At 44.1% G+C, this 72,089-nt stretch overlaps 1 long non-coding RNA gene across 1 annotated transcript; it reads left to right on the plus strand.

Moving 5' to 3' along the window:
• The first annotated feature begins 3,538 nt into the window (after window positions 1–3,538).
• On the plus strand, window positions 3,539–56,493 carry LOC121819002 (uncharacterized). Its single transcript, XR_006059093.2, has 3 exons — window positions 3,539–3,622; window positions 50,891–52,237; window positions 55,389–56,493. It is a non-coding gene; the product is annotated as an uncharacterized LOC121819002 (long non-coding RNA).
• The last annotated feature ends 15,596 nt before the right edge of the window (window positions 56,494–72,089 follow it).

The following is a 72,089-nucleotide window of genomic DNA, read 5'->3' on the forward strand; positions in this document are numbered from 1 at the left end:
AAGATTCAAGGCACTGCTCCGCATCCCAGCAAGTTAAGGACATACCATCTGACCATTAGCACCCCGCTGGGCCTCAGAAGGACTATTTTGCCTCGGCTGAATGTCATTTCAGCCAGTAACAATTATTTACTTCTGGAAAAAAATTTGCTAAGGGACGTGGAGCCAACTGGTGCTTTCGATTTCAAGGCCTGCTTGGTTATTCCTAAATTTCAGCTTGGGAAGGAAATTTGCAATTACCTCTCAAGAACACACCATTTCACAGGAACCATAACGACATTTCACCGTGAGAAGAGAGCCTGTTTTATTGTATGATGCGCCATGAGGTTCCTCATCAAGGAAACGGCTTTTCTCAGACTCAATTTACCGTAGGTGCTGCAAAACTCACCAGTTCTCCAAGTCTAAGCCTTTTCATCATATAAAATTTATGCTAAATTCACAGTTCTCTTCTATGCAAATGAGAAATTAAAAAAGAACACAAATTTCTAACCCTCCATAATTTCCACAGTTCTTTCCAGCAAAACGAAAATTATTTTTTAAAATAATTTTAAAGCACTCTATCTTCTGTTATGATGGTTGCCCTATCTCCACTGCACTATTTGCAAGCTTAACTTGAGCTCTCCTTCTGTCTGTAGGGTCCTTGGGGACTGCAACGTGAATCCCTACCCTGTTTTGCATACTGTCTTTCATTTAGTGGATATAATTATGTGTTATATATGGTTATATATGACTTGCATATCATAATAGTATCATATAAATTAGTGACAATTCATAAATTATGAATTATATACATGTGTTTGTGCATTTATATGTATATAACCTACAGGCTCCTACAAGTCTTTCTCATTTCACCAAGTTAACGCCAAATAAGATGGAAGCAGTAGGCATATTAAGAGTCATTGGAACATGAGGGGACCTAGAGAGCATCATACTAATTGAAGACAAATACCAGGTGATATCACTTATATGTGGAATCTTTAAAAAAAATGATACAACTGAAATTATAAACAAAACAGAAATAGATGTACAGACATACAAGACATGATTACCAAGGGGGAAAGGGTGAGGAGAGAGAAATTAGGAGTTTGGGATTAATATAAACACACTATTATATATAAAATAATCAATAAAGAGTTACTGTACACCACAGGAAAGTGTACTCAATATCATAACCCACAATGGAAAACATTCTACAAAATGAATAGATAAACTGCCACTTTGGTGTATTTCTGAAACTAACACAACATTGGAAATCAACCATGCGTGAAGTCGTTTCAGTCATGTCCGACTCTTTGTGACCCTATGGACTGTAGCCCACCAGGATCCTCTTCAATTAAAAAAAAAATGAAAAAGTATAGACTCTTCCCTTCTCCCAATCTCATTTTTTTTTCTTGTTTAAATTGCTGTCTTTTACCAGCTGTGACAATTGTCATTTTATATAGAATTCAGTAGACCAAGGCTTTTGTTTGTTTGACTTAGTTTGGTTTTGGTAGAAGAAATACCTGTGAGCCTCAAAGAAGTATAATTTCATGCAGCTGTTAAATCTGCTGGTCTTGTAGAAATGTAGCCTAAATTGTTCTTTACAGGAAGAGCTTCATCCTGGGCTTTCTACAGGCTCTGTAGTAGGACCTTTAGATGATTACCCTGAGCACTCTCTGTGCTCAGAGCTCTCGGAGGCAGCTCAACTCATTCTTCCATGAGTTTCTACAATGTTGTCCAGCAGAAATACAGTGGTATTTCTACAGGCTCCTACAAGTCTTTCTCAGTTCACCCAGTTAACCCCAAATAAGATGGAAGCAAGCAGACATACTAAGAATCATAGGAACATGAATGAACCTAGAGAGCACCTACTAAAGCCCTCGGGCAATCCAGCCGTAGTTGTCAACTGCAGGCTTCTTTTTTTCTCTCTCCAACCTCCTCCTTCTAAAGGCATCCCCAAGTGATACAAGGGTCAACTCTTAGTACAAATCTGTCTAATAGACGTGCGTGTAAATGTTTTAGCCTGTGTGTGCACATGCACTGTCTATTTTTCTGTACAACAAAGTATTATTTACATATCATGAGGCAGGGGTTATTGTCAGTATACTTTACGCAAATTTAAGGCTGGTAATCTAATACAACTGAACTGAATCTAGTACAAAGAGGTCAAACATTAACAAGATTCAGTGGAGTTCAAATATTTTTCACAGTTGTTTCTTGACGCTGGTCTTAGATGTAAGTCTCATTCCTGTTACTACTATGTAAGTACATCAACTCAGGTCACCGGACCTCACAGTCTACCTGCAAAGCAGGTAGGATGTCTCCCTTTATGGCATGGTGTGATGTGCTTAGCTGCTCAGTCCTGCCCAACTCTTTGCAACGCCATGGACTGTGGCCCACCAGGTTCTTCTGTCTATAGGGATTCTCCAGGCGATTATACTGGAATGGGTTGCCATGCCCTCCTCCAGGGGATCTTCCCAACCTAGGGATCAAACCCAGGTTTCCCACATTGCAGGCAGATTCTTTACCATCTGAGCCACCAGCGAAACCCGTGGTGTGATGATGTTGTGTAAAACTGAATAGGGGAGTGCTTTGAAAACTCAAAGGCTTTAAGGCATCCTTATAATTATACTGCTGTCCTGGCACCCACTATGGCTGTGGATTGTTTGCTTCAGAATAAGGTTATGGTAGGGAATAAAGAAGAAAAAAGGGAGTATGTACGAAAGTAAGAAAAAAAAAAAAAAAGGAACAGAAGTAGCTGGAGGGCCTGCACCAAACTTGGTGACCTGACATTAAAGCTTAGAGACAACTCCAGAGGTGGGGGTGGGTGTATGTGGAAGGTCACCTAAAGAGCTTAGAGGTTACTAAGAAAAGTAGGCATTTGATCAGCTCAGAATCCTAGTGACCATCAGGGTGTGAGTTCAGGAAGATTTTGTTGGCTGGCTATTTTGTCTTTTGTCTTTTTTTTTTTTTTTAACATAGTTTATATTTCCTACTTGTCACTGTTGAAGCCCACTTAACCTTATGATATCAATATTAAGGGTCAAATTCTTAATACATGTGAAAAAAGCATCTCTTTATTGTCAGAGAAACAGAGGGATTTTAAAATGATGAATATTGATTGCAACCTTAAAACTGGACTGTTTTTATTCTCTGGGAGTATTTAACAGAAAGGATGTATCCATCTTTCCCTGAAGCAGTCTTTCAGTTTGTCCTGAGTCTCTTGCTTTCTATCAATAGATCTTTGCTTATCAGACAAGTATTGAGGTTTATCATGAATTAGGAATGAGGTAGACTTCTGAGATGTGAGATGAATAGAAAGACTGTTGACACCAGCTGTACTAAGGAGAGGGTCCAGCATGAGTCACTTTTCTATGATGAAGTGTTTCTTTCTAAGACATGCCCAATCCTCATGTCTGCCTCTGTGCTTTCATGGGATCACGGCCCTGTCCTTAACTCTGTATTTCCTGTTGCTCTTTGTCTGGACCTGCACTCTAGCTCGTCATCTCTGAGTCATATGCTCTTTGTGCATTTTATGGCACCCGCAAACTTCCCCAGGCTCACTCTGTGTCTATGACACTGAGGTTCTCCTTCACAGGCTTCCACCTGGCAAAATCACAGTGGCCGGATTCGTTGTAGCATTCAGGTGAGTCTGTCTCATTTGTCTTTCTCTTTTCTTTAAATTTAGTTGCCTGGATGGAAACGTATATTTTTAAATATCCCAAGTGTGAATCACTAAGCCCTGGTGAGTAGCCTGTAGTGGGATTTTTGCAGTTCTTATAGTTTACAAAAATGAAACAAACCCATGATGGCTGCAGAGAAGTGAAATTACGTGTGATAGATGTATCTCCACTATGATATTCTAAATCACCATCCTAACCCCAAACCGTGCACTGCGCATTGTGTACATAAATATATTTGTTTTTGTGCTGATCTTTTTCCATCGCATTTCCAGAAAAGGATAATTTTCCCAAACAGATCAGTCTGCCAACAAATAATAGCAAACTAGCAAACAATACATATTGCTACAGTTGTTGGATCTGTACAATCAGTAGAAATTACAAAGTTGTCATTTATCTGTGCTACCCTCAATATATGGAAACCTGAACTTGGCCAGAGAGGTGGATTGACCTCAAAATGGTCAGACTGTCCTCACTTAAGACAAAGGGGCTGCCGCAAACCAGCTCAAGTTTTAGTTCAGTTTAAATGCAAGATATTCATATTGCAAGTTATCCTTAACTTTCCATAGCTCTTCAGACTACTGTGATCAACACTTTTTCTCATAGGACTGGCTCACAAACCTTGAACTAGAAGCACACAGAGGGAATAATGATGAAATGAGATAAAGAAAAGCTACAATTTTGTGAAGTTAAGGGAGATTGCAAGATTATGGAGGAAAATAATGAATCAGAAATAGCAAGAAATCAGTGACTTCAAATGGACATCATTCAACTTAGCAAACCAGACATCTTTTGAAGGAAAGGCTGAAGGATGGCCAGAATGGGAAGATGGTTCCCGAACTGTTTTGTTCTAGCCTCGTTTACTGTGAAGATAAATGGTGGTGAAAGACGTTTTGGTTTCCTTTTCCAGAAACCAAGAAGTACAGGCAAAGATGGTATTTCTACTGCTGCCCCTGTTGTTAGGACTTCTTTGATGAGTTCCCATGTAACGGCTTTTCAGGTTTTCCTAGTTAACTACTTTCAACTCCACTTTCTCATTTTTTCCCCCACAGTTTTCATTAGTTATCTATTGTATACATAGTAGCGTATATATTGGAGAAAGAAAGGCAACCCACTCCAGTATTCTCACCTGGGAAATCCAATGGACAGAGGAGCTTGGTGGGGTGCAGTCCATGGGATCACAGAGAGTTGGATACTACTGAGCGTCTTTCAGTTGATATAAAAATATCTGTATATGTGTGTGTGTGTATGTATGTTTACAGGCATATTTAATCCACATGCAAGTAGTAGTTGTTAGTATTAAAAATAACTTAATTGTGAATATGTAACCCCAGGGTAATTCCTATTTAAAACCATCTAATCAAAAACCAACATCACCAGAATGTAAAATGGTACAGCCACTTTAAAAGACAGTTTGGCAGTTTCCTACAAAACTAAATAAATTTTTACCATATGATCAGCAATTGTGTTTCTTGGTATTTACCCAAAGGAGTTAAAACTTATGTCCACACAAAAATCAGCACACAGATGTTTATAGCAGCTTTACTCATAATTGCCAAAACTTGGTGCAAAGATGAATCTGGAGTCTTGGTGGTATCTGTCTCGCTTTCCCTCTCCTGATCCTCACCCAACCCCTTCACCCCCTATGCGGTAATTTTGAGTTTGAATCTGTCCAATCCCAGGCCCTCGGTCCAGAATGAGGCTACATAAGAATTCCTCCACTCTTCATCCCACTTCACGTAAAAACCAACTTGCTCCTTAGAATAAGGCAGACTATAAATATTCAAATTTTGTTTTTAAAATGCCTGTCCTTATTCCCTTTCTGCTCTGTTTTGAGATGGATGTGACTCATGTTACCGAGAACCCAGTCAGTATAACAAGATACCTTGAATAGAAATGAGGAAGAATGTGAATCGGGTGAAACAAAAGGAAAATGAGTAAAGGGAAGCAGGATGGATTCAGAAGCGCTCACACACACACAGATTCACATTAAGCTTCTGGGCATCCAGTGCCAAGATGCAAACACGATCTGTAATGAGTCTCAGAGCCCAAAAGGTAGAAAGACAAAGTCTTTGCTCCTAAAAAACACCATTGTTTCTGATAATGAAACTTGAGCAGAGATGTCTCCATTATTCTTACAGATCACATGGTATCACATAATCAGCAAAGTCCATGATGACATCTTTACAATAAACACAAGGCTAATTTTTGCAGGGTTACTTTTAATAATATATTTCAGCTGTTTCCACCACATGAGAAATAAAGCAAAAACAAAAACAAAAACACACAACCAAAAGACACACACAAAAACAAAAAGCCTAGCGATTCGGGAACAGCAATCTGGGTTTTAGGAAGGACAGGAAGTATGTTGGATCTCCATCTCTGGGTCTTCAGCTCCATGGACTTCAGGGTACCTGGAGCTGAGATCCCAGACTACAGGGCTTCACCTAATCCACAGACAGGGTGTCTTTATGCTACAAGATTGGTTCCTATAGTGTCCCTTAAAAAATTAGATTATAAAATATAAACCAGGCAAGTTTACATAAAAATCCAGGTATTTTTTAAGTAAATAATTTATGTTTACTGTTAGAAAAATTAGCGTATCATTGGTATGCAATATTTTATTAGTTTCAGGCGTACAACCTACCAATTTGATATTGTATATACTGCAAAATTATCACCACGATAAGTCTAGTAAACGACAGTCACTGTGTGTGAGTCACTTCAGTCATGGCTGACTCTCTGTGACCCCATGGACTGTGGCCCATTAGGTTCCTCTGTCCATGGGATTTTTCAGGCAAGAATACTAGAGTGGGTTGCTATACCCTCCTCCAGGGGATCTTCCCGGCCATGGGATCGAACTCGCACCTCTTATGTCTCCTGCAGTGGCAGGTGGGTTCTTTACCACTAGTGCCACCTGGGGAGCTCCAGCAGTCACTGAATATAGTTACAAAAGAAAAAAAAAAATCCAGATTTTCAGCAACTGTTGTGAACACTGACAACACTGTTTTTGTTCTCACAAAGGAACCCCTTTTGGAGAGCTCCTCCAGTTGCATCCGGCCTGCATATACTCCCCTGCTGGCCTGGGGGTCCATCCCTTCACACCCAGTGCAGAAGAGACACATGCCACTCACCACATGGCCTCTGCCCTAGTAGATCTCAAGTTGATGACCTTTTATTAACACTGCTCCTCTCTGCCCAGCTCTGTAAAGGTTTTGAATGACTGTGAGTCTAAGATCATTCCTCCTTCAGCTCCCAGACCTGTTGCCAGCTGAGTCTGAACCTCTGTTCCCAGCTTCAGCAGAGCTGGTAGAGTCCAGTCCTCAGCACGGGTAGCGTTGACTAGAGCGTTCAATCACAGAACTTGTTTCTGATTCCTGCTCCCCACATACTTGAGAGAAATAGCCTATTCTTACCAACAGCAGTGACTCAACGAGGCATTGATTTCTAATAAGAACGGGATGCAGAGTTGTTGACAGTGTCACTTTGGGGATACATTCTAGGATTTTCTTCCAGGGTCAGGTAGGAGGAGATGGGTGGTGGGTAGGGCTATATTTTGAAAAGTCCCAAAGGGATGATGTAGTAAAGAATCTGCCTGCAATGAGGGAGAGGCGGGTTCAATCCCTGGGTCAGGAAGATCCCCTGGAGAAGGAAATGGCAACCCACTCTAACATTCTTGCCTGGAAAATCCCATGTCCAGAGGAGTCTGGTGGGCTACAGTCCATGGGGTCATAGAGTCCAACATCACTGAGTATGCATGGAAAGGGATGGTATGTTCCCATCCACCAGCTAAAGAATGGTGCTGTCCTTTGTGAATCACTTCTTAGTGTATAATGAATTAATGTTTTCATGTAAAAATGTTCATTAAAAGGTATCTGCAAGCAATTACTTTTTAAAAACCAATATTCTCTTAATTAGGACTCGTTAACCAAATAGTTCCCTCAGAGAATACTTACAGGTGTGTACTTATTTTGGGGCATCTAAAATTTTCTCTACCAAATGGATCCTTGCTAAAAATGAATATGCTTACAGAAGTGGCTACTTTCTTATGCATGAAATTGCCTGGGCACTGGGGAATCAGAATGAAATAATGATTAAAAACACAAAGTCAAAAAAATTTTCCCTGTTCATTTGATCCAGTTAAGCCTTTGCACAATTTAAGTTTCACATCTTAGAGAAGTAAGAGTTGTCGATTTTTTTTTCCAATTAGTAAATTACCATATGTCAATATTCTATACATTCTTTAGAACAGATTTTTGTCACGTTTTACATCAGTTTAAAATAATCTCCTTCAAATCATTCAAGAATCGTGAATATTTATTGAGTTTATTGGATCTGATTTCAGCTTTCTTCAAAAGATACTTTTTTTTAAAGTTCTGCCTGATTCACTGTAATTAAAATTCAAGCATTGCCAAAACCCTTTAAAAACTAACCATGAAACCCTTTGGACTATACCTTTCTTCTTTCTCTGATACAGAATGCAACATGAAACAAAAGAAATATCTTGGAATTATTATAATTCAGTGCTTTCAGATGATGTAATTGCGGCATATTTTTTTTTCAAGTGTGTTTTTGTCCTTAAAATTCATTCATTCTGTTTTGTCTTCTGCACCAGCTCCCGAAGGCCACTACCTTCCCATTAGTGAACTCTCAGTGCATCTCTTCCTGGGTCTTTGATCGGTCATGAACTTTCACATGTTCATTTCAGTGGTGTTCTGGGTCCCTGCAATGCCTCCCATCTCCCTACACACTCAAAATGTAAAAGGACACGCTTTTGAAGGGCGGCTATATGCACAGGGATCTCTTTATTGTTGGACCTTATTGGAATAAGGGTTCACAATCATCTTGCTGTACTTTGCTACCTGAACAACTCTCAGTTTCATCCTTTTTTGTTGTTGTTGTTGCTTTTTTTTTTTTTTTTTTTTGGTAAATTGGGTCACAGATGTTTTATGGCTGCAAAATGCTTTGAAACTTTTTCATACGTTCGGTGGGAAAAGATGCCTCTTCAAAATTCATGCTGAAATAATTAAGCTTTTTAATTTCACTGTCAATTTATCAGCACGTGATAAATCTCTCTTTATACTGCCTGCTTCTACACACATGACTTCTCAGGCCATTTACTTCCTCGGGGTGTCTAGAGTGTCTTTCTAGTGTTGCTCAGCATGCGGTACAGAGACGAGACCGTCGGTGGGCCAGCTCACCCCAGTTCATGCTCCCTGGAAGCTGAAGCAGCCAGGCCCTGGCCACCCCACAGGGACCGTTCCCTGCAGCTGTGGCCTACGCTCAGGCCTACGCCTGCCTCTTCCTGACTCGGTTCCCTTTGTGCCCAGGATTTGAAATGTCAGCTCTTTCCAGAGAACATGCTGCCCTTGTGGACACAACACATTCCAATCTGTTTTACTCTACATGTGGCACAGCAGTGATGGAGGTAAAAGTTCTGCTGGATTCAGGTCCTGATCAGGGCCCCAGCTCTGCTCGCAGCTCCATGAGAGCCTGTGCAAGTCCCTGAACGGGACCTGTTTATGACATTCAGTTTCCTCATGGCAAAAATAAAGGATCCTCAGTCCCAGTGACAGTTTCATCCAACTAAACGTATGGCTTCCCTGGTGGCTCAGAGGTTAAAGCGTCTGCCTGCAATGCAGGAGACCTGGGTTCGATCCCTGGGTCGGGAAGATCCCCTGGAGAAGGAAATGGCAACCCACTCCAGTATTCTTGCCTGGAGAATCCCGTGGACAGAGGAGCCTGGTGGGCTACAGTCCACAGGGTCGCAAAGAGTCGGACACGACTGAGTGACTTCACTTTCACTTTCAAAGGACTCTTGGGAGGGCCACAGATATGTAGAGATTCTATATGGGTGCCTAACGCACAATGAATATTCAGTCAACATCTACTCCTTTAAATAGTGGTTTTCAGTCTGTCAACTTGGAATTTGTTGAACTGTTCCATGCTGCTGATATGTTCAGATTGTGATGCTATGAGGGTCAATACTTACAGTTCAGTTCAGTTCAGTCACTCAGTCGTGTCCAACTCTTTGCAACCCCATGAACTGCAGCACGCCAGGCCTCCTTGTCTGTCACCAACTCCCGGAGTCCACCCAAACCCATGTCCATTGACTCAGTGATGCCATCTAACCATCTCATCCTCCACTGTCCCCTTCTCCTCCTGCCCTCAATCTTTCCTAGCATTGGGGTCTTTTCAAATGAGTCAGCTCTTCATATCAGGTGGCCAAAGTATTGGAGTTTCAGCTTCAACATCAGTCCTACCAATGAACATTCAGGACTGATTTCCTTTAGGATGGACTGGTTGGATCTCCTAGCAGTCCAAGGGACTCTCAAGAGTCTTCTCCAGCACCATAGTTCAAAAGCATCAATACTTCAGCACTCGGCTTTCTTTACAGTCCAACTCTCACATCCATACATGACTCCTGGAAAAACCATAGCCTTGACTAGATAGACCTTTGTTGACAAAGTAATGTCTCTGTGTTTTAATATGTTGTCTGGATTGGTCATAACTTTCCTTCCAAGGAATAAGAGTCTTTTAATTTCATGGCTGCAATCACCATCTGCAGTGATTTTGGAGCCCCCCCAAAATAAAGTCAGCCACTGTTTCCACTGTTTCCCCATCTATTTGCCACAAAGTGATGGGACCGGATGCCATGATCTTTGTTTTCTAAATGTTGAGCTTTAAGCCAACGTTTTTACTCTCCTCTGTGTAAGAAGGTGGGGAAACAGAAGTAAGGAGGGAAGAATGTATGTCCTTGAGATCCTCCTTCTCCAAGCTTATAAAACAAGTTAGAAATTTTCATTTTACATATTTTTCTTTAAAATATACTTCAGTGGCAAATCCCCCAGAAGAATGATAGATCGTTTCCTTGGAAAAAAGATCAATTGCAAAGTGAGTGTTCTTGAGTTGACCTCCCTTCACTTATATCATCTTTGTTTAGGGTGACACAGTGGCCTGTGCGCTATGTCTATATATGCCAGCTGCCTCTGCTTCCTTCTAGGAGCTTTCTCTCTCTGGTTGGGGTCCCGGATCATCTAAATGGAATCCTTCTGTGTCCTGATGTCTCTTTCCAGCCCATGAAAATACCATCCCACATAACAGGTGCATGGTGGCTGCCTTGAGAAGGCAGCAGGACCTGTTGGGCTCTGAGCTGTGGAATATAAGCTCAGGGGCTTAAAGATACACATAGCTTAGCTAATTCCTTAGTTTAGGGTCTCAGAAGGCTGCAGTCAAGTCCCTGGCCAGGCTGGGCTCTTGTCTAGAGACCCCACTGGGGAAGAAGCTCCCTGCTCACATGCTTGCCGCCCGTACTCAGTTACTGGTAGGTGTAGGACTGACAGCTCTTGTATTTTTTCTAGCTATGGGTCAGAGGCTGTTCTCAGCACCAAGAGACTGTTTGACGTTCCTAGAGTCTTCTCACGGTTCCTTTCCATGTGGGCTTTCAAATCATCGCTGCTCATATCATCAAGACAGCCAAGCAGCTCTAGACTGAGTCTTCGAGGAAGAGTCTTGCGCAGCAGCCACAGGAGTGCTGTGAGCCAGGCTCCTGTTTGCAGTGGTGGTAGTTTAGCTACCACCAACTCTTGCAGTCCCATGGACTGTAGCCCTCCAGGCTCCTCTGCCAATTGGCTTTCCCAGGCGAGCATTCTGCATGTAATGGCACAACTTTAAGCCTAGATATTGGGAGATGTAGAGGAGGAAAGAAAGGACATTTAGGCTTAGCTGATGACATCTATAGTTCACCCCCACAGATGTGTTGTAGGAGTCAACTTGCATCTGATTTAATTATCTCACTCAAAACTATAAAGTTCTTTTGTCTTTCTTGTGAACTCCTTGAGTTACCTACCCTAGAAAACAAACTTCTCTTTCCATGGATCCAGCCTGGCACCTGGGAAGTGTTCATTTCTGAATTAATTTCTAGGACAGAGAATTCTGGGAACCATTTCAGAGAAGTCGGGAAAACCTATCCTGTCTATTTTGGGTGAAAACCTGGGCATTTTGTCTTCGGCGTCTCTCATTGCACCTTTCTGCATGCATCTCCCTCCTGTCTGTGCCTGTCCTCTCTCTGCTCGGCTCTTTGTTCTGCTTCTCTTGGTACCACCCCTCCCCCACCCCAGCATACTGCTCTCAGATTCTACTGCGGTTTAGTCACTAAGTTGTGCCTGACTCTTGAGACCCCCAAGGACTGTACCTACCAGGCTCCTCTGTCCATTGGATTCTCCAGGCAAGAGTGCTGGAGTGGGTTGCCATTTCCTTCTCCAGGTCAGATTCTATTGGAACAAACCTAAATCCCATTGCCCTTGCAGATGGGTCTCAGGTAGCACATCTCTCTCTCTCCTTGAGCCCCTCAGCTTCTACCAAACTACCAACGTTGCCATAGCCAACACTGGCTCACTGGTTATCCTACCAGTTAAGATAGTTAAAGTATATGTAGCTTTCTGGAGACATTGTGTCCAAGTGAAGAAGTTGCACCATTTAGCTGGCTTCCTTAGAAAACTATAGGGCTTCCTTGGTGGCTCAGACAGTAAAGAATCTATCTGCAATGCAGGAGACATGGGTTCTATCCTTGGGTAGGGAAAATCCCTTGGCGAAGGGAATGACTACCCTCTCCAGTATTCTTGCCTGGAGAATCCCATGGACTGAGGAGCTTGGTGGACTACAGTCAGTCCGTGGGTTCAGAAAGAGTTGGACACAATTGAGTGACTAAAACTTTCTTGAATAGACTATCGCAGAAGAAACACTTCTGGGTAGTTGGGCCTTTTAGCATCTTTAGTCACAGGACAAAGTTGATATGAGCCCTCTGCAGGCTGCATATTTCTTTCTCTATGACATCTGAACAGAAATGTTGCTGACGAAGCCTCCTACTTCCATGAGTGTAGCACTATCGTCTTCTCCCAGGTATGGATGCTGCAGCAGAATTCCTGGATCTTGATGGGAGGTTGCTACTAAACAGTGAAAAAAGTTATGTGTAAATTTGCTTCTCTAGAACTCTAGTGCTTCAGAAAATCCCCTTGAGAGTGCTGGCAGCTTATTCTGCTAGTTTCTTTTCCTTATTTCCTCATTCATCTACTTAACAAACATTATTAAGTACCCAAGATATACAAGTTATTATAATATGGAAATATTTTGGCCACAGATACAAAGAACTGACTCATTGGAAAAGACTTTGATACTGGGAAAGAATGAAGGCAGGAGGAGAAGGGGGTGACAGAGGATGAGATGGTAGGATGGTGTCCACTGTCATGTCACTCAGTGGACATGAGTTTGCGCAAACTCCAGGAGATGGTGAAGGACAGGGAAGCCTGGTGCGTGGTAGTCCATGGGGCCACAAAGAGTTGGACATGACTGAGTGCCAACTAAGGTCCGTCTAGTCAAGGCTATGGATTTTCCTCTGGTCATGTATGGATGTGAGAGCTGGACTGTGAAGAAGGCTGAACGCCGAAGAATTGATGCTTTTGAGCTGTGGTGTTGGAGAAGACTCTTGAGAGTCCCTTGGACTGCAAGGAGATCCAACCAGTCCATTTTAAAGGAGATCAGTCCTGGGTGTTCATTGGAAGGACTGAAGCTGAAGCTGAAACTCCAATACTTTGGCCACCTGATGTGAAGAGTTGACTCACTTGAAAAGATCCTGATGCTGGGAGGGATTGGGGGCAGGAGGAGAAGGGGATGACAGAGGATGAGATGGCTGGATGGCATCACCGACTCAGTGGACATGAGTCTGAGTGAAATCCAGGAGTTGGTGATGGACAGGGAGGTCTGGCGTGCTGCGATTCATGGGGTCGCAAAGAGTCGGACGGGACTGAGTGACTGAAATGAACTGAGCTGAACTGAGTAACTAAACAATAATGAAAATATAGAAATCAGAAGAAGAAACTGTTCTTCCTCTAATGAAGAACTCTACTTTTTGTTATTTATTTTTCTAATTGGAGGATAATTACTTTACAGTATTGTGATGCTTTTGCCATACATCAACATGAATGGGCCATAGGTATACATCATGAGTCCTCTCCCTCCCACCTCCCTCCCACCTCCCTCCCTTTCCCATCCCTCTGGTCTCAGAGCACCCGTTTTGGGTTCCCTGCTTCAAACATCAAACTCCCACTGGCTATCTGTTTTACATGGTAATGTACATGCTTCAGTGCTATTCCCTCAAATCCCCCCATCTTCTCCCTTTCCCACAGTGTTTGAAAGTCTGTTCTTTATATCTGTGTCTCTTTTGCTGCCTTGCATGTACGATCGTCAGTACTATCTTTTTAGATTCCATATACATGCATTAATGCACAATATTTGTCTTTCTCTTTCTGACTTACTTCAGTCTGTATAACAGGCTCTAGGTTCATCTACCTCATTAGAACTGACTCAGATGTATTTCCTTTCAATAGATGAGCAATACTGCATTGTGTATATGTACCACAGCTTCTTTATCCATTCATCTGTTGGTGGACATCTAGGTTGCTTCCACATCCTAGGTATTGTAAATAGTGCTACAAAGAACACTGGGGTACATGTGCCTTTTCCAATTTTGGTTTCCCCTATTTTGTTTTTATAGTTTGTTGTATAAGTTACATAGAAAATTGTGCAGCTCCTTAATAAACTCCATGTAACTTTTCTAACAGAAATGTAAGGGAATTGTTTTGGGAACAGCTGAAAAGCAGCTGTGTGGTTGTACTACAGCAGAAAGCTTCAGAGAGTCCTCAAATCTGGTCTTCTTAGGTGAAGAGGGACTCCTGGTTGAGCTGGAAACTGTCCTTTCATTTCTTAGAAGACAAAGGAGACTCTAAGAGTATTCATCAGATAGAAAAATATCACTGCATATAGAATGAAAAGACAAGAAATTATCCTCAATTCTGCCATTTACTAGTTTTGAGGTGGTGAGCAAGTATTCCTGACTCTTAATATCCTCACCTTCAATAGGATGGCAGCAGCCTATTTCAATTAGACAACACTGACTCCAACAAATTAAATCAAAAGGACATTTATTAGAGAGACATTTGGAGGAGAGCTCCCAGAATCAATAAATGGCTGGAGAATCATGTAAGACAAAAGCCAAGGCGGTTAGGGTTAGCGTGTGTAAGCTAGTATATATAAGATGGATAAACAGCAAGGTCTTACTGTACAGCACCAAGAACTATATTCAATATTCTGTGATAAATCATAGTGGAAAAGAATATTAGAAAAAGAATATATTTGTATATATCATTTTGCCACATAGCAGTAATTAAAAAAAACATAAACAACTATACTTAAATAAAAAATAAATGTAAAAAATCAAAGGAGTTGTCAAGGACTCCGCTCATGCTCTGTCGATGTCTGACCCTTTGTGACCCCATGGACTGTAGCCCGCCAGGCTCCTCTGCCCATGGGATTTCCCAGGCAAGAATAATGGAGTGGGTTGCCATTTCCTTCTCCAGGGGATCTTTCCCCTTCAGGAATCAAATCTGTGTGTCCGGCCTCTCCTGCACTGGCAGGCAGATTCTTCACTGCTGCAGCTTTCAAGGACTAGGAAGAGAAACTGAGTCACGGCACATGGGCTCTCTGCACTGACATTGTATCAGCCCTGACCTCCAAGATCCCCTTCTATTTTTCGCTATCGCTTTCTCAATATTGGGATTCCTAGACGCTGCTGACTGGTTATGCTCTGGATTTCTGAACTTCCAAAGCAGGAAAAAGGGGCTAAAGGTATCCTGCCAAGAGAGGTCAGGAATCTAGGGAATAGGGGACCCGAGAGGTTGCTGACAACCGCTGGCTACCCTACAGAGTATAATGCTGGCCAAATGCATTATAGCAAATGTGAAGTCATTTCATAAACATTAATTTCATACAATGCATGAGTCCTTGTATATTCAAGGTGTCTTTGTTTTGAATATGATTACCTGACAATAGATTTAACTAATGTGATTTGGTAGATGCGAGCAGAAGAAAGTCTCTATAGCAATCAACTCCATTCAGAATCTGTACAAACGTCACTTTCTTTAGGGACTACCTAGGTACATGGTGACATGCTGACTTAGATGCCCATGTGCTTCCAAGCTTCCTACCACAAAACCAAACTTGCTTGTTCAGTTTCTACCAGGAGTTGTGAATGACAAACAGCTGTTGAAAAACAGCATTTTGATGAGAGGTATAAATGACACAGAAACATATGGATACATTTTTTCTTTAAAATAAACACAGACATTAAATCAAAGGGGAAAATATGATTGACAGAATGTATTCTGTTGCAAAGGACTGAAGTGCTTATGAACTAAGGTGGAGCCATGCTCCTCATGTTTCTGTTAGGCATGGACAGACTTCCAGGGTTGGCTTTGCCAAGTGACCAAGGTCTCTTGGAGCCTCTATGAGCAAAAGGGACTTGTGCCATGCTTGCATCTGGCCCTATTGAGATCTGGCCCTATTTCCCAGGCTCCCTTCCTGTTTGTGCCAACTGAACCCACATATGGCAGTGGCCTGGCTTCCACCAGGAAGACAATGGCAACATGTAGGGCAAGGGTCAGCCAGCTTTTACTGCAATGGGTCAGAGAGTAAATATTTTAGACTTTGCGGGATGTGCATTCTTTACAGTCAATAATCAATTCTGTTGTTGCCACGAGAAAGAAGTCACAGACAATGTGCAACCAACGACTGTTTTCCAACAAAACCTTATTTACCGAAGCAGCATACCGGGAAATCTGTATGCTGACCCCTGTCCCAGGGGATGGAGGGCAGAGGTTGGAGGAGCAAAGTTTTGGAAAAGATCTGGTTCTATGGTGGACCCTGAGGGACAAGGATTCCCTAACCTCTTGTTCTGCTAGCATTAGGAATGCCGTCATGAAAGAAGCAAACTGTTCTACTCTTTAAGCGATAGAACTCTTTGCAAGAGTCTCTGCTAGAGAAGCCTATCGTTACCCTGACTTTAAATAAAATGAAGATAAAAATAAAATAGCTTTTTAGGAGAGCTTCATGATTAGTCAGATCAGTTAGTATAATTTGGGCCCTAGACTGTCTAGGACAGAACCACATGTGTGTCCATTAGTATCTGCTGTGGGACCTAGAATGGATTGTTCACATAGTAAGTGTTTACATTATGTGTCTACCTGGCTTATTATTTTGTGAAAGTATTAGTCGTGTTCAACTCTTTACGATTCCACAGACGATAGCCCGCCAGGCTGCTCTGTCCACGGAATTCTCCAGGCAAGCATGCTGGAGTGGGTTGCCATTTCCTACTCTAAGGGATCTTCCCAACCCAGAGATCGAACCTGGGTCTCCCACGTTGCAGGCAGTTTCTTTTAGCATCTAAGCCACCATTATTATTTTGTATTATCTTTGGAACTGCTATAAGAACAGCTGATGTTCCAAGCTACTTTCATGAAATTGTGCTGAGAGAGAGATAATAGCTGGGCTCGTATTTGGGTAACAGAGAATATTTCAGTGCCCCATGTTATGAAGAAGGTATACATATCCTAATGTACCTGAAGTGATAGGCCCCGGCTATGCCAAGGGAAGTATGGTAGGATTGAGAATAACAGAAGAAAAACGCACCAACTCCAGCTTTCATCAGCCAGAAGGAAACATACAGAAGAACTGACTTTGAGTGGGCTTTTCTGCTGGCTCAGAGGGTAAAGAATCTGCCTGCAATGAAGGAGACACAGGAAACAAGAGTTCAGTCCCTGAGTTGGGAACTTTCTCCCTGGAGGAGAAAATGGCACCCCACTCCAGTATTGTTGCCTGAAAAATTCCATGGACGGAGGAACCTGGTGGACTTCAGTCCATGGGGTTGTAAAGAGTCGGACATGACTGAGCACGCATGCGCGCGCGCGCGCGCACACACACACACACACACCACACACACACACACACACACACACACACACACACAGAGTTGATTTACAATATTGTGTTAGTTTCAGGTCCACAACACAACAATTCAGTTATCCAGCCGCCTTACTTTAAATAAGCACCGGTGTTCCCACTTGACCTGAGATGTTTAGAAAAGGATTGAAGTTATGGTATCTTCAAAGGCTCCAGATCAGCACATTACATCTTCCTGAAAGCAGAGTAACACAGCAGGGTAAAGGCTCCTTTTGTTTGTGTTGTTAATAGCAGATGCTGCAAAGCGACATCACACACGCCTGCTAAATATTATCAAAACAATTATTCATGTCCTCATCTCCGCTCAGTGTACCGGAGCGAGCTGTGCCATAGACCCTGCAGAGACGGCCTCCTGAGTGTTTCAGCAGAGCCTGGATCCCTGGTAATAAATCATCCCCGACTGACTGAGAGATAAGGGAGCCTCGCTTTGGACGACTCTGGGAGAACGGAGATTCTAATCACCCAGGAGTTCGAGGCACTGAATCTGATCCTATTTCTTGTTTCTCAGAATGTCCAGAGCAGAAGCAGAGTCTTGCTTCTTGTTGTACAGGGATGGTTCAAGGTGCAGAGGGGCTTCCAGGACCAACTCGTAGCTCCTCTTGGAATTGTTTTCATCCAACCAAGCCGCAAAGCCAAAACATGCGATAGCATTATAGGATGTTTAGGTCTAATAATGTTATTACTCATTTTTTAGAGTTCATCAAAGAGAAACAAAATGTTCTAAGAAATGATCTTTGTTCTGGGTTTGATTTTTTAAAAGCTTTGTTGCAAAGTAAAAAATTTAATTGGGAGACTCTTTGTTGCAGTAAGAGGTTGGATTCTGCAGTGTCCCCTTAAGGATCACTTAGTTAAGTGGCCCTGTAGTGTTACTCACACTTTTTGTGCCTCAATTTTCTCATCTACGGGATGGGGGTTGCAATAGTGCCTGACTCACAGGGTTGCTGCAAGGCTTAAAGGAGTAAAAATGTAACACCTTTAGAGCATTTATTAAACCCTCCACTATTACTTACCTTTTCATTCAGCAAATGTTTACGGAATAATTATTGTGTGTCAGGTACTGTGCTGGCAAAAGAGAAAATCAGTGATAAAAAACAATCCATTCTTTCCCTTTAAAGAAGGGAATTATTCTACAAGGAAGACTCAGGTATGCACTAATTTAAGGTACAAAGTGTTAAGGAATAGTGCTTCTTGAATTCTGTCTGAGGAGGCAGGAAATTCAGGTTATAGGATTACACTTGTAAAGCCCCAGTTTTCAAATGTGACTTTCCCAGGGTTGGATGTTAGGGCTTCAACATGCCTGTGGGGACGCAACCTTACCCAGCAAGAGAGGTTCAGATCAGAACTGTCAGATGCCCCTGAGAGGTCAAGAAAGATGACACCTGAAGCCTCAGCAACCTGGATTCCAAATGAGAGGGGGATGAACAGAGAGGAAAAGAGGCAGCTGTAAAGGGGTGAGGGGTTTCCTTAAAGAAGGAGATTTAACTATGCCAGTGGGAAGGATCCAGGTGAGAGGGTAAGGTTTCATATAAAAGAAAAGGAAACATTATGATACAGATGTCAAATTAGGCAGCCAGGCATAAATTGGTGTAGGGACCATTTAGAAGGAGGAAGGGACAGCCTCTCTGAAAAGAATAGCGCAAGAATATACAATGCATACAGTTTTATGTATTGCAATTGAAAAGATAGGAATATGGAAGAGTTCGGAGAGCTTGCATTTCTCCACCAAGTGGGAGAGGAGCACACAGGACTGCTGTGTGCCTGTCTGTGGGGGAGGTGCTGAGGGGGAGGGGGAGAGGTCAAAGAGACCTCCTGGACTGGAGGAAGTGAGTAATCAGAGAAACAGAGTTGCCACGTGTGCTGATGGTCGATTTGAAGCATTTTGTTGAACCAGAGCTTAAGATCCATAGATGGTATGAACTTGAGGATAGCAAACCTAGAAGTTGGAGGTTTGAAAAGGAAAAAAGAAATGTTTAAACACAAGATGCATAAATAATGCCTGGGAATGGGTCCAGCGGGCTGGGCTCTAGCAGATGTGAGGTGTGAATGTCAGATTGCTTCCTGGTGACTCTCACCTGGAACAGACAGGTGACTGGAATGCCGATTGCTTGAAAGTTAGCACATTGCTGTCCCCTGATGGGCTTCATCTCCCATATTAGCTATATGCTGCTCAGACAGATGAGATGTGACTTCTCGTTTCTTTGGCAGCACTTAGAATTATGTCATGTGATGGAGATATATATATATATATATACATATATATATATACATACATACATACATATATATATATATATATGATCTATCCATACATATTGCTAGATGGATTTTGGACTATATTTACATATGTGTAAATATATATGTAGATTATATATATATATATTATGCAAAATATCTTTATTTTAAATCGATAGAAATGTGTCTCGGCTTATTTACTTTTGCATTGTACCAAAGTTATGCGACTAGACTCCATTCTAGAGATACAGACGTTTCCTACGGCTATTTCACCTTTGAGGGTTTTAATTTTAAACATACAGTATTTTCTGATGGCTATAATAAAAGTGTCAATAAAATTTAATTAGATAACTTTCTCTTGTTCATATCAGTACTCTAATTTTGCCTGATGTTCTGGCAGTCATTTTTAATATATATATATCCAAACAGACAAGAGACTTCAATTTTTAATGTATAATAAGATCTCCAAGACCAAGATAATCATGATGGTGTGATCACTCACCTAGAGCCAGACATCCTGGAATGTGAAGTCAAGTGGGCCTTAGAAAGCATCACTGCGAACAAAGCTAGTGGAGGTGATGGAATTCCAGTGGAGTGATTTCAAATCCTAAAAGATGATGCTGTGAAAGTGCTGCACTCAATATGCCAGCAAATTTGGAAAACTCAGCAGTGGCCACAGGACTGGAAAAGGTCAGTTTTCATTCCAATCCCAGAGAAAGGCAATGCAAAGAATGCTCAAACTACCGCACAATTGCACTCATCTCACATGCTAGTAAAGTAATGCTCAAAATTCTCCAAGGCAGGCTTTAGCAATATGTGAACCATGAACTTCCATATGTTCAAGCTGGTTTTAGAAAAGGCAGAGGAACCAGAGATCAAATTGCCAACATCTGCTGGATCACGGAAAAAAGCAAGGGAGTTCCAGAAAAACATCTATTTCTGCTTTATTGACTATGCCAAAGCCTTTGACTGTGGATCACAATCAACTGTGGAAAATTCTGAAAGATGGTCAGACCACCTGACCTGCCTCTTGAGAAATCTGTATGCAGGTCAGGAGGCAACAGTTAGAACTGGACATGGAACAACAGACTGGTTCCAAATAGGAAAAGGAATATGTCAAGGGTATATACTGTCACCCTACTTATTTAACTTATATGCAGAGTACATCGTGAGAAACGCAGGGCTAGAAGAAGCACAAGCTGGAATCAAGATTACCGGAAGAAATATCAATAACCTCAAATATGCAGATGACACTACCCTTATGGCAGAAAGTGAAGAGGAACTAAAAAGCCTCTTGATGAAAGTGAAAGTGAAGAGAGAAAAAGTTGGCTTAAAGCTCAACATTCAGAAAACGAAGATCATGGCATCCGGTCCCATCAGTTCATGGCAAATAGATGGGGAAACAGCGGAAATAGAGTCAGACTTTATTTTGGGGGGGCTCCAAAATCACTGCAGATGGTGATTGCAGCCATGAAATTAAAAGATGCTTACTCCTTGGAAGAAAAGTTATGACCAACCTAGATAGCATATTCAAAAACAGAGACATTACTTTGCTGACTAATGTCCGTCTAGTCAAGGCTATGGTTTTTCCAGTGATCGTGTATGGATGTGAAAATTGGACTGTGAAGAAAGCTGAGTGCTGAAGAATTGATGTTTTCGAACTGTGGTGTTGGAGAAGACTCTTGAGAATCCCTTGGCCTGCAAGGAAATCCAACAAGTCCATTCTAAAGGAGATCGGCCCTGAGATTTCTTTGGAAGGAATGATGCTAAAGCTGAAACTCCAGGACTTTGGCCACCTCATACGAAGAGTTGACTCATTGGAAAAGACAGATGCTGGGAGGGATTGGAGGCAGGAGGAGAAGGGGACGACAGAGGATGAGATGGCTGGATGGCATCACCGACTTGATGGATGTGAGTTTGAGTGAACTCCGGGAGTTGGTGATGAACAGGGAGGCCTGGCGTGCTGCGATTCATGGGGTTGCAAAGAGTCGGACATGACTGAGCGACTGAACTGAAATGAACTGAAGATCTCTAATGAACTTTAAATTTCTTTAAAAAAGGCCTTATCACTTCTCGGTATTTAGGTTAACAGCAAGTGTAAAAAATAGCTCATGTGCAGAAGTGACTTAATAGATGAATTTTTGAAAACATCTCTGTTAGGCATCTCTGTGAAATTTTAATCAACCGTGTTTCATTGTTTGAAATAGCCTTACAATGAATGTTCTGGTGAAATATAGATGCAACTCCTTTCATAATATTAATAACAATCAATTAATTTGCATTTTTTATCACATTTAAATTTGATCATTTAATGTTTTGTTTACAAATGACACCTTAGAGGGCAAAGACAGAGCACTCACTTCTGCACCGCATCACTAAACTGAGCATCTAACATGTAATGGGAATGATTATTGTTTAATTAAGTTTAATTCTGACAAGGGTGAGCTAAGCTTACATTGGCATTAAAAACAGAAAGATAATTGCTATGAAAATTAATAATGGCAGGCATGGGAATATTCATTGTAGCGTATAGAACCAACTGTTCTCAAGTGCTTAAGAGACTGTTATTATGATACAAATATTTGACCCACTAACTGCCAACTATTCACTCAGTTCAGTGGCTCAGTCTTGTCCAGCTTTTTGCGACCCCACGAATCACAGCATGCCAGACCTTCCTGTCCATCACCAACTCGTGGAGTTCACCCAAACTCATGCCCATTAAGTCAGTGATGTCATCTAGCCATCTCATCCTCTGTCGTCCCCTTCTCTCCCTGCCCCCAATCTCTCCCAGCATCAGGGTCTTTTCCAATGAGTCAATACTTTGCACGAGGTGGCCAAAGTATTGGAGTTTCGTTTTCAACATCAGTCCTTCCAATGAACACCCAGGACTGATCTCCTTTAGAATGGACTGGTTGGATCTCCTTGCAATCCAAGGGACTCTCAAGAGTCTTCTCCAACACCACAGTTCAGAAGCATCAACTCTTTGACACTCAGCTTTCCTCACAGTCCAACTCTCACATCCATACATGACTACTGGAAAAACCATAGCCTTGACTAGATGAAACTTTGCTGGCAAAGTAATGTCTCTGTTTTTGAATATGCTATCTAGGTTGGTCATAATTTTTCTTCCAAGGAGTAAGCGTCTTTTAATTTCATGGCTGCAGTCATCATCTGCAGTGATTTTGGAGCCCCCAAGAATAAAGTCTAACACTATTTCCGCTGTTTCCCCATTTATTTCCCATGAAGTGATGGGGCTAGATATCATGATCTTCATTTTCTGAATGCTGAGCTTTAAGCCAACTTTTTCACTCTCCTCTTTCACTTTCATCAAGAGGCTCTTTAGTTCCTCTTCACTTTCTGCCATAAGGGTGGTGTCATCTGCATATCTGAGGTATTGATATTTCTCCCAGCAATCTTGATTCCAGCCTGTGCTTCTGCCAGCCATTCATTACAATTCATTAAATAGAGGGAGGGCAAAGGGACTCCCCATGAACTTCACTGATCAGTGGCCATATGACATGAAGTTAACCAAAAGTGAAACCTCACTGTCCCCCGTAGACACCACCATGTTTGCAGAGAAGCACAGCTGCCTACAAGAATTTTTCATCCTGGTTCCCTTTCCTTTCATTCTTTTCCCCTACATTTTTTGTTTTTCTAAATCTGTGAAGTCTGTCTTCATTTTTGCAGTGCTCAGGGAACAACTGCCCTGTTCAACGTGGTTTTCTCTTTTACTTTTCTTCGCCAAAGCATCAAGCTTAACACTCACAAATATTTTATCTAATTTATAGTATCTTTCATCATTGAGACATATTTTCATGACTTTAAATAATTTCATTCCTTTTCAGTCCATAAGGATTGCTTTATAAAGGCCTCAGCAGGTCACTTCCCAGACCCATCCCTCTCCTTCCCTGGTTCAGAGCTGCCTTGAGTCACACCTTGACAAGATTGATGGGGTGAATACACGGTTGTGAGGATGTGACATCACCTGTCTTAGTCTCAGTTTACAAATCTGTAAAATGGAAATAAAGTGCCTTTTTCTCCAAATCTTTATGAGTGCCAGACGAGATGATTTATAGAAGTGTTGCCTTGACTTTTTAAACTCTATGGAAAACCAGACATTATTAAAAAATATTTATTTTTAATTGGAGGATAATTCCTTAATAAGTTGCATTGATTTCTGCTGCATATCAGCATGAACCAGCTATAGGAATACATGTACCTCTCTCTTGAACCTCCCTCCCACCTCTTACCCCATGCCACCCCTCTAGGTTGTGACAGAGCACAGGGTTTGAGCTCCATGCATCAAACAGCAATATCCACTGGCTATTTGAAACATATAAAAACAGAGATTTTAACATTGTTGTTAAGGGATATGGCCTTCATTCCTGGGACTGCAGAGCCTCCAGGTGTCAGGAGCTCCTTTGTGGAAAACGTTTGATTGATGGTGTGATTTGCTGCCTCTGGATGCAGAGCCTCTGTGGGGGAAGGTGGTCTCCGGGCAGGTGTGTGACCAGGGAGGCATCAACTATGTGTGAGAACTCGGTCTCTGGGGAGGGTCAGCAGAGAGGGGCTTTGGGCAGAGTCATCAGTGAGGGACCCACTGAAACAGAGACCTGCCTACAATCAGGACACGGGGTCAGCGTCAGAGTTAGAGAAAGAGACAGGTCGGCAGGAGGGAGATGAGTGGTTACCTAGCAACCAGGGAAGAACCCAGGGCGCATGGAGAGCTGAGGTCCAGCCGACTGAGGTCCCACATTAGAAGATGGACCAGCCCTGCTGCGTCTCCCCTGCCCCCAGCAGACGCGGCTCCTCGGGGGCCCTTGTGGGGTTCCTAGACATGGGGAGGGGACCTCCCCTTTTGGAGACCTGACAGTGACCAGCATGAATGCCCATCGGGGCAAACTGATGGAAAGATGGGTGGTGGCACGCTGTGGTCAGGACGCAGAGCAGCTCAGTCAGAAGCAGGGAGCAAGCAGGGGATGTAGGTGGGCTGCCCAGACAGAGATGCTCAGATAAAAGGCTGTGACAGAAGCTGCTTTGAGAAGGTGCTGGCCGGAAGAGGTCTGTGTCATTGTCATCAAGAACCGTTTGGACTGGATTCAGAATCGTGTAAGAACAAGAACATGTTCTACTCAGATTTTCTGTTTATTTACTTGTTCATCTCTTCTCCATAGAGCTTGGTCTCTGAGCTTTAGTTTTCTTATTTTTGAAATGTAGGCACTAGCCTAATTTCTGTAATACAGTACAGAATAAACTGGATCAAGAATATACGTGACGAGCTCAGAAAAGGCCACAGTTTATCTTAATAAAAGATGTTGAGAATGTGTATATATTTTATGTATAAATTCATTTTTAGTTTGTGGGGGGGTCCCCAAACCTCAAACTTTCTGAAGTCATATTTTTAAAAATAGAGATAATAACCACATACCATAAAGTTGCCTTTATAAACAATTCACTCTTTTTAAGAACAGCGATAAGAACAGTGATAAATTGTGAAATTGTCACCACTATTTCACCAAAAAAACTCTGGGATGTTTTTATCACTGACTCAAGAAACCTCATACACAAAAGCTGTTCTCTACCCTCCCTACCCCCACCTGGCAGCCCCTGGCAACCACTAGCCTACATTGTGTCATGATGGATATTCCTATTTTAGATATTTCAAGCAAATAGAATTGTATACCCTGTGGCCTTTTGTGTCTGGCTTCTTTCACTGTATATAATATTTTCAGGCTTTATTCATGCTGTATGTAGCGTGTGTCAATACTTCATTCCTTTTTGTGGCTGAATGATATTCCACTCTATGGACAGATCACTTCTGTTTATTCATTTATCAGCTAATGGGTTGTTTCCACTTTTTAGCTATTCTGAATAATGCTGCTATGAAGATTTGTGTACAAGTTTTTCTGTTGACATAAGTTTTCAATTCTTTTACGAATGGACCCAGGAGTTAAATTACTGGGTCATGTGGTAACTGCATTTTGAGGAGCCGACAAACTGTTTTTACGAAGTGGCTGGTCCATTTTACATTCCCACCAGCAACATACAAGAGTTGAAACTTTTCCGTATCATCCCTGACAGCATTCATTGTTTTTCTTTTTGATTATAGCCATCCTAGTGGATAGTAAGTGACATGCTATTGATAGTGTAGTCTAGATTTGCATTTTTCTCATGACTGAAGATGTTGAGTGTCTTTTCATGTGCTTATTAGCTATTAATATTTGTATGTCCCTGGAGAAATGTCTATTGATATACTTTGCTCCCTTTCAAATTGGACTTTTGTTTAATGTTGGGATGTATGTACTCTTCATATATTCTAGACACAAGTCTCAGGTCAGACTTACGAATTGCAAATATTTCCTCCCTTTCTGTGTGTTGCCTTTTGCTCTCTAGATGGTGTCCTTTGAAGGTCAAAAGTTTATCATTTTAATAATGTCCAGTTGATCTGATTTTTTTTCTTTTGTCACTTGTGCGTTTGGTGTCATATCTGAGAAACCATTGTCTAACCCAAGGTGAGGAGAATGTATGCATTTATTTTCTTCTATTAATGCTAGAATTTGGTTCTCACGTCTGACTCGTTTTAAGTCTGTTTTTGTGTGATGTGAGATATGGGTCCATCTTCATTCTTTGGCATGTGATGTCCAGCCATCCAGCACCTGTGCGGTCCTGCACCCATCTGCTTCCCTAGCAGCCTTACACACCCCCACCCCGCCCTCCAGCCCGTTTCCACTGTAATTAGCACCCAGTTCCTGGCCCTCGGGGAAGAAGGCTCAGGGTCTGTCCCCCGGACAAACCGGTGACCAAAGTGCCTTAAAAAGTTTGCTCTAGCACGTGTTGAAATCTAGCCCTCAGATTTCACTGAGATGGAAATCTCTGCATGAAGATAGCAAGTTGTTCAGTGAATTTTCCGAGAATGTTGAAGGATTCTGAGCTGGGGTAGTACAAATCAAAGTTCAAGGTCAGGCCAGCTGGCTGAATTTCTCCTTTGGTTGTTGATAAGAGTCTGGAAACATTTCCTCCTAGGTCTGTTCCTCCACCTTGACAATGAGACATTTTGATTACATCAGAGACTCCTGGAGCCCAAATCAAAGGTGGAAAAACTTGAGTATCACAGTTTCTTCACTGTGTTGAAATGATTGCTAGACTTTGATTAAAAAGTCCCTTGGGGAATTTCTCTGGTAGTTCAGTGGTTAAGATTCCGTGCTTCCACTGCTGGAGGGCATGGATTTAATCTCTGGTTGGGGAACTAAGATCCCTCCTGTCTCAGCATGACCAAGAAAAAAAAAAAGTGCCTTGGATTTTAATGGAAGTCATGCAGATGAGGCAAAAATGTGTATTTTTGACTTCATCATGTAGCTAATATAAAAATCATTTTTCAGTCGCTCAGTTGTGTCCAACTCTTTACAACCCCATGGACTGTAGCATGCCAGGCTTTCTTGTCCTTCACTGTCTCCTGGAGTTGGCTCAAACTCATGTCCATTGAGTCGATGATGCTGTTAGTGATCTCATATATTTCTAACTATGTTTTCAAAGTCTGGTTTGTATCTTTATATTGTTGTTGCTGTTGATTTCCAGTTGCTCTGTCCTGTCTAACTCTCTGTGACCCCATGGACTGTAGCTCTCTAGGCTTCTCTGTTCATGGAGGCCTCCAGGCAAGAATACTGGAGTGGGTCACCTTTTCCTTTTATGCATATCTGACTTTTTGTGAGCCCATGGACCATACGGTCCATGGAATTCTCCAGGCCAGAATACTGGAGTGGGTAGCCTTTCACTTCTCCAGGGGATCTTTCCAACCCAGGGATCGAATCCAGGTCTCCCACATTGCAGGCAGATTCTTTACCAGCTGAGCCACAAGGGAAGCCCCCTGTTGTGCAAAGCTCTTATCAATTCAAAGCAGCCTCATTTCAAGTGCACCCTAGCCTTGTGTTTCTAATGGCTACCATTTTGGACTAGAATCTCCATAAACATGGGAAACAATTTTACAAAACCAACCAAAGTGCAGGAATTATAATGTCATCAGCCACAGATAGTTAGAGCCAAGCAAAGGATGGATATTTTCATCCAGTAGAAGGGCACTCCTTTTAGGTTTGTGCTACAAGATCTCTTCACTGGCCTTAAGAAGAAGTCCTTTTGGGGAGGGTGGTGACTCAATTCTGTGAGAGAGCCCAAGTTAGAGGTAACTTTTAGGAAATTATACTGAAGTGCAAAGTGGTGCTAAAACAAGTTTCCTTTACATATTTGCAGAATTTCCAGATAACTATTCTGTTCTCTTCTGAAGAGATTTTTTAGAGCTTCTGGCAGTTTTTATTTTTTTCTTCCAGCTCTTGTTGGGATTTTTTTTTATAGACCCTAAGTTGTTCATAATAAGCCACCCACTTTCAAATAGGTTCTCTCTGGTGCATCTGTTCCTAGCTGGTAGCAGTGAACAAATTCGAGTTTAGAAACACTGTGAGAAATGTTAAACACTAGCATTTGGTGGAAGCAGGTGCCACGAGACCGACGTGAATGTCAGTAGTTGCAATTGATAGGGGTTCTGGGGAAACATTCATTTGGCCTCTGCTTAAAATTCTGGGAAGGGTGGCATAATATCCATGTGATTTCCCTTCAAGTTTCAGCTTTGGAAATATATCCCCAAAGCTGTGTGAATCTCTGATGAGGGCCAAGACCATATTGGCTGTTTTTTTTTTTTTTTTTTTTTTAAATCTCCCCCACCCTCTTCTCTCTTTTCTCCATGTTGTCTAGCATTTCTGCATTTACGATTCCATTGTGCAGAATCTCACTTCGTCTTAGAGGTTAATTCTACTTTACCTGACTCTAACGATGATTCCAGAATTAAGAACACAGGGAGAGAAGTGGCCACACCGTTACCTAACCTATCACCTGGAGAAGAGGTACCTTTCAAACTGCAGATCTATTAGAACCAAATAATGAAGTCTTTGTTTCTATCACATGCTGTTGGCCTTGTGAGCTTCCTAGCATGATATGTGAGCAGGGTTGCCAGGTGAAATACAGGATGCCATGTCAAATGTGAATTTCAGACAAAAAAATGAAAAAAAAAATAATATAAGTGCATCCCAAATACTGCATGAGGCATCTTATACTTTAAACACTGATGGCTGCTCACCTGAAACTCAAATTTAAATGGGTATTTTGAAATTTTATTTATTAAATCTGGTAGCCCTACATATAAGGCCAGCCTACACTCCGGCATTGGTTCCCAGGTCTTAATCTTGTACGTGCCTTCCATACTAAACAAGTGGCTGTCTTTAGGCAGTGTTCTTTGCAACCATTGTGTCTTTGTTTCTACACTGAGGCAACAAACGTATTAAGCAGCTACTAAGGGTACTGATGGGAGAAAGGCAATGGCACCCCACTTCAGTACTCTTGCCTGGAAAATCCTATGGACGGAGGAGTCTGGTGGGCTGCAGTCCATGGGGTCGCTAAGAGTCGGACATGACTGAGCGACTTCATTTTCACCTTTCACTTTCATGCACTGGAGAAGGAAATGGCAACCCACTCCCGTGTTCTTGCCTGGAGAATCCCAGGGACAGGGGAGCCTGGTGGGCTGCTGTCTGTGGGGTCGCACAGAGTCAGACACGACTGAAGTGACTTAGCAGCAGCAGCAGCAAGGGTACTGATGATACAACATGAATAAGTCTTGGCTGCTATTTTTTTTTTTTTAATTTTGTTATTGGAGTATAATTGTTTTACAATATTGTGTTAGTTTCTGCTGTGCAACAAGATGAAGCAGCTGTAATTATACACATGTCCCCTCCCTCTTGATCCTCCTTCCCACTCCACCCCCCGCCCCCACTCTAGGTCATCACAGAGCACCAAGCTGAGCTCCCTGTGGTCTACATTGACTGTTATTATTAAGAGGCTCACAGTATAGTAAGAGGAAGCAGACTTATACATAAGTCAGAGGAACACAGTGTCTTATGGGCTACAAATGATTGTCTGCAGAGTCTGTTGTGAAGACAAAGGAGGGAGGAGTTCATTCCATTTGGGGATATATGGATATAGAGATGACCTTTGAGTGAAATCTCGAGGAATTGAGAAGCTATTCATCAGGGACCTTGGCTGGGAGGACTTTACAGAAGAAGCATCTCAAGCAAAGGCCAAACTTGGGGCATCCTGGGGTGTCTTACAAGCTGCAAACAATCCAATGGGACTGTAGGGTGGGATCTGAGAGTGAGGCTGAGTTGAAGCTACAAAGCAGGTAGAAGGCAGGAGGTATGCCACTGAGAGTCTTTCAAGTCATACTGAGGAATTTAGATGTTTTTTGGTAGTCAGTTGCAGTTTCTACAGTTTCAACCCCAAATTCCCTTTGTAAGCTCTTATTCACAGTTCCTCCTCAGCTGTCAGGAAACAAGCCTCCTTGGGAATTTTCCCAGCAAACCCAACAGAGCCATTATGCTTCCTGCAGGTGACTGCACTGTGGGCTCATCCCCATCGGCGTGTGACCGTCACCAGGTCACACGTGCTGCCCGGGACTGAGAGCCTCCTCAGAGGCAGGAAGGGACTCTTTCCATCCCTGTCACCAGAGACTAGCAGAAGGCCCAGCAAATGGGAGGCACTTGTGGAAGGAAAAAAATAAAGCAGCTCTTGTTCCTCTGTAGTTCCACAATCTAACAGACATATACCAAGACATATACCATTAACCAAGGCGGGGAGCTAGTGTGTTAGTGCCCTAGGGCTGCCCTATTAAAATACCACAGACTGGGGCTTCAATGACAGAAATTTATTTTCTTGCCGTTCTTATGGTTAGGAATCTGAGCTTAAGTATCAGCGGGGTTGGTCTCTCTTTGCTTGTTGTTGACCATCTTCTCCTGATGTCTTCACATCATTGCCTGTCTGTGTGTGAACTAATCTCATCTTGTTATAAGGACATCAGTAACTGTGGGAAAAAAAACTGAAAGTGTTGGTTGCTCATTCTCCTTGAGACCCCATGGACTATATAGCCCACCAGGCTCCTCCGTCCATGGGATTCTCCAGGCAAGAATACTGCAGTGAGTAGCCATTCCCTTCTCCAGGGAATCTTCCTGACCCAGGGATTGAACCCATGTCTCCCGCATTGCCAGCAGACTCATTAACATCTGAGTCACCAGGGAAACCCAATATTGGATTAGGAAGTATCTCAAAGAGTTTAATTACCTCTTTAAAGACTCTCTCTCCAATTATAGCTACATCTTAAGGTGCTGAGGGCTGGGGCTTCACCATATGAATTTGGGGAGAGATAATTAAGCTCGTAGCAGATAATGTGGAAAAGGAAATGTAAACAAGGCACAGCCCTGTTCTCAAATTACTCACAGTCCAGCCCAGTTACAAATCCATGACTTGTTTGTTCTTATGAAAGTATATAAAATTGGTATATTTAAATGTTCTTTATATGAGATGGTCACATCTCTTTTGTTTAATTATATTGCAGGATAGGCATGTTTCACTGAGGAATAGTTCCCGTGTGTAGTATAAGACAGAGAATATAGATTGCCACTAGGGGCTTCCCTGATGGCTCAGTTGGGAAAGAATCCCACTGCCAATGCAGGAGACATGAGTTTGAACCCTTGGAGGAAGAAATGACAACCCACTCCAGTACTCTTGCCTGGAAAATCCCATGGACAGAGGAGCCTGGCAGGCTGCAGTCCATGGGGCTGCAAAGGGTCAGACACGACTTAGTGACTGAGCACTGTCATCTAATAAATGTAACTGAGATACTGAATTAAGCCCTCTGCTTCCTCATTTCTAAATAAGATAATAGCATCCAATTCATAAGATTCACTGAAAAATTAACTGAGAGAAAACCTATCAGTCCTTTGTGAACTGCCATGTGTTATAAACCACCAGGACAGGATGTCATTTTGAAATGCTAATTGGTGCTTCATTGTGTATTTCATCCCGTAATAACCTCTGTGCTGCTCCCAGGCCCCAGCTTGTCTAACTTCAGTTGTGGTCGGAAAGAAGGAACTTACATCAAAGAGCAGAAGGGGACAGTGCTTTATTCTAACTCTTTGGTTTCAAATACCAGGCCTTAACAGTAACGGAAAGGATCTGTAGCAGAGATATTAAGGCAAGGACATGCCAAGTCTGAGCACATGAAGACCCTGAAAATGGGTTCCTGAAGGAGGACAGTTAAACGAGAAGTAAAGACAAAGCTTCAATACTTTGGCCACCTGATACAAATTTCCGACTCATTGGAAAAGAATCTCATGCTGGGAAAAATTGAAAGCAGGAGGAGAAGGGGCCGAGAGAGGATGAGATGGTTGGATGGCATCATCGACTCATGCTCAACCCCATTCTCACAGCAAGAAAATGAAGTTTAATCCAATCTAACTCAGTCATTCAATATATTTCTAGCACTTTCCTTCTAAAGTAGAAATTGTATTTCCCATCTTGAAGGTGAGGAGCCTGATGGTATTTGCATCATATACTAGAACTGGTGTCCTAAGAGGTCCTCACCTCAAGGACCAAAGGTGGGTCCCATCCTGTGAGGCATATTAGCACCAAGTGAAATGGAGTGAAAGTCGGTCAGTCGTGTCTGACTCTCTGCGACTGCATAGACTATACAGTCCATGGCATTCTCCAGGCCAGAATACCGGAGTGGGTGGCCTTTCCCTTCTACCCAAACCAGGGATCAAAACCAGGTCTCCTGCATCGTGGGCAGATTCTTTACCAGCTGAGCCACCAGGGAAACCCAAGAACACTGGAGTGGTTAGCTTATCCCTTCTCCAGCAGATCTTCCAGAGTCAGGAATTAAACCAGGGTCTCCTGCATTGCAGGTGGATTCTTTACCAACTGAGCTAACAGAGAGGCCCCTCTTAGCACCAAGGGGACCCAAGAACTTGCACTGATGGAATGAGGGGGCAGAGAACTTGAATGACTGTGTACCAGTTGGAAAATATAAATTCTAATGATCCCTAGTCCCATTTCCTTGGTGTAGGGAAGTGAGAAGAATGCAAACCTGTAAGCAAACACCGTGACTCATCTCACACCATCACTGGGATCAGGCTGCGTGAAAACAGTGGAGCAACAAAACATGGGCTTTGGACCCAAGGGTAACTGTACACATCTGACTCTACCACTGACCAGCTGTGTCCCTGGAGAATCTGGACCCCAAGTCTGTGTTTCTCAGGTGAGCAGTGGGCAGGATCAGACTTCAGAGTGTTGCATTGAGACTGCCTGACGCAGGGAAAGGCCTGGGATAGCACATGTCAGATATAAGAGCTTCACTGATGGGCACCTCCAAGCTGTGCTAAGTCCGCTGCCACCAAAAGGACTTACTTGCATTGAAACTGACTTAACCACTCGACCGGGAATAGATCTGCCCTGATCCTCTTGGGGCTAACAGCCATTAAGCTCTGACAGGCCACAGTGTGTGAACGAAGACTGAGAGATGTAACGTGTGCGGCTGAGCGCGCCCATCCCCGGAGACATCGCTAAGGTTTGCACTGAGGCTGCCAAGCACTGCCATTTATTCCTGCTGGAACCAGAGCTGGCGGAGAATCCAACCTCCTTGCAAGCACTTTAGATTCCTTGGAAGAAAGGATCACTGGAGAATATTAATATAAACTGTTGTTATAGACACCCGCCAAAGTCGCCTTTTTATTTTGTATCGCATCAGAGGTTGTAAAGTGAAGCCTTCCAGGAAATATGCAGTTGACTGGCTTTGATTCATCCCCACAATGATTAGTGAAACTGGGGTTTCAGTGTCTGTTTGGATAAGTGTTTTTATATACCTGACATGGCACACCCGAGGGAGTTAACCTAGGGTCACCACTGCCTCTCAAGGGGGTGATGATAAGAAAGGAGAGCTGAGTGTAGACATAGCTTCACATGTATGAGCTTTGATGGTGGGGATGTTTGGGGGTTTGGAGAAGGGTGGGTGCAAAGAAGTCTTCCTTCCAACCCCGTTAAGGTCTGCACCGAGGGATGCATTCTCTCCTTCTTGCACACCTTGAGGGCAGGGCATGCCTTTCTGCACCCTGCCAGGCTGTGTTCTCTCCCATTGTTCCCTGGTCTCGAGATGCTCTCGGCTCCTAGCAGCTCCGTCTCCATGTTTGCTGTGTGTGTGTTTGTCTTTCTGGGATGAAGTTTGTTTTTCAAGCTCTGACAGACTGGCAAGGCAAACAAGGTTGCCATTTTTGTTTTGTTTTGTTTTTATGAGCATGGCAATTTTTAGCCCTTTGAAAACAATCCTGAGACTGGGGAGGTTATAATTTGGGACGCCATGTGTACAGGCACACGCTCAAATCTTATTGTGGCTGAGAGAACGATGTGAAGGGAGGAGGTGGAAGACAGATTAATGCGGGTGATTTATCAATTGTGAAGGGACCGAGCTCTTGACAGAATTAAAAGATGAGAGAACAGAATTTTAGGGAACATTTTGAAAAATCAATTTTGAAGAATATATGTATGCCTGAATATACATATGCATATAGAATGCATAAGTACTCATTGCATCTCACATAGATACCTACCTCCTGCTCATAGATGTCAGGTTTCTGGCAATCTGGTCTTTCTGGAATCCACAGAATTAAGGAGAGGAGGGTCTCTGAGCATAGTAATTAGCTACCTCAAATCGGCTACCTCAAAGTTGTGAAATAGACATGGACACCCGTGGTGGAAAGGAGGGTGGGATGAATTGGAAGATTAGGACTGACATATACATCTTGGATGACTCAGTGGGTAAAGCATCAGCCTGCCAATGCAGGAGGCATGGGTTCGATCCCTGGGTTGGGAAGATCCCCTGGAAGAGGAAAATGGCAACCTACTCCAGGATTCTTGCCTGGAAAATCCCACAGACAAAGGAGCCTGGCAGGCTGTAGTCCAAAGGGCTGCAGAGTCAGCCATGACTGAGTGACTGAGCATGTTATGCAGGTTTATCCATAAAACAAACAGATAACTAGTAAGAACCTACTATGTAGCACAGAGAACTCTACTCAGTGCTCTGTGGTGACAAAGACGCGATACACGCACCCCTATAACTGACTCACTTTACAGCACAAACTAACACAACATCGCAAAGCAAGTAGACCCCAATAAAAAAGACACATGGGGGACACCAAGATCTCGTTTTTGTAAACACGAGAAACGGAGAGTCCATAACTTGCTTCCAGTGAGAGATATGTGACAAGACAGAACCCAGAGGAAATCTAGTCTGTGTCCAGAGCCCGGGTGAGTCTAGAAGCCCCGTCCTGGGAGTGGTCCTGAGAGGAGCAGAAGCTCTGAAAACTCATCAGACGCAGGTGCAGACGCCAACTTTTACATCTGGGTATCAGCAACGGAGCCCTCTGAAAGGAAGGGTATTAAGAAGAGCATCTGTATCTGGACACAGACAGTGGTGTGTTTTTTTGTTGTTTGTTTGTTTGTTTTTACTTTTTTAATTGAAAAATAATTGCTTTACAATGTTGTATTGATTTCTGCCATACAAAAAAGTGAATCAGTCATAATTGTATACACACACACACACACACACACACACATACTGTTCTTAGTTGCTCAATCATGTCTGACTCTTTGTGACCCTATGAATCGTAGCCTTCCAGGTTCCTCTGTCCATGGGGATTCTCCAGGCAAGGATACTAGAGTGGGTTGCCATGCCCTTCTCCAGGAGATCTTCCCAACCCAGGAATCAAACTGGGGTTTCCTGCATTGCAGATTTCTTTTTTTTAATTTTTAATTTAAATTTATTTATTTTAATTGAAGGCTAATTACTTTACAATATTGTACTGGTTCTGCTACATATCAGTATGAATCCGCCACGGGTGTACACGTGTTCCCCATCCTGAACCCCTCTCCCACCTCCCTCCCCGTACCATCCCTCCGGGTCATCCCAGTGCACCAGTCCCAAGCATCCTGTATTGAATCTGGACTGGTGATTCGTTTCTTATATGATATTACACATGTTTCAGCGCCATTCCCCCAAATCATCCCACCCTCTCCCTCTCCCACAGAGTCCAAAAGACCGTTCTATACATCTGTGTCTCTTTGCTGTCTTGCATACAGGGTTATCGTTACCATCTTTCTAAATTCCATATATATGCGTTAGTATGCTGTATTGGTGTTTTTCTTTCTGGCTCACTTCACTCTGTATTATAGGCTCCAGTTTCATCCACCTCATTAGAACATTAGAACAGGAGATTTCTTTACTACTGAGCTACCAGCAAAGCCCCATCTACATGCATGTGTGTGTATATATGTATATATCCCCTCCCTCTTGATCCTCCCCCCATCCCACACCCCTAGGCCGTCGCAGAGCCTCAGGCTGGGCTCCCTGTGCTAAACAGCAGCTTCCCACTGCTGCTCCCTGTTTCACACGTGGCAGTGTCTATATGTCAATGCTACTTCTTCAACTTGCCCTCCGCGTCCCCTTCTGCGTCCACGTGTCTGTTGTCTACCTCTGCATCTCCGTTCCTTCCCTTCAAATAAGTTCATCTGTACCGATTCTTTAAGGATGACTGTGGCGTCAATGTGTCGTTTAGAAAGAAAATTAACAATTTGTCTTAGCTTCAGTTCATGTTTTTAAAATAAAGGTACTGCCAGTTTGCTACATATTTTTCCTTTTGGACATGATTATACGTGACAGCTCTTTAAGGGTGTGAGTCATGTGCATTTGCAGTCATGTGGGTTCAAGTCTTTTTATAAGTCTTATCTTTGCCATCATCCTGATCTTTCGGTGACTGGTCAAGTTACACTTTAAAGGTGGACATCCCTGAATTCTCACAGCCACAGATTTTGGCTGGAAACTGATCACAGGACACGTCTTAAACTTTAGCAAACAGAGGAGAGTAGCTGTGAGAGTATTTAAGAGCTAAGCATGAGGAGATGATGTGAAGTACTGATCTTTGAAAGGAGCACAGGAAACAAATTGAAACCCCATCTTCCCTCTGGTTGCAGCTCACAGCTTCTGAATCCCTAAATGACATAAAGACATCTGTGAGCTTGAACACTGAATCCCTCGTTACCTAAGGATGTGGATTTGGTCTGAAATGGTGTTAAATGGCAAATCTGTGATAAACGTAAATATCAAATGTGTCATTTTGATGTATATGACCGATAATTAGATTTTAAATTACCTGTCTATAGAAAACAGACTCTATAGTGCAAGAAGTTTGGTTCAATTATCTCAAGTGGTGCTGTGACAGTCTCCAAACCATCATGGAAAAAAAAAATAGTTCTTATAATTCTACCATTGTTTATAAGAATGTACAGCACTTCTGGTAGGGTTGGGTGTTATAAAACCAAACAAACACAGTATAAGACTAACATGAATAAACAGAGTTGAAAGCTGAAGCTCCAATATTTTGGCCAACTGATGCGAAGAGTTGACTCATTGGAAAAGACCCCGATGCTGGGAAAGATTGAAGGGAGGAAGAGAAGGGGATGACAGAGGATGAGATGGTCGGGTGGCATCACTGACTTAATGGACATGAATCTGAGCAAACTCTGGGAGACAGTGGGGGACAGAGGAGCCTGGAGTGCTGCAGTTTATGGGATTGCAAAGAGTCAGACATGATTTAGTGACTGAAGAACAGCAAAGCTCTTAGAAGGCACAGGCTGTGTATGTACACCTCTTATCCAGCACCATGGGCTTTACTCTGGAACATCTAATTACATGAAGTCTTTTGAATAAGTACTTAATTAGCTACTGAAGTTAGCACTGGAGAAAAATCCCCTCCTCTTTTTTTTTAAACCTTATTCTGTTTAAGCTTTCTTTGGTGCCAATGAACAAAAAATAGTTAAGCAATATCGGTCAATCAATCAGGACCAACTCCTCAATTACTTGGGGGTGACTATTGCTGATACTGATATGAGAATGATATTAACTGCAGTGAGGGTATATGTTATGTCCCTTCTCTATCCTAAGCTGTGTAGTTTAAGTTAGAAGGTACAGATAGCTGGTATTCTATAGAACATACTTATTTTCCAATATGAATGTCATATCCATGATAAGAAAGAAGAAATTGGACTGTCGAGCGTATTTTGGAATGTGATCATGGGAGGGAAGCAGAGCATAATATGGAGGTGTTAAATGGCAGATCTGTGATAAATATAAATATCAAATGTGTTATTTTGATGTATATGAGCGATAATTGGATTTTAAATTACCATCTATAAAGAACAGAATCTATAGTGCAAGAAGTTTAGTTATGAAAATAATTATAAGGAAACGCTCTGTCGGCCTTACATACAATTTAAAAATACATGCACATATATATCGGGAACATTCAAAGTTTCCATTTCCCACCCCCAGACTTCTCAATAAAGTTATTGCAACAAGTTTGTAAGGCATGAAATGAAATCTGTCTTAACCTCTATCTGTTGGTGAAGAGTGAGGATCAGACCAGAATTTCCAACCAGTGTTGCAGTCTGTAAACTCTTGTTACTGGTGCTTTGTTCAACAGTAGCTTCACGGGCCTATAGGGCTCCGAGGAAAGTCACAACCTTGTCACAAAAAGAAAAGATCATACATACAAGCATGCATTTATTCATCCTTTTGTTTCTTTATGCAGGACGCATTTGTTGACCATTAGGTACATGCACCCTATAACATTTTCAATGATGTATTTATTCCTCATGACAACTCTGTGGGGAGAAATACCAGTGTTTCAGGTTGAAGGAAATTGCCTTAGATAATTTGAGAACCTTGGTTAAAGGCATATAGCTTTGAAACGGTAAACCTGAGATTATTTTCTATGCACAAAGCTTCTTGTAGGCACTTTGAAACAGAAAATTCTGCCACCAAAGATTCTGGTCGTCTCCAGAAGATTCGACTTTAATGTTTTGGATGAGTTTATGCTTGTTTATTCATGGGGCTTCCATGCTGGCTCAGATGGTACAGAATCTGTCTGCAAAGTAGGAAACCCAGGTTCAATCCCTGGGTGGGAAAGATCTCCTGGAGAAGGGCATGGCAACCCACTCCAGTACTCCATGTAGCTTGGGAAGTCCCATGGACAGAGGAGCCTGGCGGGCTACAGTCCATAGGGTCACAAAGAGTTGGACACAACTGAAGCAACTTAGCTTGAAAGCATGCGTGTTTGGTTATGGAGAGTCTCTGGTGGCTCAGCAGTCAAGAATCTCCCTGCAGTGCAGAAGATGCAGGAGACTTCAGTTCGATCCCTGGGTTTGGAAAATTCCCTGGAGAAGGACGTGCAACCCACTCCAGTGTTCTTGTCTGGAGAATCCCATGGACAGAGGAGCCTGATGGGCTACAGTCCAAAGAGTAGCAAAGAGTCAGATACAACCAAATTGATTGTGCATGCGCACAGGTAACTTTATTAAATTCTGTTATATACATTACTAGTAGCTTAAAACTGAGTTTTGGTAAGCATAACCTCTAAGCTTATGTGAATTGTCAAGATATCTTAAACGCTAATGGTGCTCTTATTTGTGTTTTGTTCAATGCAAGCCTTGAAGCCTTTATAATGGATAGTGTTTACTTCTGGTGAGAATAAATGAAAACACAGTAAAATACCTCCAAATGGTTTTACGGGAAAGCTATACTGAACTATCATTTGGACAATGGGTGATGAGAATTTTACATAGATTCTTATCAAATGTGTATGTGCAGATCCCAAATTGGAAATAAAGAAGAAGAAAAAAAAAACCACAAGTGCAATGCCAACAAAAGTTTATCCAATTTTGCACTCATGACATCTAAGATGAGAAAAATGAAAACAGAAAGCTTTTAAATACAGTTTTCTAAAAATACCTAAGAATATGAGATTTATGCCTATATCAAACCTAAACCCTAGGAAAAGACACGAAGGAAAATATTGGCACGTTCCTGGAATATGTGGCAACGTGACACCGACTAGGAATCGATTATGTGGAGGAGAGTGACAGAAAGTATGAAACCCCATTCTGTCAATATTTCTATGAGGTTTTTTTTTTAACAGATTTTATACACTTCCCTGATTCTAGCAACACATTTTAGCTTGTCATTCTAATAGAGTTGGTGAAATTGAACAATAACAGTGAGTGGAAATGTTGAAAGAGATAATCAAATTGATAATGTGATATAAAAATGGAGGTGAAAAATATCATTTCAAAGGAAGAGATTGTCATAATCTTATGGCCAATATGCTGCAGCATGAGAAACACTATGGAGATAGAAGTGTATGACACGGGATTTAGCATTCTGGATAGTAAGGTGAAAGGCAATTTATAAAGTACTGTTTACACGTGGCAAGATACTATTGTAAAGTTGAACCAACTTATCACTTATTATACCTAATGTAATAATATAAGGATCTCCATCTTGAACTCTCTTCTAAGGAAAGATAACCAGCTGTTTGAAATACCAGATCATTATTGGTTCCCATCAGAATGCAGTCAGTCGTATGGAGTGAGAAGAAAAGAAGCGTTTAAAGAGAATGAGAATTGAACGCTGACCGCTCACTCCTGGGTTCCGCAGTGCACAGTTACCTTGTTGAGGCAGAGATAACGGTTAACCTATCTGCATATACTCAGTACTCCATGTAGCATCCAGGCTAAAAGAGGTCTCTAAAGATGTGGAGGGAGTAAATGAATGAACAAATGAAGCATCGAAGCATGCTTTTGCAAAACTGCGAACGTGGTAGATGATCTTAGGAACTGTCTGGAAGATGCAAATCTTGTAACCTGGATTCTTTCAAGTAGAAAGCACTCCCACGGTGCCAACATGTTTTGTGATTGTCGCTGCCACGCTTGTGACCTCCTCTGATTTTCAGAGACTCCTGGTCTGTGTTTGTCTCCTTACAGTTTGTGTGCTATGCCTTTTGCTTCCTCTGACTTCACTTAATTAACTTTTCTCTGAGTCTGGCCATGAGGTGCTCTCATGTGGAATGAGAATGTAGCTTAGCGTGAATCCCTACCTATATGAAACCATACTGATCTGTTGAATATTCCTCCTTGGAACCCCAAAAACACCCATTGTTTTCACCTGTAATTGGCTGCTCTGCTTCACTTACGCTTACTCATTTACTACTTCATTCATCATCTCAGCTGTTTACTCTGTCATGATTAATGGTGCCTGTGGTAGCTTGTTTTAGCTATTAGGTTCATAGCAAAGAATTCAGAAGTTCTTATAAGCTAGTGACCCTCAAAGGTGAATCTGAAAGTTATAAAGGCCTTAAAGGGAGGCTCAAGAGGAGGTTTCTCGTAGGTGCACGACCCTGCCCTTGACTGTCCTGCTACTCACACACTCACATGGTGTGATGTGCTACTAGACAGTGTCCACTGAATGCTATCCCGCTGACCTCACAGCACCAGGGCCAGTCCAGTGAACACAGTCCTAAAGGAAGAAGCCTTGGGCAGGGAGCCAGACTGTGTCTCAGCTGTGCCACTGACCAGCGTGATCAGCTAGGGCAAACCATTCCCCACTTTGGAAAGTCACATGGAGCCTGGAATTGGATGAATAATTTCAGGCGTATTCTAATCCACCCCAATTGCATTGTTTGCCGGGTTTCACTGTGGGGCTAAAACGCTGCTAGTCCAGCAAAAATACGATCAAAACTGGGATCACTGAGGGAACAGAGAGTCCCAGGACGATCTCTGATACAACGATGGGCAGATTATGTTGAATCTGGACAAATGTCAGAATCATTAGAAGCTCGGTGCCGACCCCTCAACCTCCTGGCCCTTCTATTAGTTGTAATGCCCAGGAGCCCTTCCTGGAAGCGGTGTGCTTTCCACGAGCACGTGTTTATGATGATCTGGAATGGAAGCCGTTGCACTGGGAGGCAGCAAGCAGGATCCAGATGCCACCTGCCTTCCACTCAGCGTGGCCATGGGGCATCTGTGTTTCCGTGGCCTCCGCTTACTTTGTGAAGACACAGCTTCTAACTTTCATCATATGTTTGCTGATAGAGAAGCTGATGGGTTGGCCTGGAGAACGCATCCATCATTTCTGGGGAATTTAAGCTGATGGGACTCCAGTTTGTCTGACGTAATGGTGGGAGAACAGAGCTCTGAGCCGGCACCCTCGCTGGCCTGCAGGGAAGGCTAACAGGAGGTCACAGGGATTGAGTTCCAGAGCCTGTGAGGGACAGGACTCCAGGACTGAAGTCCACACTGGAGTTGCCCGGCCCCCTGTGAAGCCCACTCCATGACAGGTCCATCAGGTGTCCTGGGATGGCCTTTCTCTCTTTTCTCTAAAGAACCAGGGTGGAGGGCTCCCAAGACCATCCATTACTCCCAGAGGTCCTTGGAGCCTTCTGTGATGATAGCCAGAATGACTTGCCATTCACAAAGGCTTCCTTGAAATCTTATCCCATTATCTCTTTCACTTTAAATTTTCAGCTGAAAGAGAATGAGCATCGCTGAGGTGGTGATTTCATTCATTCTCATCAGGGAGGTGCAACAGGCTCTGCTGGTTCCACTTGGAGGCATGGGGAGTCTGCCCTGTTCGGTGGAAAAGGTTCTGCTGGGAGCTGACACACTCCTTTAACTTTTACAAATTGTTCTTCTTATTGGCCCATCAGAAATGATGCTTATTGAATTTTCTCCGGGTAGTCTCTCTACCTGTGACATCTTTCCTGATGGAACAGGAGATTTACTCCAGATCACTGATTCTGCCACTGGAGACAGGCATGACTGATAGTCCAAATTTGCCAGTGGGACCCCCAGCCTTCCCTCCACACTCCCACTCTGCATTGAGTCAGCATCTCCCAGGGCCCAGCACCTTACCCCATGGACTGAGGTACACCAGGCTTCCCTGGCCTACACTGTCTCCTGGAGTTTGCTCAAGCTCATGTCCATAGAGTCAGTGATGCCATCCAACCATCTCATCCTCTGTCTCCCCCTTCTCCTTCTGCCCTCAATCTTTCCCAGCAACAGGGTCTTTCCCCATAAGTTGGCTCTTCACATCAAGTGGCCAAAATACTGGAGCTCCCAGTAGGTATAATGTTTATATATATATATATATATATATATATATATTTTATGTTTAAAACAAAGTGGATTTAGAAAGTTTGTTGTCATATTTACTGGATTGCTTATGGCAACCCACTGCAGTATTCTTGCCTGGAGAATCCCATGGATGGAGGAGCTTGGTGGGCTACATTCCAGGGGTCGCAAAGAGTCGGACACAACTGAGCGACTTCACTTTCACTTCTAATGAAAAAATACACAGGAAGACAGTGTGTCTGCCACATCTTTCGCAAGGATAGCTTGGTGTAACGTCCAGATGATGGTCTGGTGCCCGCCTCAGAGATACCCCAGGGCAGGGTAGGTGGGCATGTTTCCTTGTAGAGCTGACAGGGAAGGAAGGGCTGTCTTGTTGGTTTACCGTGAGCTGACATCCACCCCTGTGAGCGTGACTTGCAGTTCCGTCCTTGACAGAAAGGCCCAGGCCCGTCAGGAGACCCACCACGTGTAGGCAAGATGTGTGCTGTCTGCGTGTGCCTGTCACAGTTGTGTCCTTTGTGTGTGTGTGTGCACCTTGGGCTTCTCCCTCCAGAGGAGAAGGGACTTGACGCATACGAGGGAAACTGAGGCTCGGAGAGGCCCAGGACCCTCCTGGGTCCACAGCTGGGACAGGCCGGGCTGTCCCTCCCCGGACTGCTTCCTTCAAGGTGCGCTTCTCACATGTCATCACACACAGCTCCAGGTGAGGGAGTTCACACTACCCTGGGCCGTTCTGTCTCTGCAGAAGGATATTTTGAAAACGTGCACTGTTGTTGTGTCTATACTCCCTCCCGAGAGGCTCAGGCTCTGGCTGGTGGCCAATGCCGTGGACGGTCCTGCCAGGCCGTGTCCACAGCTGCTCCCAGGGTGGGACCTGGCTGAGGAACCAGGCACCGTCTCCCAGCCCAGCCATCTGGTCGCTCGTACCTGGAGGGAGAGACCCAGGCCGCAGGCCTGAGAGCCTGTCCCCCGAGCCCCTCAGAAGACACAGCCGGGACCACCCTCCCCACCTGGAGCCTGAGCCGGCCAGGGCCACGGTCAGCCTGATACCCGCCCTCTGCCTCCGTCCGGAGTCTGCCCCTCAAGTCCCTGCTGCTGGAGCCCCAGCAGGGCATCATCCTTCGGGCAAACTCTGAAAACGCTCAAGCTGAATAAAACTGTCATCGTTCACGGTTCCTTCTCTTCTTTCTCTGCCATCTGGAGCCTCAACCTGTCCGGCTTGCGAGCCCAGATCTGCGTCCTGTCGGCTCCTGTCAGTCGTCTGCTGAGCCTTCTCATGGGTGGTTCTCCCCCGAGAAGGGATTTGCTGGCTATTTCGGTCCCCTCCCCTGCACGCCGGCGCCCTGAGAAGCTCCTCGCAGCAGCCTGGCTCCCCGGGCACCTCTGCACCTCCCCGCTTCTCCATCTGCTCAGAGGATATTCCTGCCTCTCTGCACTGAGGTAGGGCCGGGCGGGGCCTACGGGTGCCAGTGGCTGCTTTCTCTGGGCATCACCACTGACACCCTGCCCATCCCAGCGGCCAGGAGGCCATCTGAACTGGGGCTTTCCTACATTTAAACTTGAGGAACAACTGAAAATAGATTAGGATCCAACCTTAACATACGTTTTAAAAATAACGAAAGGAAAACAAGTGGACAAAGATAAAAAACACACAGCAAAATGCTCCTGATCCTAAAGAGTTAAGGCTTTGAGCTACAGATATGCTACCAGTGTGCACAAATCACTGTGTCCTCATGCAGAGAGAGACAGGTGTATGGGTCAAATCGTGTCCCCTAGAAAGAGTTATTGAAGTCCTAACTGCTAGGACCTCAAAATGAGATATTGGAAACAGGGTTGTTGATATAGATTTAATTGGTTGAATTAAAATAAGGCCATCAAGTAAATGGGCCCTTAATCCAATATGATGTGTCCTTATAAGAGGAGGGGAGATTTGGACTCAAGCACAGAGAGGAGACCATGTGAAGACATGGGGAACAAACTGGAAAATTGAGATGGACGTGTGTACACTTCCATATATAAAATGGATAATCAACAAGGACCTACTGCATAACACAGGGAACTCTACTCAATACTCTGTAATGGCCTATCTGGGAAAATAATTTATAAGAGAGTGGATCTATGTACATGTGTAACTGATTCGCTTTGCTCTATTGCAGACACTAATACAATATTGTCAACCACCTATTCCCCAATAAAAATTAAAAACAAGAAAAAAGAAAGGGCACAGGCAGAAGGTGGATTTGTACCGACAGAGGCTGAGATGCACATGAGGCATCACAGCTCAGGGAAGCCTAGAGCTGCCACAGTTGGTAGAGACAAGGGGAATCCTTTGCAGGCCTCTGTGAGAGACCTCGGATATGCACACGAAACCACCCTTATGGCAGAAAGTGAAGAAGAAATAAAGAGCCTTTTGATGAAAGTGAAAGAGGAGAGTGAAAAAGTTGGCTTAAAGCTCAACATACAGAAAACAAAGATCATGGCATCTGGTCCCATCACTTCATGGCAAATAGATGGATAAACCGTGGAAACAGTGGCAGATTCTATTTTTTGGGCTCCAAAATCACTGCAGATGGTGACGGCAGCCAAGAAATAAGAAGACACTTACTCCTTGGAAGAGAAGTTATGACTAACCTAGACAGCATATTAAAAAGCAGAGACATTACTTTGTCCACAAAGGTCCATCTAGTCAAGGCTATGATTTTCCACTAGTCATGTATGGATGTGAGAGTTGGACTGTAATGAAAGCTGTGTGCCAAAGAATTGATGCTTTCGAACTGTGGTGTTGGAGAAGACTCTTGAGAGTCCCTTGGACTGCAAGGAGATCCAACCAGTCCATCCTAAAGAAAATCAACACCAAATATATATTGGAAGGACTGATGCTGAAACTGAAGCTCCAATATTTTGGCCACCTGATGTGAAGAGCTGACTCATTGGAAAAGACCCTGATGCTGGGAAAGATTGAGGGCAGGAGGAGAAGGGGGCGACAGAGGATGAGATGGTTGGATGGCATCACCTGCTCAATGGACATGAATTTGCACAACCTCCTGGAGACAATGAAAAACAGGGAAGCCTGGCATGCAGCCGTCCATAGCATCACAAAGAGTCAGACATGACTTAGTAACTGAACAACAGCAACAGGCAGAGATACCAGTGAGCTTGTTCTCTAAATGCAAACACACCAAAGAAAGACCCTGTGAGCAGAGTGAAATAACAGCATCTACTCACTCAAAAGAAATCTCACCAGAACCCAAGCAGGTTGGCCCCCTGAGCTTGGACTTTCAGCCTCCGGAACTGCAAGAAATACATTTCCGTTGTTTAGGCCAGCCAATCTAGGGCATTTTGTTATGCCAGGCAGAGCTGACTAAGACAGTCATCATTCTCTTGAAACCAGATGTCTCCATGTGCACGTCTACACATTGCTCCTGAGAGCCCCTGCAGCACTCGCTCTGAGCCGAACAGAGCTTTATCAGGGGTCATGTTCACAGAAGCTCCTGAGTACCTGCTCTCTTCCAGCCACTGGGTTAGGTGCCAAGGACCCTGAGACGAGCCCACAAACGAGAGTCCCTGCCTTGTACTGGGAGTTAGACAGTGATCTAAGTTGAATGCCAGGTGTCCTCCACCATGTGCCAAGGACCCTGAGATGAGCCCACAGACCAGAGTCCCTGCCTCATACTAGGAGCTGGACAATGATCTATGCTGAATGCCAGGTGTCCTCCAACATGTGTGCTGGGAAAGGACAAGAGCACAGGTACTCCTTAGTCTGCCTTACTGATGGAGAAATAATCAAGAATACCCAGTCTTTTAAAAATGGTTTAGGGGTATACGAGAGTTTCAACCGACAGAATGTTCAAGAACAGAGTCCCCAAGATCATCCTTACTTCTGACACCATCTGCAAGGTTGGGGAGAATTCCCAAAACTACCTTCAGTTTCAGTGATTCCCTAGAAGGAATCAGAACTCACTGATAGATGTTATCCTTGTATAGTTTATGGAAGGGAAGGAATGCAGAGTATAATCAGTGAAGGGAAAAGATGCACAGGGCAGAGTCTGAGAGGGTTTCAAGGTAACGCTCCCATTCCCCTCTCCCCATGGACGCAGAATGTGTTACCTCCTGATATGGATACATGACAAGACACAGGGAGTGTTGTCAACAAGGTAAGCTACCTAAGCCCCAGGTTCAGAGCTTTCACTGGTGCTTAAGTAACCATAACTGATTGATCGCCCCTAGATTTAATCTCAGCTTCCAGATCCAGGGTTACTCTGTGGTCCAAAACTCCACCTGCATCTCATGGTTTTCTTCATGTGTGGCTAGTTTCCATCCTAAGGTGTAGCTGGCCTACCCTCAGGCAAGACTCTTCCCTAATCGATGATGGTCCTATCAAACATGACAGATTACCTTCTAGAAGCCAAAGGCAAAGGCCATGCCTATCTTTGTGTGTGTATTAGTTGTTCAGTTGTGTCTGACTCTTTGCAACCCAATGGACTGTAGCCTGCCAGGCTCCTCTTTCGTGTTCTCCAGGCAAGAATAATGGAGTGGTGTTTTCTTCTCCAGGTGATCTTCCCGACCCAGGGATCAAACCTGGGTCTCCTGTACCTATCTTTGGGCAAGACCAAATTCTTTACTCCAAGAGAACATTGTAAGAGCCCATAGTTATAGTGTTCAGGAAATATTTGACATAGCCTGAAGAATACAATGTGGTGGAAATAATAGTGTATTCAGTACCAGACAGACCAAAATTTGAGGTGGAGGTCAGCCTGTTGCCAACTGAAAATTCTAGACTGGCCACTTCATTTCTCTGAACCTCAGTTTCTCATCTACAAACTGGAGAAAATGTTTCTATATCAAATTGTGAGATTTGCTTAGAAGCTGATTTTTAAGTGTCTACCATAGTCCCTGGCACCAAACAGGTGGCTACATAAACAACCTTTCCCTCCCATTTCTTTCTCTCTCTCTGCACCTTACTCCTCCCTGACAAGAAGGGGCTGCTGAGTAGGCAGACACCTCTTCTCGATCTAACAGCTGCTCCTGCCTCCAGTAGGATGGTTCTAACAGGAGAGAGCACTTTTTTTTTTTTTTTAAACACACACTTTAAAAAAATCCACTCTCCCGTGCTATGTTAGTGATTTCAACAGCTGTGAGTCAAAAGAAACGATCACAGGGTGTGATTTCCATGGCAACTGCCATGGTTACGGAGGAGAAAGGAAAGGAGCGGGGGAGACTGTCTTGCTGTCCACTTTCCTCCCGTGATGTCCACCCAGTGTCCCCCCACGCTCCCTCCGATGGATGACCTGCTTGCCGCTTTTACTGAAATCAACTTTGAGCGATGTTGCTGGGCCACTAAGAGGAAGACTTGGAAGGCTCTGGTTTTCCCTGCCTGTTCTCTCAATTTAGAAAACCAACAATGAGATGAATCACTTCAAGTGGTGATGGCTTTATCACAGGATCTGGATGACCAGCTACCAAGAATGTGGAAGGGCATGGGGAGTGGGCCCGTGGGCGAGGCTTGGGGTGGGGAGCTTGAGGGGGTGGTCTTGTTGAGTTGGAGGTGTGACTCAAGTACGTATTAAGGCTCATCCCACCTCAGTCAAGAATGATCATTTTCAGGCCAGCACTTATGCCCGTAGTAGGATAAGTGCCATAGAATGGATGAAGAAGCAACCGCTACTTCCCGGAGGTCAGGTGCTCATGAAGTAGGCACAAAATGTGACTATTTACCTGTTTGAGATATTTAGTGTTAAAAAAAAAAAAATGGATGTAGAAGTGTTTTAAGTCTAGAAAGGATGTCAGGTCATTATGCAACTCGGAAGAACATGGGAACCTACCAACCATCATGAAAGCATCTACTGTGCTTAAAAAGGCTCAGCATCGGCTCCACGAGGATTCAGAAAATTGATGTTGCCCCGAAGACTTCCATGAACTGGCCTCTGCTTACTCTTCTTTATTTATCTATGTGCTTGTTTTGGCTGTGCCGGGCCTTCAGTGCTACCCACATGGACTTTCTCTAGTTGCATAGAGCAGGGCCTCCTCTTTACTGTGATGCACGGGCTTCTCATTGTGGCGGCTTCCCTTGTGGTTCACAGGCTCTAAGGCACAGGTTCAGGAGTTGTGGCCCACAGGTTTGGTTGCCCCCATGGCATGTGGAATCTTCCAGAATCAGGGATCAGATCCATGTTCCTGGCATTGGCAGGTGAATTCTTAACCACTGGATCACCTGCTCACTCTTTTTTAGGGCTGCATGCTTTCTCTCCTCTTTGCTTCTGCATGTAACTTTTTCCCTTTTTTCCATTTTATCTGAAATGAAATGGTGACAAGCGATACCACCACCTTCTCTCAAGTGTCACGTCTTCTAAAGTGCTAGCTTAAGCATCTCTCATTTGCAAAACATTCCTCATTCCTCTAGGTAGCCTTGGACCCCTGTCCCTACAACAGATGTTCTCAACCTATTCTACTTAACCTCTGCATAACCAACTGGCACTGCTGACATCTCCAGTGTCACCCCGTCCCTGAGGTTCCATGGTTTTCCAGTAGGCACTCCTGTCACACTTGATCTGACTACTTAATACGATCTCTCATGTGGATTCATTTATGTGTGTCTTAGTCACTGTTGCAACACAAAGAGTTGTGTCCAACTCTTTGCAACCCTGTGGCTTCTCTGTCAATGGGATTCTCCAGGTAAGAATACTGGAGTGGGTTGCCATGCTCTCCTCCAGGGGATCTTCCCAACCCAGGGACTGAAAATGGGTCCTCTACATTATAGGCAGATTTTTTACCATCTGAGCCACCAGGGAAGCCCAGATTGGTTTATACAGAGGCCCTAATTACATTGCCAGCCTATTATTTTTGAGAATGAATATAGATGCTTGACTTACTGTTGTATGTCCTTAATGTCTGGCACCTGATAAGAAAATAATTATTTGTTCAAAGATATAGCAATTTTGTAAGAATATATGTGGAATTAATATTAGTTGGATGAGTAATACAATTTTATCAAAGGATAGACATTTTACAGTTGTTTATATAGAGGATATTTTATATTCGTTGTACTTGCATAAGACAAAATTCCTATGGATGCCTTAACAGAAAACTTCAGGCTGAGTGGCTTCAAACATCAGAGATTTCGTCTCTCGCAGTCCTGGAGGCCAGAGGTCTGAAAGCAGTCCCAGCTACTTGGCAGGCTGAGGCTGGAGTGTCACGTGAGCCCCAGAGCCCTGGGCTCTAGTGTGCTATGCCAATAAGGTGTCTGCACTAATTTCAGCATCAGTATGGTGACCTGCTGGGAACTGGGGGGCCATGGGGTTGCCTAAGGAAGGGTGAACCTGCCCACACTGGAAACTGAGCAGGTCAAAACTCCCGTGCTGATCAGTACTGGGATTGTGCCTGTGAATAGCCACTGCACTCCAGCCTGGGCAACATATAGTGTTTGTAGGAGCATGCTCTCAGTTTAGTTCAGTTCAGTCACTCAGTTGTGTCCACTCTTTGCGACCCCATGGACTGCAGCACGCCAGGTCTCCCTTTCCATCACCCACTCCCAGAGTTAACTCAAACTCATGTCCATTGAGTTGGTGATGCCATCCAACCACCTCATCCTCTGTTGTCCCCTTCTCTGTCTTCTTCTGACTGGCATGGACACTAATCCCATCAAGGGGGCCCCTCCTTTATGATCTCTAATCCTAACTACCTCCCAAAGGTCCCACCTCCACATCCATCACAATGGAGGCTTGGGCTTCAACATAGGGACTTGGTGGGGAAGAGGAGGGATATAAAATTCCATGTGCAGCAATGGTTTAATCTGAGGTGACCTGGAAAGCTTTGCGCAGAAGTAAGACTGGGAGTGAGAGGGTTGTGGAGAAGGGCACTGAGGTCAGGGCCAATCTGCTAAAGGCCGTGTGGGTGTCAGTTTATTCCTCCCACCTTGGCATAGTTAGCTAGATGGTATGCAGAAACTTGATCTGGCATCACGGACAAGGCCAGTGGGATGCTCTCCAGGACTGAACACCACTAGGCTGGCACTCTCACACCTGAGCCCGAGTCAGCCCTGTCTGGAGACAAATGTTCTGGCCTGGGCCCAGCCCCACAGTATCTGACTTGGTAGGTCTGGAGAAAGGCCTGGAGCCTGTGCTTCTTTTTTCTTTTTTTTTTTAATTTTATTTTTAAAATTAAAGTATAGTTGATTTACAATGTTTCTGTTGTACAGCAAAATGATTTAACTACATACACACATATATATATATATATATGTATTTTTTTCATATTCTTTTTCATTATAGGTTATGCCAAGATATGGAATATAGTTCCCTGTGCTCCCTTTGAGTCTGCACTTCTGATAGGTTCTGGGTGATGCTGGTGTGGCTGGTCTAGGTCCACGTGGTAAGAACCACTGTGCTGAGTAAGACCCCCAAGACCCTGCAGTTCTGCATGGTTGATATTTCCCCGGGAGGCACCAAAGCCTGACTGTCCTGAGCACACGATACCAGTGTGGATGGGCAGCCTTGCAACTCCATATCACACCCATTTTCTCAAGCCCTGGGAAAGCAGGTCGAAGTATATCTGGCATTTTGAAGTCCTTCAGCTGAAAGATGCACGTGCCTTTTGATCATTGCTAACGTGTTAGTAAGTAGTTTGGTGATGGGAATCTCCTAACATACAGAAGTGCAGTGGAAAAGTCCTGGCCTTTTTACTATTGAGAAGTAAGAAGGGAAACATGGCCATGGCCATTTCTTATTGATACAGGTAGACAGGGAGCTAGATAATATTTATTGATCAATAAAATACATCAATATATAGAGATGAATATTGCATATAGGGCTTCCCCGGTGTCTCAGCTGGTAAAGAATCTGCCTGCAACACGGGAGACCAGGGTGTGATCCCTGGGTTGGGAAGATCCCCTGGAGAAAGGAACAGTTACTCGCTCCAGTATTCTGGCCTGGAGAATTCCGTGGACTGTATAGTCCTTGGGGTAGCAAAGAGTCAGACACGGCTGAGAGACTTTCACTTTGACTTCACTTTCATAGGACCGTAAGAAACAGCAAAGGCACCATGGGGGCAGGTGGCAGAACAGGTGCAATGATCCCAGAGTTAAAGCTGGAGCTCAGCAGGACGTCTCAGATGGCAGGGAGGTGGAGACACAGATGGAACACAGGGCGACATGGTTAAATTAAGGCTGAGCGTTGGGCTGGCCGAAGCACTATGGGAGAGCACTATGCTCTCCCCTGCACGTATTTTATTGGTGAAAAATTCCCCAAGGAAAGTGATTTAGGACACAACGTCCATCACGCCAGGTGCTCAGAAAGGTTTGCTTGCACAGATTCAGAGGTAAGTTCGTTACAGTCCTTTGGTTTCTTTCAAAAACTTGGTAATTGTTTTCAAGAACTTCTCATGCATTCACTCAATAAATATTTCCTGAATGCCTTCTATGTTATAGCTACTGCAAAGGCTGAGATTTAAAAAATGCCATGGTGTCTCCATCACAGGGCCTACTGTGGAATAGGTAAATAGAAGTTAACCACGAATCCCCCATCTAGGTGAACCGACCACCTGCTTGTGAAGGATGGCCATGTGAGATAACAACAAGGTGTAAAAGAGAAATCTCACCCAACCAGGAAGTTGGAGAGAAGGTTAGTGAACTATGCCGTGTGCCCTGAGACCACAGCAGTGACTAGGATGTAACTCATGCAGAAGCAGTATTTTGTCTTCACACTTGGAGTAGGAAGTCCCATTTTATCCTCCCAGTGACCCTGGAAGGTGGAGGGTGTTATCACTGATTTAGAGGAGGAATCTGAGGCTAAGGGTCACAAACCAGGAAGCAGCAAATTGGACTCATACCCTGGTCTTTGGTGAGTCCTGATCTGTCTTGACGACCTCATCACTATTTTTGTTTGAGAGTAGTGACTTGCGGTGACAGGTGTCCGAACTAGAAGAGATCTTAAAAGAAGAGATCATTTAAGTGTCTCATGTTTTGTTTGGAAATGAAAGAACTGAGATCAGAGAAGAGACGTGCATCACAGATGGAGTCTGGGACAGACACAGGGCGATTTCCTGCCTCCATGTTGGTGCCCTCTGTGGCCCAGCCCGCTTCCTCAAAGCCCCTCCGCTCATCCCAGGCTGCACTGTTCCCCACCTGCAGCCATGCCCATGCAGAGGCAGAGGTAACTTTCAAACTTCCGCAAGCCTGGGTTTCGCCTAGAGGACTAGTTCAAAGGTTGCTGGGCTGTACTCCCAGAGTTTCTGATTGAGCAGGTCTGAGTGGGGCTGAAAATTTGCACGTCAAAGAAATTCCCAGGTGATGCTGGCCCTGCTGGTCCAGGACCACACTCTGAGAACTAGCCACTGAGCCAGAGCACAGATAACGCCTGTGGTGAGAGTGATTCCCGTTTTGAAACTGACAGACCCAGAAGTGCCTTGAATACTCTCCTTAGGTAACTTGCTTATCAAAGCCCCCTGCTCCTTCTCACCATCCTCTCTCATCCTGGAATGGCAAATCCTTTCCTGATTCCCAATCCCATCTACCCTTTAATATCCAATTCGAATGGTACTTTCTGCTGGAAGCATCCATCGTACTTCTTCTCCCAGCTGGAATCTGAGCTACGCTGAACTTGGGAGGCCTCTTGTCAGTCTCAGCATCAGTTTCCCCACAGTCTCCCTATTACAATTATCGGCTCACAGAGATGACACCTGATCTATTTCTGTGTCTTACATAGTGACCTCCACCCTCCTAGCACAAACTAACTCTTCCGTAGACACGTATTCAACGGCGATATTAAACCTTGAAGAGCATCTAACCACACATTTTCACATTTCATATTCCTTAAAGGCTTATGGAGCTGTTTGAGCAGGAATATTGCCCCCTTATTTTTAGAACAGGAAAAAGAGGAGACACATAGAGAGATTGCAAATGACACTGAAGGACCATCACTGCGCCATCTTGGGTCCTGGCAAAAAAAATAACTGATGCATTCTGGAACTCTCCTGGTGGTCCAGTGGTTAAGACTCTGTTCTTCCAATGCAGCCAAAAACAACAACAACAAAAACAAAACAAAAGGTAATTGGTGCGTTCCAATGGAATAGCAAGCAGAGTTGAAGAAGGGATGGCTTACAATGATGTAGGCAGTGTTTAGAGAAAATAAGCAGGAAACAGGTACTGAGATGGGAAGCTGTACCACTCTGGAGAAGACACTAAACCCTAGAGAAGGCACCATGTGGAATGAGCCCCCTGAGAAGAACTCTATGCCCTGGTAGAGGGAGTTACCCCCCTGCAGAAACCTGCCAGGAAGGGAGGTGGAATCCCCCGACCTCACCATCCACCCCTCATCCTCATCTCTCACTCCCACCTCCCAACTGTCAAACTCAGTGGAAGGCAGAGGATGAGGGCCTCAGCTGCAAGCTCACATGCACCAGTCTGCATAGTGCAGAGTGGAGAGAAAGAGGGCTGGGTTTGAAAGGGCTGAAGGAAGACATCCCAGGCATTGATTCCAACCTGCAGGTTTTTTTTTTTTTAAATTTTGCATTTTCTCTTCAACCCTGCTGCTTCTCCAGACTCATCAATCTTCCTGTTAAAAATGTCTACTCTGTAGAATGTAGATGGTTTATTGATAAAGACAGGGCAGTTTAATTAAATTTTAGATGGAATTGCTTCAGAAAAAGGCTCATTTTGGAATCACACTTTCAAACAAACTTTCTGCTTTATGATCGCTAGTTTCTTTAAAAAAAAAAAGAAAGTCAACAAACCGTAACACTGAAAACATTGTTTCATGCTATCTTATTACAAACTGCCTCCCTGAGCAGATTGCACGTTTACACTCTGTGGTAGAACTTAACATACACTGGGATGATGGTAAAAAAAATGAAATGAATTTTCAACAAATAATCAAGGATGCAGTTTCGAAAGACTAGTGGAATTCTTAGTACAATAATCTTTTTTTTTTCTAAGTCATGTATATTTTATGAGTCTGAAACAACTGATTCCAATAAGTCTTTGGGCTATGGAAGCAGAGTAGGAACACAAAGTAACGTAGCATAGCATAATATATGAAGCAATCATTCAAACGTAGCTTGCAGTACACACGTCAATAAACTTCCGCTGTATTGAAGTCAGTGAAGTATAGGAGATATTCAAGCAGAAGATGTTTATTCAATGCAGTATAAAAAAAATCCATTTTTCTTCAGCTTGCCAAATGTGCCTGAGAGTTATTACTAATTTATCATGGAAAAGCAACCGCTGGTGCGGTATAAGCAAGGAAAACTGGGTAATTTCTCATCTTGCTGTTTTGGACTTGAACGAGATGCCAAGTTGTTGTTGTTCAGTTGCTAAGTCATGTCCGACTCTTTGCGACCCCATGGACTGCAGCCTGCCAGTCTCCTCTGTTGTCCACTGTCTCCTGCAGTTTGCTCAAATTCATGTCCCTTGAGTCGGTGATGCTATCTAACCATCTCATCCTCTTATAATGATTGTGGTCCAGGGAGTGAGAACATGCCTTGACTCAGTGGATGTTCAGACAGTGCTGAGAATGTGCATGTGGGTGTCAGAAGACTTGGGTTCTACCTGCAGCTCTTTCAGGAGCCACTCTGAGACTCAGAGGTGAAGGCAGAGGACTGAAATGGAAACTTGAATGTCCCTTCGTGAGATGGAGTCTGTGATTCTCAGATGCACGCTGTGTGATGTTCCACAGTCTTTCCTTCAGGCCCACAGCCTGACCGTCTCCTAGGGGAGAAAGCTCGCTCCTGGTAGGATGTGACCCACAGCAACACTTTCTGTCCGTCTCTTTGCAGCTCAGATGATGACGGCCTTCTGTAGAGAAGACTGACTTGTGAAGCCAGACACCCACTGTAGCTCTGGAGCAATTTCAAGATGGTGAACCTGAGCGGTGGTGGCTGTGCTTGTTTCCTGGAAACCACCACAGACTTTGTAATCCGTGCTCCTTTTCTCCCGGTTTCTGTGTGTCAGCCATCCAGAGAGAGCTTAGCTGGGCCCATTGTTCCAGGTGTCCCAGGGCTGTATCCAGAATGCGGGCAAGGCTGCCTTCTCATTGGAGAGCTTGCTCTGAATTCATTTCCTGGAGGCTCATGGTTGCCTCTGCAAGGCCCCCTGGAGGGTCTCTCTTTAGGAAGTGGTCGCCACCTGATCAAGCCAGGCCCACCCAGTATGATCGCAAACTTGCTCAAGGTCCCACCTGATTTGGGGGGACCTAATCACACTTGCAAAATCCCTTCCCTTTTGTCCAACCACAGACCCTAATCACAAGAGTGATGTGACTCCATAACCAGAGACCCTCTCTACTCAAGGATGGGAGGTCAAACACGGAGGAAAAGACCCCAGAGGGATGAGACCCTGGAAACCCATACTCTAGAACCCTAATAAATGCTTTTTATATGCCAGTTTTTTAAAGACCAAGAGCTTTAAGTCTACTTCCTTGGAAAAAGTGTTCATAATGAATGTTCCCATCCTCTGAAATCTCCTGGCAGGGTTTCTTGGCTTCCCACTACACTCTGTGTTTTGCTGATAGTTTATCATTTCTCTGCTTGGTTTCCTCCAAGTAGTCTGCACATTACTTAAGAGCAGAGACTAGGATTTTTGAATCTTAGTATTTAGCCAGTCAACTTCTACATGGTGGATACTCAGTAATTAATGACTGATTGCTAGTATTAAAAATACTTGATGTGTATACAGTTTTTCAGAGTTTATAAGTCACTTCCATAGGCTTTATTTCATCTGATAGCTCTGTGAGTGCATACAGCAGAAATTAATGTATTATTTTCAAGGTAACTTATTGAAAGATGGAGTAGTAGCCGAAAAATGATGTTCTTGAATTTGCCATGTTGTCAATCAAGTAACATACAAGAGAATAAATGCAGCTGATAACTTTTGTCTACATCATACCTGCTCTGGCTTATATATATTTTTTTTTACCATTACTCAGACTTTCTGATTAATTCATTTTATTAATGTTGCACAGTATCAACACTTCTGTATTTAAGGAAATGGCTTTGGGGAAGGGATGTTTAAATGGACCAAGTGAGGAAATTCCTCTCAAATCGTATGGCTCCAAACTCTAGGAATCAGCATAATCTAGCTTGGTCTCATTTATAAATGTGCTTCCTCAGCTTTATTACCCCCATCGACATATTTTAAAGTGAAAATATTCAAATAGCATACGATTGCTTAATGTGGCAGAACAAATGTCATGAGACAAAATAAATGTAAACTTATAGGTTTCGTGGAAAAAATATGTGAAATAAAGCACAGCTAGAGCAAATGATTCACTTAAGAAGATCATGAACCATGAGATGCTACATCTACTGGTCCACTTACACTCTTCTTGTCTGACTTCCTGTTCAGCCACTCAGAAGGGGAAGCCATCGGGTCCTCCTAGTGATTGCCCTTGAGAATGATGTTATGTTTGGAAGGCAGTCTGCATCCCAGGAGAAAGGCACGTCTTCCTTTCCTTTCAACAGATGCTATTAAGTCAAGGCCATGTGCTCACATTTTCAAATGTCTCATATTTTCCCCTTCCAGTGGTGCTGACTGTCTGAATTAGTCATGAAGCGCATGTACAATAACCTGCCCAGAGGCAAGACACTAGCTCAGTGAGTCTGTAGTTTAAAAAGCAAGTGCACCCTTCACTGTGGAAATGTCTCACTGTGCTTAAAGATTAAGCTTGACCTCAAATGTCTGATCTGGGGAAAAGGAAGGAAACTCCACATAGAACCTCTGAATTGTTCTCGGGGGAGCATTCTGTGTATCAAGAGTCACTAACTTGCAGGATTTCTGAGTTAGAAGCCCCACTCTCGCCATCAACTAGTTTTGTGACTTAGCGCATCACTTACTTTTTCCTTAACTCTAAAATGTTTTGATTAGGCAAAATCCAAGGACTCTTGGAGGAGGGCATGGTGACCCACTCCAGTATTCTTGCCTGGAGAATTCCGTGGGCAGAGGAGTCCGGTGGGCTATAGTACATACGGTCAGACTCAGCTGAGCACATGCACAGACACACATGTCCACACATACACACAAGGACTCTTTTAGTCTTTGAATTACTTGTAAAATAATATACATAAGAAGATATTGGCCATTTTATCACATATTGTTCACTTTACACATTTTCGACCCCATATGTCCCTCTCATTGTTTTTATGTATCAAGTGTGGATGATAGAATTGCTTGCCTCCAGCACACTGGAGATGGTCAAGCAAAGCATCCAAGGTGACTGAACTTAAATTCATTTCTTTCAACTAACCTTTAATGCATAGATAAAGTGTGCTGCCATTGAGCTGTGATATTCCGGTAAAAGAACTTAAGGAAATGTCAAGGATAAATATATACAAAGCTCATATGGAAAATCACTTTGAGTTATCTGATGTTATGTGGGAAAAAGTGTTAGTGATGGATGGTCAAATAGGAGGCTATAGAAGTTTATTGATGTTGTCACCTCTCATCTCATTTCCCTGGAAAGTCTCTCCTTCAAAGGGCACGTTCCCTCCAGCAAACACGCTTCAGGCTCAGGGAGATTCTTGCAGTGACCCATAGATAGTATAACTAACAGCTAGTCTATGCCTAGTAGACAAGTGAGTCTTTGTGACCAAATTGTTTGGCTCCAAAAACCAGGGATAAATGTTTTCTTTGAACTACATCATGAATTGTGTCAAATCGCTATTTAAGAAATTAAACTGGCCTGCAATAAAACATTAATCATGTGACATGATTTAATTTACCAGGACAACTTGAGAAGCATAAAGAATCTCTTGTTATCTCAGAGGCACAAGGATCGCCTCCTGTGTGGCTGAGCCAGCCTGTCAGCTGAGAATGGGGAAGCTACAAGGTGAGACAGACCATATGTCACACACTCTTACAGATAGAAGCTCGGAACCAAGCTACAGTTCCACCGGAGAGTGGACAGGAGCAGGGCTAAAACTCAGAGAAAACGTTTAAGATGGGGACAGACCAAATCGCACGATGCATGCTGTGCCACAGCGTGTTGGATTCCGTGTGACCACTGTTCTCAGAAGACAAGCGCCCGTGCCTTGCCGCCTCCACTGTAGACCGTATGGTGTGTGTTCGCTTCAGACTACAGTCGACCCAACTCATACAGTCAACGATAAATCGTCTTCCCTTTTTCTGTAAGCTTTTCCTGAACTTGCTGCATGTGGGTTGCAAAATTGACTTTTGCTTCCTGGAAATTAACACAGAGAAGAGAAAAAAAAGAGCAATGATAAAATTCACAGATCCATAAGAACAAATAAAGCAAAATGTTCTTTTATTTTTCTATCTCAGAGAAGCAAATCTCGATACAGTAGTCAAATTGTAAAGAAGGCATTGCGTAATAGAATGTTTATATTTTCACAGCATTCTTTGGGTAAATGCAGTGGTGAACTTCAAGGACCGCCCTACACAATATTCTACTCTTTGTTTACTGTCTAAAGAATCTCTTGGGAATGCTAAATGCTTTGTGGGAGTCTGCGTTTTCATGTAAAGAGCGCAGGGAGCGCTTACTGCTTGGCTTATGTGTGTGACTTCCCTTTGAGATGATGAATTGCTGAGGTCAAGAAGAATATCAAATTGTTTCACCATTAAATAGCCATGTAACATAACCAAGTTGTTAACCTGATTTACATGTAATGTTCATGTAAAATTCTGGAGGGGTTATTTAATATATGGGGACTTCCCTGGAGGCTCAGTTGTAAAGAGCCTCCCTGCCAATGCAGGAGACATAGGTTCAGTCCCTGTGTTGAGAAGATCCCCTGGAGAAGAAAATGGAAACCCGTTTCAGTGTTCTTCAATGTTCTGGAAAATCCCAGAGGAGGCTGGTGGGCTATAGTCCACAGGGTGGCTAAAGAATCAGGCATGCTTAGAGACTAAACAACAACAAGTTAAATGTATGTGGATGCAGATACCCTCACACACACGCACACACACACACACACACACACACACACACACACACACACTAGAATTATATACAGGGCACTGGACTTCCCTGGTGTCTCAGTGGTAAGGAATCTGCCTGTCAATGCAGGAGACTCAGGTTCAGTTCCTGGATTGGGAAGATCCCCTGGAGAAGGAAATGACAACCCGCTCCAGTATTCTGGCCTGGAGAATCCCATGGACAGTGGAGCCTGGTGGGCTACAGTCCATGGGATTTCAAAGAGTCGGACATGACGGGGCGACTAACACACACACACACGTGCACACACACACACACATACACACACAGGGCACTGATACTGATGAATTGAAGCCACCTTTTTCATGTCAGGCCACTGATCCCTGGGAGAGTCATCTTGTAACTGGTTCTCCCAGGGAGCATCTGCTCACACTTGCCCACACTGAAGCTCAGCTGCCACCTTCCACCCACTCCGCCAGCCTGAGCAATCTTTTTGCTGCCGTCTATGCCTGTCAGCTTGACGTCTTTCTGTTCAATAGCATTTTTAGCATTGTCTGCAAACTTGGAAATGACACGGCACACCCCCTCTTCCGGATTAATAAGTAAAAGAAGAAATAAGATTCATCCTGACAAGCATTCTGTAAAACATTCATTTAGCCTTAAACATTTTTAAAGGAACTAGTTTTCATTGGTTCATGGTGGAGTTTTTTTTTTTTTTTTCTCTTTTCCTTTTCAGCAATCTCTTGGTAATGGAGATTTGTGCAATTTTAGATTTGGGTGTTTGTGAAAATACTTGCAAAGGAAAAATAAAATCACAGAGTGACAAAATATTGGGTTTGAAAATATCAAGGGAGACTTTTAGATGAACACAAGCCCCTGAAATAATTCTTAAATCCTCACCATAATGTCCCAAGATTGGAATGGCAGTGGCACAGAAAGAGACAAAGAGACAGAGAGAGAGTAGCATTGAAATATATACATTACCATATGTAAAATTAAATAGCCAGTGGAAATTTACTGCATGACGCAAGGAGCTCAAATCTGGTGCTCTGCGATAGCCTAGAGGGGTGGGATGGGGTAGGAGGTGGGAGGGAGGCTTAAGAGGGCTGGGACATATGTATACCTATGGCTGATTCATGTTGATGCATGGCAGAAACCAACACAGTACTGTAAAGCAATTATCCTCCAGTTAAACAAATACATTTTTAAAAAGAGAGACAGAGAGATCCAAATAGATGGAGAGAAAGAAAGACACACACACAGAGAGACAAAGACATAGAAACAGAGGAAAAGGCACAGAGATAGACAGAGACACAGAGACAGGGAAACAGAAAGGGTTAGAACAAAAGACAGCCCAGCCCTGACCTGAATTCACTACCTAGGGAGGATCAGCTCCACACGTGGTCTGTGTGCTGGGGCTGGAGCAGAACTGAGCGGGCAGGGGTAGGCACCACGACCTCCCTGCCTTCCTTTACGTTCCATCTCCTTTGTTCTAGTCCACCCCAGGGCAGCGTGCGGAACACAGGTACACACGTTCCCAAAGGCTCCCTGGGCACCAGCTGGCCACAGCCAGGCACGATCGACCTGGCCTCCCTTCCCCAGGACCGTGACCAACCCTCCTGGAAGGAAGCCCTACAGACCAAGCATTTTCCCCCACATGAACCTTTATCATCTCCCTCATTCAGGGAAGCAGTTAGGACTCAGTCAGTGCTTCAGCTGGGGTTATGGCTTCCTGGAGAGTAACAGACTGTATACAGTGCACAGTCCATAGTCAGCCCACGGGGTCTGGGGCACAACGGGAGTCCAAGGAGATGCTCAGATGCCCCTGGTGGTCAGGACGGCTGCACCGGTCAGGATGGCTGCACCAGTCAGGACGGCTGTACCCGTCAGGATGGCTGCACCCTTTGGGATGGCTACACCCATCAGGAGGACTATATCTGTCAGGACAACTACACCTGTCAGGATGGCTACACCTGTCAGAATGACTACATCAGTCAGGATGGCTACATGTGTCAGGATGACTACACCAGTCAGGATGGCTACACGTGTCAGGATGACTACACCAGTCAGGATGGCTACACGTGTCAGGATGACTACACCAGTCAGGATGGCTACATGTGTCAGGATGACTACACCAGTCAGGACAGCTACACCTATCAGGATGACTACACCTGTCAGGAGGACTACACCTGTCAGGACGCCTACACCTGTCAGGACGGCTACACCTGTCAGGATGGCTACACTTATCAGGACAGCTACACCTGTCAGGACGGCTACACCTGTCAGGATGGCTACACCTGTCAGGACGGCTACACCTGTCAGGATGGCTATATCAGTCAGGACGGCTACACCTGTCAGGATGGCTACACCAGTCAGGATGGCTACACCTATCAGGATGACTACACCTGTCAGGATGGCTACACCTATCAGGATGACTACACCTGTCAGAATGACTACCCCAGTCAGGATGGCTACATGTGTCAGGATAACTACACCAGTCAGGATGGCTACACGTGTCAGGATGACTACACCAGTCAGGATAACTACACCTGTCAGGATGGCTACACTTATCAGGACAGCTATACCTGTCAGGACGGCTACACCTGTCAGGACAACTACACCTGTCAGGATGGCTATATCAGTCAGGACGGCTACACCTGTCAGGACGGCTACACCTGTCAGGATGGCTATACCAGTCAGGACGGCTACACCTATCAGGATGGCTACACCAGTCAGGATGGCTACACCTATAAGGACGACTACACTTGTCAGGATGGCTACACCTGTCAGGACGGCTACACCTGTCAGGAATACTACCCCTGCCAGGATGGCTATCCCTGCCATTATGGCTACTCCTGTCCTACCAAGTCAAAGGACACACACGTGGAAGCACATTCAAGGGTGGTCAGATACGAATGACAATAGTTTTTGCCATCATTGTACCTGCTTTACTAACAGTCATGTAAACTGCATTAAAGAGAGAAAGGAAAGCAGGGCTTCTGTTCCCCCCACCCCATGGCCCACCCCACACCTCAGCGTCACGTCTGTCCCAACCCAGTACTAGCCCCTCTCTGCTACGTACTCAACAGGATTTGTATTTTCCTCTGTTTCTCCCTTTCCTTTCCTCCCTCCTTGCATTCCAGATTATGAAATGGCTGCGGGTCTGCCCTTCCTCCTTCTGTTCACCCTGGTGGTGTGGAGCTGAGATGAAAAGCATCACCACAAATACATCCCAGTTCCATAGCCCCAAGCAGCCTCCTTTATTATAAGAAGCAAAACAACAGCAACAAAAGGCATCATGAATATGCTCAGTGCTGTCAGAAGAATTAGCTGAAGTTTTCTTTTTCTTTTTTTGTACTATGACCTGAAATTTAAAGGAATAAAGTCTTATGTGTATAAAAACAAAACATCTGCCTTCAAAAAATAGATATTATTTTATTAACAGTAGTGGAATATCAGAGACTTTTAAGGCACCACAAGTACAGAAATTATACAGAATAGCTACTTCTAGCTAAACCCCAGTGGCCAAAATGCCACTAGCCCACCAATCTTCAAAGTAGTGGTTTGTTTCTGTTTTGTCCTTCTGCCTTTTTTACTTTCAAGAGCTTTCTGGAAGGAGATGGTTGAACCTATTCAGGTCCTCCACCATTTAGATTAAATATGGACTGCTTTTCTTTTCTCTAGAGCCAGCAAATGACACATGAAATTTTTCCTCCTGAGCTTCAATTTTGTGCAATCACTTACTTGTCAGATTTTTTGCTAAGTCTAATTCATAGAAGTCTAGTTCCTGGAACTCAGTTTGTTCATCTGTAAAATGGGTTCAATAATGCCCGCCTCACTTATTCCAATGCTTGGTGCCATTTCTTGCTAAGCCTAAATTATGGATTGGTATGAAGTAGCCTTTCTGGTACCATCCTCATAGCGATTTCCTATCTAAACATACACACATATCATCATCATCAAATACATGCACATATATCTCTAAAATGATACCATTGCCATGAGTATTTGATCAGTAAGAATGCATTGAATTGGCAAGGGACAGATCATGAACAAAGTAGAAGATGTAGGCTAGTCCCTTCCCTCTAGATTCTTGTCAGGTGGGGAAGAGTAAGAACTCTGGAGTGGGACAGCCTGAGTGTGAGTCTTGGCTCTGCCCCTTGCTTGCTGAGCAACTCCAGGCAAGGTCACTCTGTGGGCCTCAGCTAACATGTCTGTGGAATGTGCATAGCAAGTCACTAAATCACAGCACTATTAGGAGGATTGTGCACGCTCAGTCGCTCAGTCATGTCCCAGTCTCTGCAACCCTATGAATTGCAGCCCACCAGGCTCCTCTGTCCATGGGACTGTCCAGGCAAAAATACTGGAGTGGGTTGCCATTTCCTTCTCCAGAGGATCTTCTTAACCCAGGGATCGAACCTACGTCTGACACATTGGCAGGTGGATTCTTTACCATCTGAGCCACCTGGGAAGCCATCAGGAAGATTCCATGAGCTAATTCATATGAGCCACTTTGAAGAGTGACTGGCACATGACCACTATATAATGTTTCCTAAATATTAGATTAAAAAAGGTCTGTTTGGATCTTTCTGTAAGAACAAACCTTTTGGCCAATACAACAAATAAAAAAGTGGATGATCTAGTGATGGAGAGAAAAACCACTGTATTCCATGTAATTGCAATGCAGTCCAACCGTCACTGGGAGAGGTGTGTGCATAGGACTTCAGAATGTAAGGAAGGGATGAGTGACAGGACTGAGGACGGCAGGGGTCTACCTTGGCTGTAATAGGAGAAACACTCCAGGGCATGTCTCTGGGGCGGTGCCAGGGTCTGCACAGAGGCAGGGATGGGGCGGGTGAGGCACAGGATGCCAGACTCTTCTTGCCTCCATGCGGACTCAGACTCCTTCTTCTTCTTTTAATGGCAGCCTCTCTTTTGGATTTTCTGCTCTAAAACCTGAAGTCCGCAAGGAAGCTTTTGCTTCGATGTGTGTTTCCTCTAAAAGAGAATGTGACTGGAGATGATGCTGGCACACCCAAAGGCTGCCTGTCTGCAAATATCCTCCAGTTCTATTCTTGAGCCTTGACATATGTCCACGTTCTCCAAGGGGGTGCTCTGAGGATCTGGTTAGAAAGTATGAAATCGAGCGTGTGACCCAGGATGCACTAATGCCCAGGGGTGAAAAGAGCTTACACATGGTGGCCCGGCAGGACTCGGACGTCAAATCCCTTGCACCAGATGTGCGTTCACCAGCAGGGACCCAAGACTGCCAGCTCTTTGCACGGGGCGCCCGGCTCGAAGGAATGGATGATGTGTGTACTTACTCTGACAGACCTGCAGGTAGCTTTGTGACAATGGTTTCTATCTCTTGGATTGTTCCTTAAACAAGTGCTCTCTTGATTGAAAAAGTGATGATTTTATTTCATTTTATTTTTAGAAAAAAAAAAAATCCCTGAGCACTGGATGCCGAGGACAGCTGGAGTGTGTGGGACGCGGGGCGCTATTTTTTCCCCATCGCTTTGGGAACCAAGCAGATGGGCTGCCACTTGATTAGATCGGGGGCCATGGATGGCGCCTTCCAGCTGTTGGCCACGTGACCACGTTTACTACGGGCAAAGGGGAGAATTTCCCTTCTGTTTTCCCTGTCCCCTTGGTCCTCAGCTTCTTGAAATTATGTTTCTGGGCTGCTGAAAGCACATCTCTCTGCTTCTTTTTGAAACATGCAGACACGGACTCTAAGGGAAAAGAACTTCCAAACACCTTTGTAAAACATTCAGAGGGACTCTGTAGCAGCCAGGTAACCTGAGCAGAATCTAGGCTTTTAAATGAAGCGGGGCAGTTTCTCCCAAGGTTGGCGGATAGACAAAACCCTGGTTCTGTGAGAGCGTGGCCCATAGCGGAGGAAAGGAAGCGATGGTCCAGGATCCGAGAGAGGGGCCCTTCCTGCAGGCATGGGATGAGCCTCTACTGTCTGATCAGACACTGACAATGAAAGGTAACACTTTCTATGGACACTAGCACTTTACAGGTTATATGTGATCAATGAGCTTCCCATGTGGTTCAGTAGTGAAGAATCCACTTGCCGATGCAGGAGTTGTGGGTTTGATCCCTGGGTCGGGAAGGTTACCTGGAGAAGGAAATGGCAACCCACTCCAGTATTCTTGCTTGGAGAATCCCATGGGCAGAGGAACCTGGCAGGCTGCAGTCCACAGGGTTGCAAAGAGGCAGACACGACTGAGCGACTGAACAAAGTCATCTATGCTTTACACCTCACACATGCGGCTCCATAAACTACCCCCCCACCCCCAACACCAGGTGCAGCGCCTCTATGCTCTCAAATCCTCAGACACAGGCTCGGCAGTTCATGGCCGAGGAGATATGAAAGCTCCTCCTGCATCAGAGCATCTGTGGACGTGTGGGTGATGGCGGCAAGGTGTCCTGACATAGATGGGTCTGTTCCCAGCCGTCCCAGCTTCTCTGTGAGTCACAGTCTACCGTGTGTTGAATGGAAATTATTTTCTTCCCTGTGGACCTCACAGATGAAACTGTGGGTGAGAAAGCACCTTGTAAATGAGACAGCTTCCTGTGCACATATTAACATTAGTCATTGTTGTTGTTTAACCGCTAAATCGTGTCCAGCTCTTTCGTGACCCCATGGACTGTAGCCTGCCAGGCTCCTCTGTCCATGGGGTTTTCCAGACAAGAATACTGGAGTGGCTTGCCATTTCCTTCTCCAGGGTATCTTCCCTACCCAGGGATTGAACCCGAGTGTCCTGCGTTGGCAGGCAGCTTCTTTACCACTGAGCCACCAGGGAGGCCCTACTAACATTAGTGGTCAAGCTCTCAAGCATATTATGATCCTCTGTCAAATCTTTATCAAAGAGTGGACTCAGGGTCCCCAAAGGTCTTACCTTCCTGAGAAAATGAGGTCACTGCATGCCATGTCCTCTGGCATGTTTCTTACAAAAGGCCTGGATGCAACCTCTTTGGGCAGAATTCTGTCTTGGTGATGTTCTATAAACTGCATCTTTGTTCCTCCCTGTATTTCCTCCATTAAGCCTCATGACAGCCCCAGGAAGGAGGTACCACCATAGATAGCAAGGTCACTTCTGAGGGAGCAGTGCTTAGGGATTGAAGAATTTCCCACGGACTCATCTTTTAAGAGGGGAGCTAGGCTTTGAACCCGTGTCTCAGACGCTGACATGTGATCATTGCCGGGGGCTCCATTGCAGTAGCCACATGTCCGGTTTCAACCTCTGCCGTGGGACTGCATGCTTTAGGAAACCTCTTCCTGTCTCCTTAGTCACGTAAGCGTCATCCCAAGAGTCCCCGTGGGAAGGTGACTTGACGCCAGTTTGGAGTTCTTGTAGAAACTTCTCCAGTACAAGGCAGGTACTCAGGGGTGGGTGCAGACTTGATTTTACAAGTACATCTGTTCTGTTTATTTTTGCTTCTTTGCAGTATTATCAACTTCTGTTCCATATGGATGATCCATATTGTGCCTCGGTGAAATGATACCACATTATGCTTTTATCCTTTTATCATCAAACACTACTCATGAAAAAATCACCAGGTTTGCCTAGGTTCATCTGTTCAATTTATTTTTCCCAAACTTTATTTTGAATAAAACACCTACGGTAAATGTGATTTATGTAAATGAATAAAACAAAACTGTTATATAAGCTTTTTTGACATCATTCAGTCCCGTTCTGTCGGGGTGCCACTATACAGAATCTTCTGGCAGCCTGTTTCCCATAGGATTATATTATTTCTGAAACCGCAGAGCCAAAGAGATAAAACTATAATATACTTTCAAATGCTTTAATTTAATTTTTTTTCTCTTCTCTCCCCAAGCTTCCCAGATGGAGGAACTCCAATATTTTAAAAGAAGCTTTTACTTATGAGAATCTTTCAGCACTATTCCAAGTCCCTGTAGCTATTCCTCTCTCGTACTCTCTGCCTTTCTCCATTTTTCTCACACCTCGCTCCCTGGTTTTATTTAAAGAATGGCAATCCATCTTTCCTTTTTTTTTTTTTTCTTCCTCTTCTTTATTGTTATATTTTTCTCGCTTTCTACCCCCTGGGACCCTGAATGGAAGAATTTCCATTCTCTGAGCTTGTGCTGGGGGCAGCTCCTGTGCCCTGGGTTTACAATGAACTCACTTATTGCCTGGGCCATGCGGCTCTGGGACGCTTTCTTATCTCCACCCGGCAGATGGGGAATGAATGGCCCAGGCAGCTCCAGGGGCATACCGCTAGCCTTGCCGTCGATGGTGTGGATGTCCGCACAGCCGCCAGGCACTCCAGAGGCACCTGCCCTTCCCAGAGCCCCAGCCACCTGGGCAGTGGAGGCCTCAGCAGCTTATGGTGTCTCCTGCTAACAGAGCTGTGTGCACGGTGGAGGCTCTCTGTATGGCAGACCCATTGGGTCACTGTCAGCCCCCTTGTTCTACGTGGTGAGGAAGCCAAATTCCAGAGACAAGGTCATGACTTACCCAAGGCAGCGCACTTGGTGATGGGGAGTGCATGATTAGAAGATCTTTGAATTCTTATCCAGCATGCATTTCTTATAATCTGATTCAGTTGAAGACCCAGTGCCCATAATGAAGAAATACAGCAAACCCATGATTAGTCCCCTAAATACTAAAGTACAAGACTTTTAATGGAATATTTCATATCAAGTGAAGCAATAAGCATTTATATTTGAGATAGTGTATGTAAAAGCTTTTGCAAATTAATATGCTACTAAAATATATGTTAGTTTGATTATTGTAGGGCTTCCCTGGTAGTGCAGTGGTGAAGAATTTGCCTGCCAATGCAGGAGACTCGGATTTGATCCCTGGGTTGGGAAGATCCCCTGGAGAAGGAAATGGCAGCCACTCCAGTATTCTTGCCTGGAGAATTCTATAGACAGAAGAGCCTTGTGGGCTATAGTCCAGGGGTTGCAAAGAGTCAGACACAGCTGAGCTACTGAGCATGCACGCACACACACGATTGTTATAAAGGTGAATCATTAAAGATGGAAATGAATCAAGCTCTTTTTCCTCATGAACAAAGGTCAGCTGGTTTGGGTGGCTTTTGCTCTTTCTTGCATGTCTGTTTGGAGATCTGGCCCCAGAAGCTGGACTTGCTTTACTGTTGAGAGGTCCCCACTGAATTTTTCAGAGTTCTTCAGGTGCTTTCATAAACTCAGACTTCAGATATGATATTCAAATCCAGAATTCCTTGGTCCAGAAATCTCCTTCGGATTATGAATCAGGAAGTATGCTCTTAGTACACTCATCTCCAGGCTGGATATCCCTGGAAAATTCATTATAATGATAACTCTCCAAGTCCCAGTTTCCCTAGTCCAGGATAGAAAGCCCAGGATATTTTTGCAAGTCCCTCTCGCTGCAAAATAGCAGGAAGCTGTAGGAAAAGAAAGCTTGATTATAATAGAGTGGGGAGATGGGTTGATATTTTCCACACTATAATGCTATAGTGAAGTTATCTTAGACTAAAAAGCAATCATGGATATGTGCTTGCATGCTAAAGTCACTCAGTCATGTCCAAGTCTTTGCGACCTCATGGACTGTAGCCCTTCAGGCTCCTCTGTCCATGGGATTTTCTAGGCAAGAACACCGGAGGAAATAGAAACTCTGTGTTGCTTTTGTTTTCCCCCATTTTTGCTGCATTTCTCCTCAAGGGAAAGGAATATGCCCTCCACTGCTGGAAAATGGCCGAGGGCATCTCACAAGCTTGGGGCCTGCTGCTAATGAGGAGAGCATCATTATGACGTGCTTCCTTTTTAAAGTGAGATGTGTCATAACAATGCTATCTTAAGTGAGCTGATATTTATCTTTTATCCAATTGGTATTTGACAATTAACAATGCAATGCCCACTGCTGGGCTCTAAGGATTTTCAAGTGTGGGAGTCATAGAAGACTCTCTGACACTTTTTACCTTAATTTGGAGTGAGTACTGAAGGAAGTTGACCAAGTAAAGACAGGAAAAATTCTGAGCCCTGAGTTGGCCTATAGCTGCCATGATCCCTGCAGCATGGTGGTAATGACGGTGATAATGATGTGGGGGTGATGGTGATGATGGTGATGGTGATGGTGGTGATGGTGGTGGTGGTGATGGTGATGCTGGTGATGGTGATGCTGGTGATAGTGATGGTGGTGATGGTGATGGTGGTGATGATGACGGTGATGATGGTGATGGTGGTGATGGTGATGATAGTGATGGTGGTGATGGTGATGGTGGTGATGGTGATGGTTGTGATAATGATGGTTATGATAGTGGTGATGGTGATGGTGGTGATGGTGATGGTGGTGATGATGACGGTGATGATAGTGATGGTGGTGATGGTGATGACAGTGATGGTGGTGATGGTGATGATGGTGATGGTGATGGTGATGAAGGTGATGGTGGTGATGATGACAGTGATGATAGTGATGGTGGTGATGGTGATGGTGGTGGTGATGGTGATGGTGATGATAGTGATGGTGGTGATGGTGGTGATGGTGATGAAGGTGATGGTGGTGGTGATGGTGATGATAGTGATGATAGTGATGGTGGTGATGGTGATGGTGATGGTGGTGGTGATAGTGATGGTGGTGATGATGACAGTGATGATAGTGATGGTGGTGATGATGATGGTGGTGGTGATAATGATGGTGATGATAGTGATGGTGGTGATGGTGGTGATGGTGATGAAGGTGATGGTGGTGATGACAGTGATGGTGGTGGTGATGATAGTGATGGTGGTGATGGTGGTGATAGTGATGGTGATGCAATGTGATGGTGGTGATGGTGGCAGTGAGGATAACTGATACAGCAGAAGCTCAGAGAGGTTTGGCAATTGCCCAGTTATGCTTTCAGGACCCTTAGTGTTCTGACACCCAGATCACTATTTTCTTTTCTCTTTCCCCTTCTTTATCCTTTCCCAGATTTGCACCCTCTTTGATTCTAATTTGGTGTGATGCTCATGATAAGAAATTATTGTACAGACTGTTTGGACTGAATGTTCTCCCTGTTGGACTCAGCAGACGTTTCCTGGAGTCAATGCAGTACCTCTTCTTCAGGTAGACCCAGTGGTCAGGGAGCAGGGTCCCTACATCTCATCTTTGGCAGGCAAGGAATGGACCACGTGTGTGATTCTGGGACATTTATTGATGCTTTAGTCCCTCTGTAGCTGAGTAGGTCTCCCCAGATTTTGGAACAGAAGAGAAAAATTTCCCTCCCAATAGAAGAAAAATCAACAAGTGAAAACATGAACTTCCAAATGGTAACGTCCAGCCTGTGGGCTGGCTCTGGAGTGCGGTGGAAAAGACCAGGGTGGCTTGGACAAAGTTACTTAACCTGGATTTAATATGGAGTAGGTTGCCATTCCCTTCTTGGGGGGATCTTCCCAATCCAGAGGTTGAACATGGGTCTCCTGCATTGCAGCTGGATTCTTTTCCATCTGAGCCACTAGGGAAGCCCAATTTAACCTTACTAACCATAATTCATTTTCTAAAAAAAAAATGGATATGGGCATATGTAGTGTGCCAAATTTAATTGAGAACTGAGTAAGTTAACGTACATGAAAATGTCGGCATGCTCACCAGCACAATGAAGGGCTTGTAGAGCCTGGATGTTATGCTGTCTTCCTCATCTGGCACAGTTCTACTCCTTGTTGAGACTGCACCTCTGAGTCAATGCTGGTTAAAACTTCTTGGGCTTCCAACCAAGAGTCCCAGAGTTCCAGGAATCCTGCTCCTTTCCCGTATGCCATCTCCGTACCGCATGTCTAAATTCTCTGTTCTTTGGTGCATCATGCGTCTCTGTTCCGTCTGTTCCCACATCAGCTTCGCTGTTGAGTTTCAGGGCTCTGTCATCTCATGCCCATGCATTATATCATGCCCATCGAATTACAGCTGCCTTTGGTCAATTTCCTCCTACTCTGGGCCATTCTTTTATTTTTTCTGAATAGGCTTTATTGTGTTTTCGACAGTTTTAGGTTCACAGAAAACCTGAGCAGAAAGTACAGAGATTCCTGTGTATCTCCTGACACCATATGCACACATCCTCCCCCATCATCAACATCCCCCACTGGAGAGGGGCGTTTGTTACAACCGATGAACCTGCATCGATGCCCTGTTACTACTCAAAATTTGTAGTCGACGTTGAGGTTCACTGTTGATGTTGTGCCTTCTGTGGGTTAGGACAAATGTATAGTGACACGGACCCACCATTTCAGGACCATGCTGAATAGTTCCACTCTCTTAAAATTCCCCTTGCTCTGCCTATTCATCTCCCCCTCCCCACAACCCTTGTAAATCACTGATCATTGTCTCTATAGTTTCACTTTTCCAGGTTCTCATATAGATGAATTCATACAGTATGTTGCCTTTTCAGACTGACCTTTTTTCACTTAGTAATGTGCTCCAGGACTTTGGCCACCCGATGCAAGGAGCCAACTCATGATGGGAAGAGACTCTGATGCTGGGAAAGATTGAGGGCAAGAGAAGAAGAGAGTGACAGAGGATGAAATGGTTGGATGAAATCACTGATTCAATGGACATGAGTTTGAGCAAACTCTGGGAGATAGTGAAAGACAGGGAAGCCT

The sequence above is a fragment of the Ovis aries genome, chromosome 3 (genome assembly GCF_016772045.2).
Source record: "Ovis aries strain OAR_USU_Benz2616 breed Rambouillet chromosome 3, ARS-UI_Ramb_v3.0, whole genome shotgun sequence".
Taxonomy (NCBI): Eukaryota; Metazoa; Chordata; class Mammalia; order Artiodactyla; family Bovidae; genus Ovis; species Ovis aries.